Source organism: Tenrec ecaudatus, chromosome 15, assembly GCF_050624435.1.
Source record: "Tenrec ecaudatus isolate mTenEca1 chromosome 15, mTenEca1.hap1, whole genome shotgun sequence".
In the NCBI taxonomy this organism is placed as follows: Eukaryota; Metazoa; Chordata; class Mammalia; order Afrosoricida; family Tenrecidae; genus Tenrec; species Tenrec ecaudatus.
In genome coordinates, this window is record NC_134544.1 from 97828481 (window position 1) to 97900569 (window position 72089).

At 41.2% G+C, this 72089-nt stretch overlaps 1 long non-coding RNA gene across 1 annotated transcript; it reads right to left on the reverse strand.

Annotated features, from left to right (window-relative positions):
* Positions 1–31451: 31451 nt before the first annotated feature.
* LOC142427892 (uncharacterized) lies at positions 31452–56978 on the reverse strand. Its single transcript, XR_012780109.1, has 4 exons — positions 56847–56978; positions 54719–54916; positions 51618–51744; positions 31452–31712 (listed from the first exon to the last, which is right to left on the reverse strand). It is a non-coding gene; the product is annotated as an uncharacterized LOC142427892 (long non-coding RNA).
* Between the last annotated feature and the right edge of the window lie 15111 nt (positions 56979–72089).

Below are 72089 nucleotides of genomic sequence, written 5' to 3' on the forward strand. Positions count from 1 at the left end.
TACGTACATCAAATGTATAAAGCACATCTGTACATTCTTTGCCCTAATCATTTTCTTTTTTTTCTCCTCTTCTTTTTTTACATTTTATTAGGGACTCATACAACTCTTATCACAATCCATACATATACATACATCAATTGTATAAAGCACATCCATACATTCCCTGCCCCAATCATTCTCAAAGCATTTGCTCTTCATTTAAGCCCTTTGCATCAGGTCCTCCTTTTTTCCCCCTCCCTGCTCCCCCCTCCCTCATGTGCCCTTGGTAATTTATACATCGTTATTTTGTCATATCTTGCCCTATCCAGAGTCTCCCTTCCCCCCCTTCTCTCCTGTCCCTCTCCCAGGGAGGAGGTCACATGTGGACCCCTGTAATCAGTTCCCCCTTTCCATCCCACTCGCCCTCCACTCTCCCAGCATCGCCCCTCACACCCCTGGCCCTGAACGTATCATCCACCCTGGATACCCTGTACCTCCAGCCCTCATATGTACCAGTGTACAACCTCTGCCCTATCTAGCCCTGCAAAGTAGAATTCAGCTCATGGTAGTTGGGGGGAGGAAGCATCCAGGATCTGGGGGAAAGCTGTGTTCTTCATCGGTACTACCTCGCACCCTAATTAACCCATCTCCTCTCCTAAACCCCTCTGTGAGGGGATCTCCATTGGCTGACACTTGGGCCTTGGGTCTCCACTCTGCACTTCCCCCTTCATTCAATATGGTATATATATATATACACATACATACACACACACACACACACACATATATATATATATATACACATATACACACATATATCTTTTTTTTTGCATGATGCCTTATTCCTGGTCCCTTTGGCACCTCGTGATCGCACTGGCCTGTGTGCTTCTTCCATGTGGGCTTTTTTGCTTCTGAGCTAGATGGCTGCTTGTTCACCTTCAAGCCTTTAAGACCCCAGACACTATTTCTTTTGATAGCCGGGTACCATCAGCATTCTTCACCACATTTGCTTATGCACCCATTTGTCTTCAGCGATCCTATCATGGAGGTGTGCAGTCAATGATATGATTATTTTGTTCTTTGATGCCTGATAACTGATCCCTTCGGGACCCCTCGATCACACAGGCTGGTATGTTCTTCCATGTGGACTTTGTTGCTTCTGAGCTAGATGGCCGCTTGTTTATCTTCAAGCCTTTAAGACCCCAGTCACTATCTCTTTTGATAGCCGGGCACCATCAGCTTTCTTCACCACATTTACTTGTTCACCCTATTGTACATCTTTAAAATCTTTAGGATTCCTATTCATCTTCCATGAAAACTCATGAAGAATATTAAGTTATTTATATATACCATCTCTCTTAAAGACCTATTAAAGTTGATATTAATTCTATTCTCTAGCTATGATAAAGAGGCCAGTTAGGTTACAGTATATTTGTACAATTCACATAAAAACTTAATAGCTGAAAATTAACACAAAGACTATTTTTCTGGGTCCTGCAAATTTTACAAATTCAACTGTGTGTGTTCTCATGTTATAGTTAGAAATTCAACCTCATTTTATAGTTTGAGTTTTCCTTCTCTGAAAGATTTCCAACTTATATAGGTTCTGGCTTTTCTAAATGTGTGTATTTACACACATGTCCCTTGCTTTGTTTTTGATGTCCCTGAGCATTACAGATGGTTAACATGGATAGGTGTTCATGGAGAGATTGGGAGTTTGTGTCTACTCTGGGTCTCCAGGGAAGAAAGCCTGGGTGATGCACTTTGAGAAACCAGTCACAGAAACCCCTCTGCAACATCCCTGTGCAATGACACACATGGACTCTCCAGGAGCTGGTGTGGGTTTCAGGGCATCTGCTTGATTTGGTTCATTTCTAGGGGGGAAAATGAATTCTGGCTTCATTTGCTACCATCAAAACTGGCAGTTCAACCACACCAGCACATCTGCAAGAGGAAAATGAGGCTGGTTGCTCCTGTACAGATTTTGATCTCAGACACCTATAAAGGAACACTATGAGAGAGAATTGACTTTGGGGCAGTGAGTTTGTTTTGGCGGGTTAGGGACAATGAAAGTTTCTAGGTGGCACAAATAGCTTGCACTAGACTGTTCCACTGAGGCTTGATGGGGTAAAAAGCCCGCATTACTATGGAAGCACAGGAGATCTGCTTCCACAAATATGATGCTCCAGAAACACTATGGAACTGTTCTGCACTCTAACACATGATATAGCCATGAGATGGAACTAAGTCCATGACACCTAACCAAAGGGGAAATTAAACATGATGATCGCATATTCATGTCTATGTATGCACATGGATAGTGTGTTGGAAATATGACTAAATCAGAGTAACAAACATAATTCCCAGTAAGAATCACCATGTCTATAAAGAAAAACATGTCAGCATGGCCTATCTAAAATAGTCCGTGAAGAAGCCCTCTTGCTCCAATGGTTAAAGGACTGGCAGCTCCATGAAATGAAAGCAGTTGTGTTCCATGAGGTGGCCATTGGTAACACATGGACTACAGCCTAGAAACCCTAAGGAGGAGTGTAAGGTGCTATGGCATCACTCACACAAAACCCACTGTAGTGCAGTAAACAAAACAAGCCTCTTATCAGGAACACGTGGATAAAAGGCTAGAACATTCAAGCACTACCATGCAGTGGGGCAGAGAAAATAATGGTAGCTTATTTTAAATAAGATCCTATCTTACTATATACAAGAGTTATATATCTGGATGTTGCCTTGAATTAGAAATAATTGACACAATTTTTAAAATGAGGAGCTATTAGTAGGACACAGTTCTTGCACAGTAAATTCAAACAAAATGAAGAAACAGTTAACATATGAGAAAAAAATACAACATGATAAAAATAATTTACATACATAGAATTTGGTTCCAAGAAACTGTTATATGAAGGTCTGAAGGTTAATCAGGGCCACACTGAAAAGGATCAAATGAAAAGTTTACCGGAGCTGGCCGCACTCCAAAGCCACTCTCCAAAGCCCTCTGCCTGAGGACCATGTCACCTACAACCCTGCTTCCTGGAAAGAAAGCACTCAATGGAGGTTTACTCTATGTGGGACTCTGCAATCCAAGTGAGGACTTAATCTATGAGGGGACATGGAGCTGTCGCTGCTATTGTACCCTTCTGCAAATCAAGAAGAGCTTAACCAAGCTCTAATACATACCTCAGTCATCAGTGGTGTGGCCTGATGACTTCAAGGCTCGCTTCGCCTTTCAGTAAAGGCCACTCTGGGGTCCCCATGTTCTCATGCCCGCTAACTGACAAGGAAGGAAGGGGCCCAGGCAAAAAGCACCCCCAATCGCGCCTTTCTGGAACGAGGGGTGAGGGTGCAGGAGGAGCTCTGAGCAAGAAAAGCGGCCAGAGTATTCCCAGGCCCAAAGCCTGAGGCCTGCAACCAGTTCAGAAAGGATTTAACTGGAAATGTCCCAGGAGGTCTCAGCGACCACAAAACACTGGCGGACAGGGCGTGGCAAGTGTAATGTCCACAGGAAACCGGACACAGCTAGGGACGCCAAGCCTGCGGGGAATTCCATACCCGGGATCAGCACGGAAACACAGAAACGCACTCACCCGCAGAAACTACTGGGATGATCACTGGGATCCTCCTCAGGCAGAAGAAGTGGGTTAAGCAGGAAATTGCATCACCTGGGGAGGGGATGGTGTCTTGAGAAGGGGCGGGATCTAGAGATAATAAGGGCAACCTGTAAGGAGGGGCCTGAAGGTGAGGCTCAGGGCCTGGATGGAAATGGATTCATTCTTGGTAGTTTCTTCTTAGTCTGGAAACCCTGCTGAAACCTGTTCACTTTGGGTGGCCCTGCTTGCATTTGAAACACATTTGCATTTGAATCACAACAACTCAGAAGCCCAGACAGAAAGACAAACTGAAAGAAAAGTGGTGGGTGGAAGGCATGCTTCCCAGGGCAAGACTGATAAGGGTTGGCTAGGAGACCCCCTGTACTGTCTTCAGTTTGGTGACCTCCATCAAGGACACACAGGCCTGCAAGCCTCTAAGAAAGACTGCCCCTTCCAGGGCTGCCTGGAAAAAAGTGTAGGTAATGCACACTCCAAAGTCCTCTGCCTGAAGGCCAGGTTACCTACAACTTTGCTTCTTTGGGGAGAGCACTCAATGGAGGTTTACTCTATGTGGGACTCTGCAATCCAAGTGAGGACTTAATTTATGAGGGGATTTGGGGGCTGTCACCGCTATGGTACTCTTTTGCAAAGCAAGGTGCTTACAAGTTAAGCGCTAATACAGACCTTGGTCATCAGTGGAGTGGCCTGATGACTGCAAGGCTGGCCTCTCCTTTCAGTAAAGGACATTCTGGGGTCCCCTGCTCTCGTGCCCGATAACTGACAAGGTGGGCAAGAACCCACCCTCAATCGGGTATTTCTGGCATAAAGGGTGAGGGTGAATGAGGGGTTCTGAGCACGTAAAGGGGACCGGCATATTCCCAAGCCGAAGGCAGAGAGGCTTGTAACCAGCTCAGAAAGGATTTACCTGGAAATATCCCATGGGGTCGCGATGACCTGGAACGCGGGCAGACAAGATGCAGGGACTGTAATATTCGTGGGGATCGTGCCACAGCTGGGGATGCCGGGCCTGTCGGAGCCACCGAGCCTAGGAACAGCATAGAAACATAGAGACTTACTTACCCTACTAGGACCCTCGCACTGCACATTCTCAGTCAGAGGAAGTGGGTTCGGCAGGAAATGACATCACTTGGGTAGGGGTAGGGTCTTTCCCAAGGGGCAGGGCATGGAGGTAATGAGGGACTCCTGGAAGTTCTGCTAAAAACTCTTCACTTTGGGTGACCCTGCTTGCATTTGAAACACCTTTGCATTTGAATCACAGCAACACAAAAGCCATGAGACAAAGACAAAGTGACAGAAAAGTGGTGGGTGGAGGGCATGCTGTCCAACTACTTAGACTTTTGTTAATTAGCAATTCAGGAAGAAAGTACATATTAAAAATAACAAAATTGAATGGTCTAAGTCTTTCCTTTAAGAACAATTCTAAGTAGACAGAGCTAATAAAGGGAGCATAAACCTGATAAAAATGGGCCTTGTCTTAGTGACAATTGAACACATCATTCAGTGATTGAAAATTAGCAATTCAGAGAGAAAGAACACCTCAGTAACTTGGCTGAGGAAGTTTCTGATCTATTTCTTTGTTTCACCTAAAATAACATGGGCTGCAAGTGGTTTTTCTTAATCTAAATTCATCTAATGTCCCATTAAATACCTTATATACATTGTTCTGTCCTTGATGGTCAATGACCCACAAGAGTTTTACCTTCCCAAACTCTACTGTGGCCAGGCTTGTTTATTATCATTATTGAAACAGTCAGTTAAAAAGCAGAAGTTGGGCTCACAATGAAAAGTGGTCAGGGATCATCAGGCAATCATGGAAAAAATGCCTTAAAAGACTTTTGGCTGAGGAAATTTCTATCAGACACTGAGGTAGAATGAATTTCTCTGCCATGGAAATGTGTTCCTTATCAACTCTGGAAGAAAGCATATTGCAATCTAAAGACCAGCAACACCAGTTTCTTCTCTCTTTCTCTTGTCCCGAGTCTTAGTCTGCTTCTTTACTGACGTCTATTTGTCTAAGCGTTTTACTATGCTGCTCTCAGTTTCCAGCACAATGGATTAATAAAGTCAGTGATTCTTATTAGGTTGGGTACCCATAAAAAAAGCCTTTACTGATTTCTTTTGTCTTTTTTGTTTGAAGTGAACTTTTTTCTATAGTTAAAGACCAATTCAGTTTGCTTTTTGGTTTTTTATTCTTTTGTTAGCCATTTAGACCAATATTTAGATTGCAAGAATAAGAAATCTTGAGGGATTTAAAAAAATATGTACACTGCATATATTAACACCACCCATCTCTCAAGAAATGGAAATCAACAGCAGTACCATTTTAAACACTCCATGCAAGTGGTTCTCTTTGTTTTCTCTGCCCCATCCTCCTCAATAACCTATGGCTCTCCTGTCCCTGATCCCACCCTGTCCTTTGCCTCCTCACAGTCATCAAAATCTTATCTTTTCAAGTATAATCCGAGTTCTTTGCATAATAATGCTAGTATTATTAAACATTTATGTTTGTAAGATTGAGGGAGTTTGCTAAGCATAATGTTCTCTAGTTTTTTTCCATGTCTCCTCCTGTTTAACAGTCATTTTGTTTTTAATGATGCATGATATTCTATTATATGGAAGTACCAGGGTTTGTTTGTCTATTCCTTTATAATAAGCGTTTTTGGTTATTTCCTTGTTTTTATATTTTGGAAAATGCAGCAATAAACAAGTATGCATATGTCTGTTCATATAGAATTCTTTACTTCTTTAGGGTATATAAAAAATGAAGAGACTACTAGATTTTAAAGTATTTGGATTTGCATTTGTTTAAGGAAGTGTCGCACTGATTTCCACCAGAAAGGTATGAGCATTCCAATTTCTACTCTTTGTCTTTAGTATTTATTATTTTGCCGTCTTGAATTTTGATAAATGTGTGAGTGTCAGGTGGTATTTCCTCATTGTTTTAATCTATTTTTCTCTTCTTGCTAGTGAATGTTAACATTTGTTAATATGATTGTTTGACATCTAGATGCCATCTTTAATGAATTGTCTGTTTTTTGTCTTGTACCTATTTTTTCGATTGGGTTATTTGTATTTTTCTTGTTAAATGTTTTAGTTGCGTACAGATTTTGGAGATTTGCCCTTAATTTGATGTATTATTACTGAATGGTTTTCTCAATCTGTGCGTTTTCTCTTAATTCTTTTGATGAATTATTTCAATGTGTATAAATGTTTATTGTTTTTAGTATGTCTCAGTTCTTTACTTTTCTTTTATACTGCTGATATTTCATTATGTTCACAGTGCGTTTATGCCTTGATAGTGACCTTTAGTTTGTCCCTAAACTTTCATTGCTAGCCTTTATGGTTCTGGGGTTTCTATTTAGGTTTCTGATGTATGGTGAGTTCATTTTTATACATGGTGTATAGTATGGGTCCTCTTATTTTTCTTTTTTGTTGTTGTAGGTAAAGAGCCAACGTAAATTAGATTTCTTAGAGAAAAGACTATCTCTGCCCCCACGTACTCTGCCTTAAAGATTAGGTGTCTATAGGTATTTGATTGTAGGTGTCTTTATTAAAGATTAGGTGTCTATAGGTATTTGATTGTATTTCCGGTGTTCAATTATAATCCACCAGTCTTCATATCAATTGTTTTACCAGTACCAGTCTGTTTTGTTTGCTATGGCTATAAAATACGTTTTAATGTCTGGGTGTAAAGACTTTCTACTTTGTTTCAATTTATTAATAGTGTTTTATCTATATCAAGTTTCTTTCTTTTTTGAATCACTTTTACTGATTTAGAGGTTTATACCTATTCTCTTAGGAGAGTGTGGCAAAAACAATTACATTGCACATTTTTGGGGCCTGCTAAGTAGGATGGTATCTGAAGGGCTGTGTAATAAATGCAGTTGGAGGTCACAATGGACAGTATATTGGCTTATTGGTTAATCTAAGAGTTCAATAGGGGTTGCTTTCATAGCTATGTGTTAATCCAGGTAAGCTAGAGAAAAAAACTCATAGACAGCTGGATGACTCATTTGGAGTGCAAAAGAGATAAATAACCCACTGGAGGCCAGATACACTCACTCCCTGTAAGACATTCCTGTTAAAAAGGCACTTGTATCTATACCGATGCACCCAGAGCTCTGGAACTGGAGGAACCACATGGAGACCCACGCCAGCACTTAGATGCTTCCACCGCCCCTGGGTCCACAAGAATTTCCACCCACTGGCCAGTGGTCTTTCTGCATTTGGCATTATTGCATAGCTCCACAAGTCTAAAGAGGAACTTATTAACCAGTATTGGACGTATGGGCTAATATTGGACTTATAGACTTGACCTAGACTGGGCTTGGATGTTTCTCAATACACAATTGCCCTTTAATATAAAGCTCTTTCTTATACATATTTGAGTGTCCATGAATTTTGTTTCTCTAGTCAACCTGGACTAGCACAGGTGGTTTGGGTTTTTTTGTGTGTGTGTGTGCTAAATCTAGCTCCACAAACATTGTTATCTTTGATGAATCTGAACCCACCTGATGTCTCATTCAGTATCATGTATCCATTGGCTGTCTTCTGTGATCTACATCCCACATTGCGATTTTACCTCCCCGAACTGAACCAGACTCCTTGAATAAAGCCTTGTTATCTTGAAAGTTTGGAACATGACTCTTTGTCATCACCATCGAATAGCCACTGACATTGCAGAAGTGGAGCTCTTAAGGGAACCTGGGAACCTGTCAATCACGAAAAAAATTATTTAAAAGGATATTTTCTGTAGGCAATTCTCATTGTGCCATGAAATTGAAGAACTTTTTATGAGAACTGTGATAATTAGCAAGTTGGAAAGAAAACATACAACGAAAACAACTCTAATATTGTGGCAACGTGTGATACTCAATTGCTGATGACAAAATGGGTACATATGCAAATGTGGTGAAGAAAACTGATGGTGCTCGGCTCTTAAAACATATAGTGCCTGGGATCATAAAGCCCTGAGGTTAAACACAGGACTGTTTAGGAGGGAAACAACAAAGACCACATGAAATCATAACAGCCTGTGTGATCATGAGGTGTCAACAGGAATCAGAAGTTCAAAAACAACCAATCAAATTGATGTGAAAAAGCATGGATAAAGTTGAGACACCTGTAAGACAATTAGACAGTCCATTACACAAGGGCTATATATAAAGGATGATATGTGCAGGGTGCAGTATAACTCTGATTAAACACATAACTGTCCTCTATTAAAAAATATTTCCTTGCCTCACTATTACACCCTTAGATTTACCTCACTAATCTTACTAGACCTGCATGTGTACATTTGTACAATTGAGACCTTTTGATGCACGAAATCCAAGATAGATAAACCGCTCATAAAACAGTAATGAGAGTAATGATTCCCTGAGCGTATGGAAAGGAGAAGGGGAACTGATAGCAATGATGACTGTACAACCCCAGGCGCAGGGAACTAACAACAGAATTGTAGGTAAATGGGTACACTGGATGGTGTAAAATAGGGGAATAATTATAATATATATTAAGGATTGATGGGGGGTAGGGAGGATAAAGGGGAATTGATGACAAAGAGTTAAGAAAAAAATGCTTTGAAAATGATGATGGTAGCTACAGAGAACAGCACAGGAGGCACAGTGTGCAAATTGCACCTGACCTGATTCCACCATACCGAGGCAAAACACTGGGGGAGTGCACCGGAACAGCAAGGAAGTGGAGTCGCAAGATCCCCAAGGAATGCTGAATGTGGATATTGGGCCAGGGCGTGGTGCCCCAACAGAGTGGACTGGAAAACACTCCTAAAGGTCAACAAACGATCCTTGAACTAACAAGAAAGAAAGAAAGAAAGAAAGAAAGAAAGAAAGAAAGAAAGAAAGAAAGAAAGAAAGAAAGAAAGAAAATAATGATGGTAGCAATTGTACAACTAGATTTGATCTAATAGAACGATGAATTGCTATAATATCTGTAAGAGCTCCTAATAAAATAATAAAATCAATTGCAATAATAATAATGATAGTAAAAGTTTCTTCTGTTTCCTTCTTGGTACATGAAGACTTCAATGGAAAACATAATTGGGCATAATGGGGAAGGGGGTCCCCATGACTGCCATTCTGACTCATCACATACCCCTCATCCAGTCACTCCACTTGATCTCTGGTAGCCTGCCTTGCAGTGTCCTCAATGGAAGTGGTCTCAAATGCTTGGCCAGGGAGTGTGACTCTGAGGAAGGAATGGATCTACAAGCAATGCTGCAGAGGACTGGTAGCTGCCAGCAGAGAACCCTAACCCTTTCTCTCAGCCCCGAAAGCATACTCAGTGGAGGCATAGAGTATCTGGGATAAGGTCTTGGGGAACAACATTGGCATGGGCATGTTTCAGACTGTGGATGTTCAATGCAAAAAAGGCCAGTAATCATTGTCCCGTCCCGTGGGACATTCAACGTGGATCCTGGAGGAGAGAGTGGGAATTGGGGGGACAAGAGGCACGGAGAATGGAGACAAGACAATATCCTGATCAAGTCTTGTTCATTGAGTGGAAAGGTATAGCTTATATAGGCCAGGGAAAGGGAAACAAGACGCATGTGTTTCCCAGAGAACAATAAATGGGGGAAGCAAGCCACAGGTGTTTCCCTGAGAACAATAGTGGGGGAAGCAAGATGCAGATGTTTCCTTGAGAACAATAGTGGGGGGAACAAGATGCAGGTGCTTACATATACTCATTAAACACGTTTACCCAAGGTTGCGAGCAGAGTTCATTCCGGGAATAATGACCTCAGAACAGAATCATGCAGACAGATAGAGACTTCTTTATCTGTTATTGGCAAGATAAGTATGTCAAACACAGCTGCAGTGCTCTGTCACGTAGGCTGGGGTGGAAGAATATCCAGAGCTCAGGCTAATAAATTCCAAGTAATGGCCGGGCCTCATGGCTCCAGACAAATCATAGAGTATTTCATTTATTTTTTAGCCAATTTGTGATTCAGCTGAAAGGAGACGTCCAGGAGTAATTTCAGTTCAATGATTAGAAAGTATCTCTGGGCAGTAGCTCCGCCTGTTTATTGCACCTGGTGTTTTGTTGTACACTTTTTTCCATTCCCCCATGAAACATCTACTCTGGAAAATGGGACAGAATATTCTGTGTAGTCTTCAGGTTGTATCTACTTCTTATCCTCTCTGGATAGATGATGAGTCATTTTGTTTTTAATATATCTCATACACAAAAGTCATTTCCAAATATGTTGTTTTTAAAAAATTTTTAAACAGTTTTATTGGCATATAATTCACAAAATATACAAATCAATAGTTCAGTCATATTTTTAACAGTTTTGTTTCATATTATTCACAGATCATACCATTCAATAGTTTGATCACATCATGAAGAGTTGGAGAAAAAAAGAAGAGTTGTACAATCATCACCACAATTTAAAAAAAATCATTTTATTGGGCCTCATACAACTCTTATCAAATCCATACATACATCAATTGTGTAAAGCACATTTATATGCGCTTTGCATATGCTACCGCCTGAATCTGTATTCCTGTCTGGTCCTGCTGTGCCCAGCCATGGTCAACCCTACTGTGTTTTTTGACATAGCCGCTGATGGCGAGCCCCTCGGCCATGTCTCTTTCCAGCTGTTTGCAGACAACGTTCCAAAAACAGCAGAAAACTTCCGTGATCGGAGCACTAGGGAGAAAGGTTTTGGTTACAATGGTTCCTGCTTCCACAGAATCATTCCAGGGTTTATGTGTCAGGGTGGTGACCTCACATGCCATTATGGCACTGGTGGCAAGTCCATCTATGGAGAAATATTTGAAGATGAGAACTTCATCCTGAAGCACACAGGCCCTGGCATCCTGTCTATGGTGAATGCTGGACCCAATACAAGTGATTACCAGTTTTTTATCTGCACTGCTAAGACTGAATGGTTGGATGGCAAGCACGTGGTCTTCGGTAAAGTGAAAGAAGGCATGAACATTGTGGAAGCCATGGAGCGTTGTGGCTCCAAGAATGGCAAGACCAGCAAGAAGATCACCATTGCTGACTGTGGACAACTCTAATTAAATGTGATCAGAATTTTCTGTTTTATCTTAAGCACCAGACCATTCCTTGTGTAGCTTGGGAAATCACCCTTCTACTCCCCATGTGCTGGCAGTATTGATTAATCTTGTGCTCTCACTCCAGTTCTTCGAGTTTTCTCTTTCCTTATTCCCCAAGTCCAGCTGGAAAGCAGAGTTACGTTTATGATTATGAAATAAAAGATAAACAATTAAAAAGCACATTTGTACATTGGTTGCCATCATCATTCTCAAAACATTTGGTTTCCACTTGAGCCCTTGGCATCAGCTCCTCATTTTCTCCCTTCCTCCCTGCACACCTTCCCTCATGAACCTTGATAATTTATAAATGATTATTTTGTCCTATCTTGCATTATCCGATGTCTCCCTTCACCATTTATTTCCTTTTTTGATACACACTGAAAACAACAAATTTAATGAACACAAATTAGATATCCTTGAACCCCAAATAATAACAGACTCCAAGGGACAAAGGTGCAGTTTCTACATGAGTAGTTGTTTGGTTTAATTAATGGAGTGTGTTAAAGGTGTGGGGTTCATTAGAAGAAGTAGCTATGTTCACTGGTAGAAGACTGGATCAATTTTTCAGAGTGCAAATGAGTTAAGAGTCTCATTTAGATTCTCAACATCATCCAATGTTGGTCCAAATTTTTTGTGGGGGCTAAAGTGTGACCATTTGAATCAACATCCTGCATTATCAGAGAAAAGCCTGGCAGTTTGCCTCCTTAAATATCACAGAGTCACCTTTGAAACAGTTGATCTTGATACTTGATGCTGCCAGGTATCAAGACACACTGGAAAACAGTGGGCTCAAGATATCCAGACAAGGGATTTCTTTTTCAAGGACAGCACCCAATTCTTGTTCAGAAAAGACACATAAGTGTTTCCAAGTGCTCTGAGAGTTCAAACAACATAGTAGTCATTGAGATGGGAAGATTCATAGTAAGAGAAAATATTGGGACACCTAGAATTTGCACTTCTGAGGGTGAAGTAAATGGGTCACGATAGGGCACCACTTTCCAAGTTGAATATTGGCTGGTGAGACTGTTGTTCCTGGGGCTGAGAGCATGAGAGTCACACTCACATTTGACAAGAACTTCAATTGAGCTGAGCTCAAAGAGAAAGAAGAACCTTGGTATTGGCCCTCTTTCAGGATTTAGGAGAAGCAGCTCCATTATTCTGTGCCCAGTGATCAGTCAAGTTGATTGTTGACATCATTGAAGGCAGGAATTTACAGGCGTCTGAGTGGTACATAGCAAAAACTGAGTAGGTTACAAGGGACATGGAGTGCACAGCAACTTGGCTTGAGAATGTTTTCGAAGGCAAACACTCACTGGTAGGACTCTGCATAACCATGACCATGTCCACGAGATTCCCTGAGATGTCCAGTGACAGCAGGCAGGGGCGAGCATGGTCAGGGAATCAGGATCAAGCGGGGGTTCCAAGGTCGGAAGATGGGGTCACAGCAGCACCCAGAGCTTTGACAGGATGCTGCATCTCAAAACTCCGAGGGACAGGGTCATCTGTTGACGATCCATCAGCAGGCAGGGAAGGTGCACAAGTGATCGTGCTGTGTGCCTCATGTCCCTGGACTCCCTGGACTGCTGGTGGGATTCAGTCCCAAGGGCTCCTAGTGCGACTCCCAATTGTGGAGGCTGGAGACACTGGACAGATGGAACTGAGGTGGGAAGTGGGGAGACACTGGATCCCGCAGGACTACTGACATTGAAGGTAGGGCCCTCAGGCTGCACAGCAGAGCTGCCTGCCCAGGAGGGATGTGTGAGACCAGGACACACCAGTGCACAGCCCCCAAGCCCACTGTGTTGCAGCCAGAGTCAGAGAGCAAGTCCTGGCCCTGCGTGGATTAAAGGACTGCAGATGTCCCTGAAGAGCTTGGGCTTCCTTCCAGGCCGTCCACTCCGGGCTGGTCAGTGCTGTGGGCTCCACGTGGTCCACGGAGGTGCGGTCCCTGCCCTGTTTCCACAGCTCATGGCGCCCAGGTTGCAGAATGCGCACGAAGGCATCCATGGGAAATGTGACCCCAGCTTCCCCGCAGCTGCACTGAGAAGCAGCTTTACCGTAATTAACCCAGCGCAGGACGGCGAAATGGATGGATTCCGCACAGTTGAAACCGCGATGGAAGCCAGCGTGGGAGCCCTAGGGGAATGTGACCATGAACGCGCCTGCTTCCTGGGTGATCCGACCAAAGGGAATGCATTTTCCCTGAGGAGGCTGGGTGAGATGAGGGCCACCTTGTGCCGCAGGAAGTTCTCTCACAGACACTAGAACTGCCAGGGAGCTTTTCCAGGCGGGCTCCTTGCTCAGGGGGCACCGCATACCAAGTGTTGTGCTCCTTGAAGTGCAGGTGGGTGATGCTGTACAGGTCCTTGTCCTACGTGTGCCAAGCGGAGGTGGTCTTCCACAGGCCAAAGTACAGGGAGTAGGGATTGACGCCTTTGACAACAACTCCACACTCCTGCTCCAGGAGACCCTGGATCGTCCCCAGGTGTGTGAGGTTCCAATGCCCTGTCTTTTCACCAAACAAGGAGCCGCATACCTTAGCCCCATAAATGGGAGAATGGTACAGGCAGCTCTTCCAATATGTTCGCTCGAAATCCTCAACATCCCAATGTGATGGAGTGCGATGTCTGTCAGTGTTGGCCAAGTGGCGATGCTCCTTTACGGTCATTGATTTCTTCATTTTATGGTCTTGCAAAAAGACACCTGCCTGCCCCATAGCTACCTGCTGAACAGGACTGGCTATGAGGTGGCATCCACATTGTCAGTTCTGTCTGGCTGTCCACCCTTCGGTGTGATTATCTTTGCCAGGCCTGCATGGTGGGCACCTTGGTATTCCATATAAACAATATATTTGTTGAAATCCTTTCAATTCTTCCATGAGGGGCCAGAAAATCATGATTTTAAGACTTGTGTTCTGGCTTTGATAATCAGGGGACTTCAGGCTGCAAAATAAAGTCATAAAACCCTGTTCTCATGGCCGTTCTGTGTATCTTGGAATTCTGGGCTTTTGTTTCTTTATCTCTCTGAAAATTTATTCCAGTGTATTGATTTCTCCGTGAGAGCAAATGTACTTCCTCCCGGCATGTTGATTCACTAAGGGAATTCTACTATGGTGGACAGCTATTGTTTTCCCCCAAAGAGACAGGACTTGTCCACATGGAGTGGTTTTTCCCAGACTGCCCCTGCCTCAGTATGCTGCTCTGGAAGGTTACTCAGTTGGAAGGGTATCTGTATTAGTTGATACTTAATTTCAGTTGCAATCATGTGAAATCTCCAATTCCACTAACAAGAAGTGCCTCTAGGGGTTTTTTAAAAAGTAAATCTAAAGACAATAATTCAGAAACATTCAACATAAGTGAAGGTTTCCAGAAATGCAAGTAAAGAAACAATCTGGTAAAGAAAAATAGCATGAAGATGGTAATATCAAAAATAACACTTAATGTAAAATATGAACCAAGAGAACTAGCCAAACAGACTCAATGACATCAGTTCGACCCTATAGGACATGGTGGAGATGTCTTTGTGCTTTTCTCTGGCTGTAACTCTTTTTTAAAATTTTATTTTAGCCCATTATGGTTTGTTCTCTACAATATTTTGTTGGAGTTCAACGATTTGCACTCGTAAGCTATATAGCCAAGAGGCAACAGAGTGTAACACAGAGACTTATTCTGAAGTCTTTGTACTGAATGCCATACAAATCTGCTTCGGAGAAACAGATGTAACGAAACAAAACAAACACATAACTTCCAAGGTTCCAGAAACCCAGCAGAAAATAACAATTTAGTGTATTTGTGGGTGTTAACATATGGAAAACAGATATTGTGCAAATCTTAAATTGACACCCAGGGCTTCTTTTGTATAGATATTATAACAATATGCAGTACTTCACCTACAAAACTTTCTTGTTGAAAGGTTCTCTAACACGAGTGGCTTTATTATGCAGAGACAACGTTTTAAGAAACTCACAGTGGAAACAATCCAGTATCGACAAACCCTAGTGATCAAACACAATCCCTTTAATGTAAAGTGAGGACAATTTATAGAGTATGTCCTAGCTGTGGGTATTATGAAACAACCCAATTTTTCAGACCAAAAGGCACTCACAGCAAAGGATGATATAAACTATGAACCAAGCCAGCAGTCAGATTGGTTCTGTGAAATCTGATTACCTACTGTTCAGTTTATGCAGCTCAAGGACAAAGGTAACACTAAGCAGAAAACTCACTTCCTTCCATCTACAAATCATATATGTATCTGGACACCCTCATGACTGATCTGGTCAAGCACGTGGAAGGCAGTTCAGAGCTGTCATCTCCCTAGCAGAGCTGCCACATGGATAATCCAGGCTTCTGTTTTTCCTGAGAGCAACCTGCCATACGTGTTTCTGAGGTGTCCATCACTGTACACTTCCAGACCAGGCACTGTTCAGGACTGACACAGAAAGCACCATTCCTTACAAGTATTTTCCTTGGCCAGCTCTCAAATCCCCTTGGGCAAGCAAAGGGGGAAAGAGCTTTTCCATTGCTGTCTTTTTGTGTGGGAGCAAGAGGAAAAGTGGATGGAGTAAGGCTTCTTCACTCCAAAAGCAGGAGGCCACTTCAGTGTGGTGCTGGGCTCAAACCAGCCTATTTCTTGTGCACTGATTTTAACATTTCATTTTCTTAAATGGCAGGTATCCTACCACACCCTCACCAAAATAAAAAATGAATTGTACACTGGTGAAGACAAATAGGTAAACATTTATACAAGAAAATATAGGCTTAAAGAGCATGGCACTATAAATGCTCGCATGGCCAATCTCACTGAGCGTGCTCAGGGGTGAAAGTTGAGCACTGCGTTTTTTGCTTTTAAAAAAAGCTTTAGAACCTAAACACAACTCTAACACAGAACATTTGAACATTTATGAGTCTACCCCTATGTACTAATACTGTTGTACAAACCAAAGGTGGATGGTTTAATTCAGAGCCAACCATCCGTACATCAAACCATGGTGTAAGACTGACTTAATATTTTCAGCATCAGGAAATCTTGATACAATCCCTTCATCTTCAAAAGGGTTTTGATCAACCTTACAAGGGGAAGGTGGCAGGATGTGAAAGCCCAGCAGTTAAGACAGGTGACATGACACAGGTTTCTCGTTTATCAGCCCAACCTTCCCCTTAACCTTTCTGCATCCTTGTCAGAACAGCAGAGCACAGTGTCAAGAAGATCCACTTACATTCTCATTGTTACCAAAAACCAAAGACACTAATGCCTGGAACAGAATGCTCCTCAAATTGTACCCATTTTCTACATTCCTGGCAGGAGGAATCTCAAAGGAGCTCCTTTGGCCCATTTCAGAAAGTCACACCTTGTCCATATAAACTTTAATATACCAATCATTGTGTTCATTGGGTTGATGTCTGATCCATTTTACGAATTCTCTAAACATGTTGCTGAAAACCAGTAATAACATCCTTGGGATCCTTTCTTCAAACTGGCTACATCTTCCCATCAATCATTTTAGCAGTGTCTCTGTTAAGATATATCCAAAGCATCTCTCAAGTCCCTTCGTTCTATGAACTCTGCCACCAAATTAGTGAAGAATAAGCCAGGCAGGAGATACTAACTGACAGACGTGGAAATTAGCAACAACGGCAACAGGCAATATGTCACAAGAAGGTTGAATTATCTTGAATGAGTTTAGGAATTTTCTCTGGTGCAGTGGAGATTTCCAATACTTTAGACAAGCTGAAGAATCACCTTGTTAATTAACAGCTTTGTTTTAAAGTCTTGTAAGAACCCCGCTGTTTAAAGGTCTTTCAGAATGCTTGCCTGAAAAGAAAAACGCTTGGAGGTCCTGAATTCTTCCCTAGAACAATGTGTCCTTAGGAAGGTCAATCCAGCTGCTTGTTTGATCTCTGCTTTCGGAGAACTGAGATCCAGCTATAGGCACTGCTCCCAGAAGAGGATTTGAGGTGTCCGGGTGGTAAGGAACAGACATCTCCTTCACACGTGTGCAGCAATGACATCAGGTCCTCCTTTGGGCATTTCCATTCCATTCCTCAGCAGGTTGCACAACACTCTAAATAAAGAATGCTACAAAATTGCAACTGACACACGAGGTTGTGTCCTCAATCGCAATTCATTCATTTGCATGGGGAAGACATCTTTGAAATCATTTCTTGAGGTAGTTCATCTGCCTGGATTAGTGAAACATTCTGTTGTGTGACCGTGGCTTTATATACGGATCAATCTGTTCTAATATCTTATCTAGAAACAAGATAATTCACATCCAGAAAACCTGAAACACAAGTGAGTGTTGGTTTTCTTTCTGGTGGACATTTCCAGAGAAGAGTGTCTTAGGGATTCAGAGACAAGTCTAGTGATACTCCACTTGAACTGCAACTGTCCTTTTTCCTTTAGGTCAATCGCTGGTGCAGTTATAGGGATGGCCCCATCCCCATCCCAACACCCAACTTACTGCTGTTGAATCAATTCAGACTCATAGAAACTGTACAGGATAAAACATCATTGCTCCTTTGGATTTCTGAGACTGTAAAACCTTCCATGAACAGAAAGCTACATCTTTCTCCTGAGGATTAGATGGTGTTCTTGAACTTCAGAACTTGCAATTAATAGTCTATTGTGTAATTCACACCATTGGATCTCCTAGGTATGGGGTGGTGGTGTAGTTTTGACCTTTTTAAAGACGGTTCTATTTCATTTTTTAAAGTCGATAAGTAATTTCTTTTAAACTTTGTTCAGTAATTTCCTTGTCCTTGAAGAGAGATGCTGGGACCTTGTTCAGAAGTTACTTATAATGATAACTGCATTATAATTATAGATTGCTTAGAGTGTGTTATTTTCACAAAGTTGAGTCTTCCTCTTCATGAACATGGTCCAGTATTCTAATTATTTGCTTTTCTTTTGGTACCTTGTAGTAGTGTTTTTCTTAAAGGCTTCTTTCTACAAGACTTGTTTTTCTGCTTAGGTTTATTCTATTTTTTCTTATCTTTTAGGGGGCTATTGTAAGTGGCATTATTTTCTGATTTCCTTTTTAGAACTTTCAATAATTTTATTCTAGGGCTTTTGAATTTTCTGTGATTAGAGTTATCATCAGCAATTACAGAGTTTAACTTCTTTGTTGCCATTTTGGATGCAGTTGGTTTACATTTGTTGATTGATAGCTATTGTTAACAGATTGTGTTAGTCAGGGTTGGCTATAGAAACAAATTCATAGACACTCAAAGCTGTTTAAGAAAAACCTTTATATAAAAGAGCAATTGTATGGGGGTATAGCTCAGTGGTAGAGCATTTGACTGCAAAAGAGCAATTGTATATTGAGAAAACATCCCAGCCAAGTACAGATCAAATCCATAAGTCCTATATTAACCCATATGTCCAATGCCAATCTATAAATTCCTCTTCAGACTCATGCAGCACATGCAATGGCCCTGATTACAGGAAGATCAATAGGCCAGTAGGTGGAAAGACTTGTCGATCCAGTGGCAATGGAAGCATCTGAATGCTGGCAGTGGTCTCTACAGGCTCTTCCAGCTGCAGCACTCTAGTGTATCTTCATGTGTCTTATAAGCAGGAATGCCTCATAGGAAGTGTGGGTGAAAGGTCAGCCCCCCCCAACTAATCATGGGTTTTATAGGTACAATTGTACAGGTGAGGTATATAAAGATTATAATAAAGTCATAGAGAATAAGGAGAGATTGAAATAATGGAGTCAGACACATTTCATGGTAGTATGCTCATCTCAGCCCCAATTGGTGGCCCAAGTGGAGATGGGAGACAGGAGGGCAGGAAGTAGGGGGAGGGGGAGGAGGAAAAGGGGAAAGGAAATATTGGAGTGGCGAGACAGGGAGAGTGAGGGGAGAGAGCTTTTTACTGCTAACCCAGGTTTATATATCTTTTTTTTTGAGGGGGGCATGCAAGGCCCCTAATTATAGGTAAAGGCATGCATTACAGGACAGGGTTGTGCTATAGGTAATACAGTATTGGGAGGGGGTGGCCAAGGGTACATACCTAAAGGAAAAGGAGAGATTAAGGGTATACATATGACAGGATGGGCTGATTGTAGATTCAGGATGGCAGCCTAACTTTGGATGTCACCTAGCAGATTTGACCTGTTCTCTGGCTCTCCGTGGAAACCATTATCATTAGGGTGCGAATCCCACCCACAGTGTATCAGAGACCTTCAGGGAGTATATCTCTAGAAGCATCTGACCTCCCACCATGTGCTGGAAAATAGCCTCAGTATGTAGCACATCTTTGGGGGAGACAAAGCTCGGGAAGTTTTTTGTATCTAGAAGGGAGTACGTGTGTATCCCACCTCCAGCAAGCTATTTATTTCCATACTGTTACCAAATGAGGTTATCAAGCTGCGACCTGATTGACAGGCTAAATTCTACCCCTTCACTTTTAACATACTCAAGTGGACAGCAGATTATGCAACCACCACAGAGTTTCAGCACAATATGAAATAAGATTGGTATTTAATGATATCCTTATTTGATTCCAATTTGAAAGGTGAATGCGTGCACTTCCTCTCCATTGAGTGCAATGTCTGTCATTGGCCTCGTAGTTTGCTATTTTAAGTCCTATCAAATCAGTTTGGACCCACACCAACACTAGAGAAAACAGAATGAAGCATAGGTCTTGCTTCATCCTCACAGTTGTGATGCATGAGGCCTTTGGAGCAGTTACTGTGCCAATCTATCATATTAAAGGTCAGCTTTTTAAAATGACCTTATGCTTTATAAAGCATTATGTTCTTATCCAATTCTCATTCTCCTAACAAATATCCAAAGCACTTGGGATGAAGAAATCACCGCCTCACTTCTTTCTATTAAGCATCAGAAGTATACATCACCCAATGTATAATTATTTGTTCTTCTGGTGGTCCATCCTACCATCAAATTATTCCCCAGTACAATAATTCAAGTACATCATTTGATCTCTGATCTTTTTCATTCATTGTCCTTGTTTCACCATGCACATGAGACAATTGAAAACCTCAGAGTTTGGCCAGGTACATCTGAAACCTCAAAGAGACATCCTTGCTCTTCACCTTTAAAGAGGTCTGTGCAGCAGGTTTGCTCAATGAAATGCACCACTTGATTGACTCAAGCTTTCATGAATATTGATTGCAGATCCAAGCAAGATAATTTCAATATTATCTCCATTCATCCTGATTTTTTCCATTGGTCCCATAGTAGAGAGTTTAATTTTCTTAACATTGAATTTTAACCTTGCAGGACTGGATAGGGCAGAGGTGTACACTGGTGCATATGGAAGCTGGAGGCACAGGGAATCCAGGGTGGATGATACCTTCAGGACCAGGGGTGTGAAGGGTGATGCTGGGAGAGTAGAGGGTAGAACTGATTACAAGGATCCACATGTGACCTCCTCCCTGGGAGATGGACGGCAGAGAAGGGGGGGAAGGGAGACTCCAGATAGGGCAAGATATGACAAAATAACAATCTATAAATTATAAAGGGCTCATGAGGGAGGGGGGAGAAGAAAGGGAGGGGGAAAAAAGAGGACCTGATGTAAAGGGCTTAAGTGGAGAGCAAATGCTTTGAAAATGATTAGGGCAAAGAATGTACAGATGTGCTTTATACAATTGATGTATGTATATGTATGGATTGTGGTAAGAGTTGTATGAGCCCCTAATAAATTGTACCCCAAAAAAAGAAAGAAAATGATTGGGGCAAAGAATGTACAGATGTGCTTTATACAATTGATGTATGTATATGTATGGGTTGTGATAAGAGTTGTATGAGCCCCTAATAAAATATTTTTTAAAAAAAACCCAGTGGGGAGAAAGCTGGTGGTGTCTGACTATCAAAGGACATACCATGTGGGGCCTTAAAGGCTTGAAAGTAATCAAGCGACCATCTAGCTCAAAGTGAGCAACAAAGCCCACATGAAAGAAACACACCAGCCTGTGTGATCAATAGGTGCCAAAGGGATCAGGTATAAGGCATCAAGGCACAAAATATATCATTGTGAATGAGGGGGAGTACAGATTGGGGACCCAAAACCCTTCTTTGGGGACTTGGACATCCCCTTGCAGAAGGGATGCAAGGAGGATAAAAGCCAGTCAGGGTGCAGTGCAACAACAATGAAATATAAAACTCTCCTCTAGTTCTTAAATGCTTCCCCACCCACCCCCACTATCATGATCCCAATTCTACCTTACAAATCTGGCTAGACCAGAGGATGTACACTGGTACAGATAGGAACTGTAACACAGGGAATCCAAGACAGATTGTCTCTTTAGGACCAGTGCTGAGAGGGGGATACCGGGAGGGTGGATGGAAGGTGGGGTAGAAAGGGGGTACTGATTACAAGGATCTTCATATAACCTTCTCTTTGGGGGATGGATAAGAGAAAAGTGGGTGAAGGCAGATGTTGGACAGTGTAAGATATGACAAAACAATAATTTATAAATTATCAAGGGTTCATGAGGGAGGGAAGTAGAAAGGGTGGTGAAAATGAGCTGATATCAAGGGCTAAAGTAGAAAGCAAATGTTTTGAGAATGATTATGGCAACAAGTGTACAAATGGCCTTGACACGATGGATGTATGGAGTGCGATAAGAGTTGTATGAGATTCCAATAAAGTGATTAAAACACACACACACACCAAAAAACAGATCCAGTAAAATAAGATATGTCTACAAAGAATATTATGAAACAATGCGCCAGAATGTTATTACAGTGAAGGATGACAAGACTATGTCAGCAGAGAACAGTTGCTGGAGTAGAACATTATGCTTGGTAAATAAGAGGGTCAGCGAAAAAGTGGAATACTCTCAATGCAATGGATTGACACAGTAGCTGCAACAATGGGCTCAAACCATAGAAAAATTATGAGGGTAGTGCAGGACTACACAGTGTTTCTTTGTTGTTGTTGTTTTTAAATCATTTTATTAGGGACACATACAACTCAACACAATCCATACATACATCAATTGTGCAAAGCACATTCGTGCATTCATTGTCCTCATCATTCTCAAAACATTTGCTCTCCAGTTAAGCCCCTGGCATCAGGTCCTCATTTTTACCCCTTCCTCCCTGCTCCCCCTCCCTCATGAACCCTTGATAAATTATAAATTATTATTATTTTTCATATCTTTCCCTGTCCAACGTCTCCCTTCACCCACTTTTCTGTTGTCGGTCCCTGAGGGAAGAGGTCACATGTAGATCCTTGTAATCGGTTTCCCTTTTCCAACCCACCCTCCCGGTATCGCAACTCACATCACTGGTCCTGAAGGGATCATCCACCCTGGATTCCCTGTTATTCTGGTTCCTATCTGTACCAGTGTACATCCTCTGGTCTAGCTAGACTTGCAAGGCAGAATTGGGATCATGATAGTGCTTGGGGGTGGGGGGGGGAAGTAAGCATTTAGGAACTAGAGGAAAGTTGTATTTTTCATCGTTGTTGTGCTGCACCCTGTCTCTAGTGGCCTACAAATGGACTTTGGGTCTCCACTGCACACTCCCCACCTCATTCACTCTGGTAAGAGTTTTTGTTCTGATGATGCCTGATACCCAATCCCCTCAACACCTCATGATGGCACATGCTAAAGTGCTTCTTCTATGTGGGTTTTGTTGCTCCTGAGCTAGATGGCCGCTTCTTTATCTTCAAGTCTTTGACTCCAGACGCTATATCTTTTGACAGTCGGGCACCATCGACTTTCTTCGCCACAGTTGCTTATGCACCCATTTGTCTTCAGTGATCGTATCATGCAGTTGAACACACAATGATAAATTTTTTTGTTTTTTGATGCCTGATAACTGATCCCTTCGGCACCTCGTGATCACACAAGCTGGTGTACTTCTTCTATGTGGGCTTTGTTGCTTTTGAGCTAGGTGGCCGCTTGTTTACCTTCAAGCTTTTAAAACGCCAGATGCTATCTCTTTTGATAGTCAGGCACCATCAGCTTTCTTCACCACATTTGCTTATTCACCCGCTTAGGCTTCATCGCTTGTGTTGGGAAGGTGAGCATCATAGAATGCAAATTTAATAGAAGAAAGTATTCTTGCATTGAGGGAGTGCTTAAGTAGAGGCCCAATGTCCTTCTGCTACCTAATACTAAACCTATAAATATATGCACATAGATCTATTTCCCCATCCTCATATATAAATATATTTGCATATATACATGTCTTTATCTAGACCTCTATAAATGCCCTTTGCTTCCAAGCTCTTTCCTCTATTTCCCTTGACTTTCCTCCTGTGTCACCACCATGCTCAGTCCCCACAAGGGTTTCAGCAATTCCTCTTTGTTACATTACCCTTGATCATGCCCTACCAGGACTCCCACACCCTCTTCACCACCAATTTGTATCACTTTTTTCCTTGTGCCTGGGTTTGTTAACACCACTTCCTTAACCCCCCGCCACTTTCCCCTCTCCCATGTCCCCCCTGGAACTGTCAGTCCCATTGTTTTCTCCTCCAAATTGTTCATACAGCCTATCTTATTTAGACAGACCTGTGGAGATAATAACATGCACAAAAACAAGACAGAACAAAACCAAGCAACAATGTACAACAAAACAACAACAACAAACCAATGACAAAAACAAAACATGACAAGAAAGAAAAGCTTGTAGTTAGTTCAAGAATCATTTGTTGACCTTTCAGAGTGTTTTCCAGTCCAGTCTGTTGGGACACCATGCTCTGACCCCAAAGTCCACCTTCAGCTTTACCTGGGGACCTCGCTGCTCCATTCCCTTGCTGTTCTGTTGCACCACCTTAGTGTTTTGCCTCGGTGTGGCAGGAATAGATCAGGTACAATTCCCACACTGTGCCTCTGGGGTTGTCCCCTGTAGGGCTATGGGTCAGTGAGGGTCGTCATGTCTAATGGTGGGGTTGGCTATTTGAGCCTCTCTGGACTCGCTGCTCTAATTGGGATCATCATCCTCAAGGCCTTGTGGGCCAGGATATGCTCCACTCTCTCCTCCTCCCCCTTCTTCAGCACTTGTGTGCTCTGATCAGATATTTCCCTCTCCCAAAGCTGCAGATTCAATGCCATCTTTTGAAATAAATTCTTCTGGGGTGAGGGGCAGGTGTCCACTTACTATATGAGATTGGAGCCGGCACCCCCAGACCTCTCCACTGGTTCCCTACTCCTCGCCAGCATGTTGCATTCATATCTTGGAGCATTGGGTTGAAGTCTGATCCTTCTTTCCCGACAGTGTTTCCTTGTGTTGTGCATGGGGTTGCTTTAAGTCAGAAACTTATTCAATGGTACCTAAGAACAACAAGAAACCCAAAGAGACCTACACAAGTGGAATAATAGCCCTCATGGATAAGAAAAGTCAATATCATATAAATATAAATGTCACTGAAAACAATTTTAATCACACCAAAATAATTGCGAAGTAGCAACTTTATGCTATATAGAAATGTTAAAAGTAAATATCAACTTCATACGAACAGGGAAGATATACACGATAAGCAATGAACTGCAAAAACAAGAAGAATGAAGTAAGAGACTTTCCGCTACCAACCTTAAAAAACATTAAACAGCCACAGTAGTTAAAACTGCCTGGCACTTTGGAAAAGTATAGAAAACCCTTCAACACAGGACTTAAAAGATATTGAATGGGAAAGAATCTTATGCTTCAACCAATGGTGATTGCAAATTGGATCTCCATCTGTAGAAGAGTAAAACAAGATCCATGCCTCATCCCATGACAAAAGCTAGCGGAAGATTGATGGGAAAAAACCACAAAACTAAACATAGTGGGTGGAAGGAAGAATTAAAGAACTAAAGGAATGGTGTATGTTTCATAGGTGCTGCACTGCACGCTGCCTGGTCCGTCCCTCCCTTGTGGCCTTTCTGTGAGATGTCTAACTGTCTACAGATAGGCTTTGGGTCTACACTCTGACACCCCTCACTTGCATCGATATGCTTGTTTGTTTTAGGTTTTAAAATGCCTGATACCTGATCCTGTCAACACTTCATGATCACACAGGCTGGTGTATTTCTTTCATGTAGACTTTTTTGCTTCCTAGCTAGATAGCTGCTAGTTTATCTGCAAGCCTCTAAGATCCCAGATGTTTTATCTTTAATAGCTGGGCACCCACTGCTTCATTCATTTGCTTATGCACTCATTTTGTCTTCACCGATTGTGTCCAGAAGGTGAGCATCACTGAATGCCATATTATTAGAACAAAGTGTTCTTTCGTTGAGGGGGGTGATTGAGTAGAGGCCCAATGTTTGTCTGCTACCTCAATACTTAACATATAAGTATATGTATACATAAGTATATGTACATATGTCTATGTCCCTATCATTATATAAAAATATATTTACATCTATATAACTCTATAAATTTATAACTGTATTTATAAATCTATAAAAGTACTTTCCCTCCCAGTTCATTCCTCTAGCTTTTTTTATTGTAATTTTCTTGCAAGTTTCTATTCTTAGATGATAAGAAAAAATATTTTTAAATAGATGGATATAATGGCATGCTAATGTTTTTATGCTCTTAATAAATTAACAATGAATACTTGATGGAAAGGTGAATATAACTTTGTTACTCCCATGCATATCAATCACCTTGATAGAGACATCTGGAGAATACTAAAAACTGGTAACATATAAGCAAGTAGTTTTTAGTATTAATAAGGATGGCCAGTATTAACACATGGATATTAATAAACTGGCTTTCCCAAAATACAGGTCTGTACATGGCATTATGAATAAGTTTTGATCAATAAGACTGGGGAAGAGCTCAAGTAATCTGTACCTTTGAAAATCTTTGTAATTAATAAGGTTTCATGGCTAGTAAGGAATTATTGCTTTAGAGCAGTGGTTCTCAACTTCCTAATGCTGTGACCTTTTAATACAGCCCCTCATGCTATGGTGACCCCCAACCATAAAATTATTATCATTTTAAGCATGTTATTGGGGACCTGTACAACCCTTATCAGAATACATACATACACCCACTGTGTCAAGCACATTTGTACATTTGTTGCGATGATCATTCTCAAATATTAGCTTTCTACTTGAGCCCTTGATATCAGCTTCTCATTTTTCCCTTTCCTTCCCCACTTCCCCTCGCTCATGAACCCTTATTTATAAATTATTATTCTTTTGTTATATCTTACACTGTCTGATGTCTCCCTTCACCCACTTTTCTGTTGTCCATCCCCCAGGGAGGAAGTAATATGTAACTCCTCATAATCGGTACCCCCTTTCTACCCCACCTGCCGTCCACCCTCCTGGTATCACCACTTTCAGCACTGGTCCTGAAGAGATCATCTGTCGTGGGTTCCCTGTGTTTCCAGTTCCTATCTGTATCAGTGTATATCCTCTGGTCTAACCATATTTGTAAGGTAGAACTGGGATCATGATAGTGGGGGTGGGAGGGGAGGGAGCACTTAAGAACTAGAGGAAAGTTGTATGTTTCATCGTTGCTGCACTGCACCCTGACTGGCTGCTCTCCTCCCTGAGACCCTTCTATAAGGAGGTGTCCAGTTGCCTAGATGGGCATTGGGTTTCCACTCTGCACTCACCCTCATTTAAAATGATATGATTTTTGTTCTTTTTGCCTGATACCTGATCACGTTCACACCTCGTGGTCACAAAGGCTGGTATGCTTTCTCCATGTGGGCTTTGTTTTTTTCTGAGTTAGATGGACACTTGTTTATCTTCAAGCCTTTAAGACCCCAGATGCTATATCTTTTGCCAGGCGGGCATCCTCAGCTTTCTTCATCACATTTGCCTATGGACACATTTGTCTTCAGTGATTGTGGTGGGTAGGTATGCATCATGGAATGCCAATTTAATAGAACAAAGTGTTCTTCCATTGAGTAAGTACTTGAGTGGAGGTCCAATGTCCATTTGCTGCTTTAATACTAAACCTATAAATATTCCCCTCCCCCCACTATCATGACCCCAGTTCTGCATTACAAATCTGGCTGTATCAGAGCATGTACACTGGTACAGATGTCTGTACCAGTTTTCCCTAAGAGGTCTGGACACATGGAATCCAGGACAGATAAGCTCCCCAGGAAGAATAATGGGAGTAGCGATACCATGAGGGTAGGGGGAAGGCAGGGGGAGAAAGGGGAAACTGATCACAATGATCGACATATAACACCTCCCACCCAGGGTGAAAAGCAACAGAAACATGGGTTAAGGGAGGCAGCATAAAATAATAATAATCTATAATGTATCAATAGTTCTGAGGGTGGGAAGGTGGGGGGAGGGAGGGCAAAAATGAGGAGCTGATGCCAAGGGTCAGAGTAGAAAGAAAATGTTTTGAAAAGGATGATGGTGACACATATACAGATGTTCTTGACACAATGTTTGGATGGATTGTTATAAGAGCTGTAAGAGCCCCCGATAGCATGATTTTAAAAAAAACCAAACATCAATCCAGAGCTACAAAGATCATCAGTGGGAACATAGGTACAAACTTAAGGGCCCAGTTGCAAGGCATGCACATATTATCAAATATTTTAGAGGAAACACACACAATGGAAGACAAAATAAATGGTTAGTCTTACTTACAATAAGACCCATATGTGCATCAAAACATTCAATAAGAGAACAAAATGTTTTCCACAGACTAGAAAACAATCCTAAGCAAGGACACAATGGCCAACTTAAATCTAAAATCTAGAGAATGCTGTAATACCACAATAAAAAACAAATAACTCAATTATAAAGGCAGCAAAACCCATAGTTAATTAAAAGAGACATTCAAATAGCAAAAGACATGAAAACAATATTCACAAACATTAGTCATAAAGGAGATGCAGATTTTTAAAAAAAGTGATATCATGTCACACTGACAATGATAGCCCAATTAAAAAGAAAACCCAAAAAACCCTACTGGAGACGAAGCAGGGAGATTGGGACTTTCACCCACTGGACTGATGGTTCTGTCCAATGGCTCTGCAAACCTATCTGGTAATGCTACAAGCAAATATTACACACTACAAATAAATGGGATAAGAAATTGCATACCATCCATCAACAAGTTTTGTGGGTTTATATCCTAAAAAAGTAAAATCGCATATCGCAGACAGACCTATGCACTTCCATGCTCATCAGAGCACTGTTCACAGTATCAAGAAATTGGAATAATCCCAAAGACTCTCTTTAGAAGATTGGATAAAGAAACTTTGGTACATACACACAATGGAATACTACACATGTCTAAAACTGCTGGAGAAAACACAAAGCACATTATGACTTAGACCTGTAGAAAATTTTAATGAGTGAAACTGGACAATCACAAAAGAACAAATGTTGTATCAGACCACTGTCAGCATAAACAGCAACAGAACCTGACAACTCTGCTAAGATCATGTAAACATTTAATACGACATCCCAGGCAATGTTGTAACATGATTCTCTAACTATGTACTAGGTATCGCTCTCTCATTTGTTCATCTAAAATTTTAAAAGACTAAGCAAAACAAAATAAGAAAACAACAACAAACATTTCTGTAGTGGAGGATCCACCTCAGTTGGGATATGTTGTCATCTAGCAGGAAATGGAAAGGGGCAAATAGCTTCTGACAGCATCCCAGGATTACTTCAATGTACTAGAATCTCCGAACTACTCTGTTGAACTTAAAGCTGAAACTTGCTGTTGTGGGAGGCACAGATGACTGATATCCCGAAGTCTTGGGCTTCAGGGTATGATCCAAGATTTTCAAATGGAAAAGCCAAGATCAGAGGAGGGAATGGTATTAGAGGTTCAATTCAGTGGCTATCAGTGTTGAAGTTCTCTTGGTTGTGGACAGCAGAGACTCCAAGCTTCTAGTGAAGTTCTGTTGTTTTTCTTCCTCTCTTGGCTTTGAGGTCACCAGGAAAAAACAGATGCTTACAGATGTTTGTTCCGCACTTGTTTTTTTCCGCATTCCCAGGTACATTCCAGGTTTATTATATTTGATGACTGTAAGTTTTGTGTGGAGCTTTGCTAAAGGGAGGGGTGATTAATCTGACCCTCTGACTTCATCATTCTTAAGGAAACATTGTGAACGAGGTCTGAGGTGTTGCCTTACAAACATCCATGTTTATACCCCAGTGGCAATATAGGCCCAGAAGAAATTCCTGACCCTCTGCCAGGATAGATCTTCTTTTTTACCTCATCCATTTCCCCCTCAGTTACTGTAGTTTACCACATGTGACCATAACTTATTGTTTGGAACCTTTAGCTTGTACATCTAGGCATTGATATCTTTTTTTTTTTTTTTTGCATTGATATCTTATGGACAAGAGGGTCTATTTTCCGGGGAAAAAGGTATATGGTATCCTCTGTTCCCCTTGGTGTCTATGTGGTTTAACCAATATAGTATACTGGCATGATAAGAAATTATATTTTCCCAACTATTATTTGACAGCTAGTTCCCCTGGGACATTCATATCTGCCGCTCAGGTATATTTACAATAAAAGACACGCACAATGGCATGTTACTCTGCTAATGACATCCAGCCTAGCCCAGTCCTTCAGCTACAGGAGAGAATACAGCCTCAACAGCCGTAGGATGCCCAGCTCCCCCAATTCACAGGAAAGGCGTGATTCTGCATAAGTCCCACTGGAACTGCTGATCTGAGTGAGCTTCGCTTGTTGCAGTATTAAAAAGGAAAAGAAAATGTGGTGAACAAGAGAGAGAAACAATGTGTGATGCTTTCCTCATCAGGATGTCTTTGCGTTTGCATGTTTCCAGTGCAGCTGGTGGGCTCTGGGAGACTTGAGGCAGACTAGGGCACCCCTGGATTCTCCTGCCCAACTTGTGGATTGGCCACCAGCGGTTAGGACACGGATTTCACTGCCAGTTCCCTGTAGGGGCTTAAGTGAGTAACAATTGCTGGTCCTTATGGTGATTCCCTAGCCTACATATACACTGGGAGTAGCTGATTGACAGTCAGAAGTAATGCCAAGAACATACTGCATCTTCAAATGGACAGCCTCAATGTTGGTAACACAACCTTCTATTCCAATAATGGAGACAGGGTAAAGTAAATCTGTAAGCGTCTGGACAGAAACCTCCCTACAGGAAGGTTTGGACTTCAGGGATTGCTGAGGGCTCTCAGCCAGGACTCAGTTCTGGCAGACAGGCTGGAGGGGGGTTAAGAGCTGGCTGCCTGTCAGTGTCTCCATCTTACAGTTTCCCTTGGAGCTTCTCTCGATGTGAGGGTTTGTATCAACCACTGAATTAGAAACTTTGCATTGTAAGGGGAGGAAACAGTCTCCTATTTCCAAAGAGCAGAAGGACACATATGGAGTCAGATACACACAGAGGGCACAAGGAAAACATGGGGGATCTTTCAACCATGATGCAAATCTGTCCCCAGTAAGGGTATTGGGAGGCAAGGGCAGCTGGAATTTCCTAGAAGTTAGCTCAGTCCAGGATGAACCAGCAAGCACATCTCAGTGTCCTCAAGCCATAGTTGGGCATCGGAGCTGTCTTGTGTATTTCAAAAACTCTTGTATCTTAATCCCCTTAACATGTACAGACACTGACAGGGAATCAGGACCAAAGAGGCGATGGGTTTCGGAGGACACATTTGAGGGCCTGGAGCATTGTGCTACCTTGTGTAGAGTGAGGAGAGGTGCTTTCACTGAGCAAACCTCATCTACTGTTTGCCTTGTGCCGTGGATTGCATTGGCCCCACCCCCTCACAAATGTTTACAAATGACACGTGTCAGATTTCATAGGAGCATATTAATTTAAGTAGGTGTATTTAATTATAATTTAAACATAAATGTAATTCAATAATTAATATAATTTAAATGTCACTTTATTTCCATTTCAACATTCACCTACGCACAATGCTGTGAGCTGAGTCCAAAGGAGAGATCCAGGTGTTGGAACAAATGCTTCCCTCTCGGCCCGGATGCATTCCAGGCCTCCAGCCAGGGCAGCTTGCCAGACCGATGGAAGTGCCTTCCTGAAACAGGGGTCACCATCCATGCATTAAGATTTTCAAACAGGCACGCCATGGGTTCTGGGATGAAACCTTCTCCTCCATGTTATTTCCTAGCTATAAAATCAGACAACAAAACAAAAATAAAAAGTTGTAATTTTAATCTGCAAAGTTTTATACCTGTTTACTGTACAATCATGGCATCCACATTCGGAGATGGAGGTGACCTGGACTAGTGTGCAGCTCCATTACAGTGTGAACCTTAAATTGTCCCGCCAACCACCAGCAACAGATGTCATGAGCTGCGTGTGCTAGAATGACCAGGTTCAAGTAAAGCCATGCCAGTCTGTGTGTGCAAGCTGAATGAATCTAATGCACTCCCAATGAAAAATATTATCATGTCATTTGCTTGAAATCTTAGATTTTGGTGAACCTCATGAGTATTTTTTGCAAAACTTTTGTTTATTCTCCTTAGCAAAATCTGGTTCAAAAAATCCAAGTGACCACCACCTTGTACTTGGATTTCTGCGTTGTTAAAATACATATTAGTTCAGATATACAAACAATCATTCTGTAACTTAGTGGTGTCAACTGTGAGAATGGAGAAAAATGCTTCTGATGGTGTATATAAATGAGAAAATAATCTAGATGGGAGTTAAAATTAAAAATATATATATTTAGGGATAGTGCTACTGAGTTCCTGGTCAATAACATTATATATATGATGTTATACATATATATTCCAAATGAGATGATCTATGAATTTTGGTGATAAATTCAAGGTTGAGATCCCTGAGCAGTTATCAAGGGGTCACACGTAAAGGACAAATAGAGAGGCACACTTTGGTTGGAAATGCTCCCATTTCAGGTGAGCCAGAGTCCCCTGGGCAAGGGACATTTAGAACAGTCTGCACTCATTCCTACATTTTGAGAATCTGAATGGACCTCATTTAACCCAGAGTGCTTTTTGGGTCTGAGGCTGGTGTATTTTGGTTCAAGATCTGAAATATCGTTTATGGATCTTATTCTTACTTTGCCCTATCTACTAAACAAGTGTTTCCCACTTCCTGCTCTGAATAATCTCTTTACTCAGATTCATGACCCTTGAAATAGTGCCCACCTTTTCTAGGTGGCAACTTCTTCCCCGAGACATTATGACACATGAATCACTGTACTGACACCGAGACACTCTGCCACATGAATCACTGTACTGACACCGAGACACTCTGCCACATGAATTACTGTACTGACACCGAGACACTATGACACATGAATCACTGTACTGACACCGAGACACTATGACACATGAATCACTGTACTGACACCGAGACACTATGACACATGAATCACTGTACTGACACCGAGACACTCTGACACATGAATCACTGTACTGACACTGAGACACTCTGACACATGAATCACTGTACTGACACCGAGACACTATGAGACATGAATCACTGTACTGACACTGAGCTTTTCCTTAGGCATCTTGCACTGGGATATAGTGTGTGCGTTGCTTGTAAGATCCGTGGGTTTCTGATGATCGTGGCCCAAGGTGGGGAAATCCCTGGCTGATTAACAGTAGTAGGTGGCCAAAATCTACTAGAGACATCCTGCCAGAGTCGGCAGGTCATAAAATACAGAGACAGAAGTGGAGGGCAACCTCTGGTGCCAGCATCTGGCATGCCGCTTTCTGACCTTAAGAATTTGGACTGAAGGGCACCCACCAGCACGTAAACCATTTCAACCACGGTCATGGGTTTCTGTTGGACGTTGCGATAATTTTCAGAGCCCAGAAACATGAGAGGATATAATCAAGGGAGAAGAGGGTGGAAAATAGCCCTGAATGGCTTCCTGGAAGAGTTGAATATTTGAGGCATCATTAATCCCCAACTCCTTGGAATATGTCTGGCATTAATTCTTCTAAAACATATATTCCCACATAGAAAAACTACCAAGGACTTTGAGGAGGTTGATTAAGAGGCATTTTTAGATCCCTTGAGTTAGAAATACCTCAGTCCTTGGGTTTGCACCAGAAAGAATTCACACCGCAGCCTGGTTTGTGATCAAAGTGAATTTTATTTTTATAAAGTATAGAAACCGTTTTCAGGTGTTAGAGTAAATTGAACTAAAGAGAGAGCGAGAGCAGGAGCAAGATAACACGGCACAGCTGCTGCACCGGACCACAACCAGGCTGCTCTGAACCGTGTAGTAGCTGCTGGGAGAGAGCCATGATTCAACGTTTTTGGCTTTTTCAAGGGAGGCGTGGTCGATGATACTGGTTAACCCCATTGGCTGAATTAAGCCCACCTGGCCTAGATGGCGTCCCACCCAGGTGTACAGGCTTCCTCTCCCAAAGTCCTGAATGTGAGCATGCCCTCTACCCTTAAGCAGCTTCCAACTTCCTGTAAGGGCAGCGGGAGGCTTTGGCAATGTAGAGGGCCAGCCCTCAGTTCTGCCTCTAGCTACCTCACAGCATCAGGGTCTAAATAAGGAATGGGTTTTGGAGAGTGTGGGGCAATGATGATACTCTGGGGTGGACCTGATGGTTTCAAGGAACTCTGTACTGTCCAGTCCTCGACACACAGGACATACGGGAGCCTCAGTCAGGGCAGGAGCAATGAAGGCTGGAGGGAGAGAATACTGGGCTCAGAAATGCTGGGTTTCCCTTTGACCATTCACACACACCTCTTAGGAAAAATGATCTCTTATTACAGACTAACACACAAATGAGTTCAAAAGAATTACCCTACAATGGACTTAGAAGAAACAAAAAAGCCTCTATTGGTAAACACAGGGTTCCCTCCTATGCAAATCCTTCTTCAGGCACTAGGTTGAAATCCCAGCCTTGGGCACTGAAGGCTATCAGTTCTCTTTGGACAGGGCTGTGGGTCCCTTGGGAAAGCACAGCTGTGGTCTAAAGATGCCATTGCTGTGTGTTCTCCTGTGCCTGATGACAGTTCCCCAAGGTGAGGGTCTCAGAGATCAGTGTGGAGTCTATGGGGATGGTTGTGACTGCAAGTGATGGACGGATTCCAATTATCTTTATTTATAGGCATCCTGCCCCTGGTGCAGCTTCAGGAGTCGGGTCCAGGATTGGTGGAACCCTCCGAGAAACTGTCCCTCACCTGCACTGTCTCTGGTTTCTCCATCACCAGCATTGGTTATGATTGGAACTGGATCTGCCAGACCTCAGTGGATGGGATACAGAGATTATGATGGTGATACAGATTATAACCCGTCCTTCCAAAGCCAACTCTCTATCACCAGAGACACATCGAAGAATCAATTTTCTCTGCAGCTGAGCTCCGTGACTGCTGAGGACACAGCTGTGTATTACTGTGCAAGGATCACAGTGAGGGGAAGTCAGTGTGAGCCCAGACACAAACCTCCCCTGCAGGGGAGACATTGGGCAGCGGGGGGCTCACAGGTCCCACAGGACACACACACCCAGCCCTAGACAGGCACATGTGAATGACAGGGAAGATTTCCTGTTGAAATTAGGGCTTCCTCTCTTACATCTTAGCATCTCCAGGGACAGTTTTCCTCCTCCCACCCCACCCCCAGAGTTTCTCCTCACTGCAGGCTTGAATGGAGGAAAAAATATTAAAGTGACTCTGAAACTTCATACTCTTCCTGGATGACCCATTTTTCTTCTCGGCAAACAGATTACCATGGTCGTTCTCATCCTCTCTGTTACTCAAAATCTGTAGACAATGAAATACAGGCATGTACACATTCATGAGTGCAGAGCACGATTTCAATTGCTCTGAGCTCACTGATCTATTACAGCCCCTGGTTAGGACTCTGGAGGTCTCTTTGACATGCTCCCTGTGCACTGTGGGTAGTAACTGACTAAAAATCTCTAAGTCTGAGAAAATAATTGAGGTGACTTTGGGGGTTAAACATGTGACATATCCTTCGTGATGCTTTCTCCCCACTGTGTCCTTTGATGCAGAAACAAGTGTTCCAGGCCCAGAGGGGAACAGTTGAACAGGAATGAGCTGTCTGGTTCGAGGACTCCTTTCTAAGATTACTCATTGAAGTCCCAAGGAAGGGAACACATGTTGGAAAGAAAACTTTAATTTCCAAAAGATAGAAAATGTATCACAAGAAGAGGACATTGCAGGCTCATATAGCAGAATGTTTTTAGAACTGAGAATAGCGTGACTTCTCACGTATTTTGAACCTGTGATACGGGGAACTGGTTTCTAGAGAAAGTACATCCTGTTTGGTAGAGTGTCCGCAAAACAGAGGAAAACGCTCAGTTAGAAACACAGACACAGTGGCTGCAAACATGGTCTCAAACTTAAGAGCAAGTGAGGATGGTTCAGGACTTGGAAGTTTACGTATTTCCTGTGAGACATTATGAGTAAACGTGACTCAGAAACACCCAACAACATCTTTGATGGCGTGAGGTACAGAATACTGAGATTAATTTTGGTCAGCTAATTGTAATTACCTAATATAATCACATATTATACCATTTTTAAATTTTAAAAATGTTAAAATTATTTAACATTTAAAATTCAATACATATAACATTCCTAATTAAGTTACAGCTACACGCTTTTCAATTAGAAAAACAATGTGTAATAAATAAGTAGTAAATACATATGCAAATAAAGGTTATTTACAACACCACTATCCCTGATGGCATAGTGGATTTCACATTGGGATGCTAAGTGCTAGGTCAGCAGTTCAGAATCACCAGCCACTCCAAGGGAGACAGATGAGGCTCGAAAAAAGATTCACAAGGATTGTAAATTATAGTCCAAATAATAATTGTAATCCAAATCCAGAGGAGGAAATAATATCAGAGCTTAATTGTGAGATTCTGGCATGCAGAAGGCCACGGAGGACAGTGGAAGTTCAAAATCCATGTGCAGGATCTCCACAGGGAATACACCTCCTGTGATTCCCTCTCACCGTAACTGAGGGATGGAAGAAGGTGGTGATCAGAGAGTATTGGAGAGATGACTGTAGGAGATCAAAATGACACATCTGACATGGATGATTAGCAACTTGTCATTCATTTGATCTCCCCTTTGATATACTTTGTGCTGATCTGGGTTTTAACATTTTATGGATTTATTTTTAAACATTTAGGGGTTTATTTCTGCTATGTTTGTCATTGTTGGTAGCGTTTTTGATTCTCATATATTTTTATATGTTTCTTAGTTTATGAAGCACAGGGTGGGTGACTCTACAGAGTCAATAACTAGAATAAGGGTAATGGGAGCTTCAGGAAGAGAGGTGGGGGAGGTAACAGAAAGGAGTTCAAGAAGGAAGAACATGTTTTCTGATTGTACAACACTGCTTCATATGATTTAACTATAGATGGGAAGATGTCTGGATTAGGTCCTAATAAAAGGGTTTTTGTTTGAAAGAAATAACATTTTAAAACATAGTAGCTGTGGAACAAATGTTTTAAAGCATTTTCATTTTGAATAATCTCAAAATTCATTTTAATAAAATAATATTGCAAATTAAATAAGAAATCTAACATTGATATAATGTTATCTACTTATTAATAAAATTTGCCAATTTCTCAATTAAAAAAAAGTTTTACGGTGCGTAAAACTCTAAGGAGCAGATCTACTCTGCTCTAGACAGTCACTATGAGTCAGAATTCACTTGGTGCCAGTGAGTTATGTTGTGTTTCCAATTTGAATCTTATTTTGGTTGCTTATGTCCATTAGTTTGTTTTCTGTATTTGGTTGAATCATATTTAATACGATTGTCAGGAATTGATCTTTTTTTCCCATTACCTTGGTCTCCATAGAATCGCCTACATTGTGTTTTAGGTTAATGATGCCATCTTTTTCTGTCGCATCACTGATGGTATTATTTATAATATCTTTATTAACGTGTTAATGGTTTTCCTTTTAAATATATTTTTTGTCTGTGCTTCAATTTACAAGGTAGCTTAGTGAAAATAACCTTATTCTTCCTTCCATCTGTATTTTTCCCTTCTTTTGTAGTGTAAGGACGACTTAACAGTGTATTTCTGTTAAACCAATGCCTGAGGTCACCAGCAAAAGCACAGCTTACACACAGGCATTGGATGCAACAGTTGTTTGCTCACACAGAGAAGAGACCGAAGCAGCTCATCATCAGGAGTGGGCTCCAGTCCTCACAGCCAGTGGTTTCACTCAGCGGCCAGTGCTGCAGTTGAACAACAGTGTTCCCTCCTCACCAGCAAAGATAGAGAAGTAGGGTTGTGCTAGGAGGTGGAATCTCCTGGAAGGCAGTGAGATGGTTTTGTTGTTGCTGTTTTGTATATTCCGTGTAATGTGAATAACAGTCAGGTTGGGGAATGCTAGCATGTGTTCAGAAGAAAGTAGAAGAGGTATGCTGTAGGACGCCAGCTCATAAAGAGTGTATTTGGATCCAGAAGCCTTGGGAAAGGCAGTCAGAGAGCAAGGTCATCACATTCGAGGAGCCAGACTGACACATTTGGTCCTAAGACCTAAGCACACCTGGGTCTGTTATGGACTCTGGGGAAGGACAGCAGACTGCACTTGAACTGCCTGCTTCCTCAATTTCCGATTCTTACTGGGGTTTATCTCAGATGTATATTGGCATTGGGGGTAACATTCTTGAATTTTTGCTCTTTGTTTTTCTGTTTTACATTAGATGAAACGTGGAATTTATGAACATATAGACATAGCTAAGACAATAAGGGATTCTGGGGCCTGTAGTAGGGGGTGGCGGGGATAAAAGGGAACTGATGCCAAGGAGTTCAAGAAGGAAGAGAGAGTTTTGAAACTGATTTTGGTAACAATTATACAATACTGTTTGATGCACTTGAACTACGATTTGATAAGATTATTAGCACCAAATAAAATGGTTTTAGAGGAAAACTAAGAAAATAACTAAAATATTAAATACTATTCCATTACTAACAAGTTTTAATTTCATATTTCTGGCTTATATAACAATCTTCTATAGTTCAATATTTTCACTAGTTTTTTGAATTGTTGTTCCCGTAAGACTTTCCATCAGTTTCTGATTATGAAGGAAAAAGTTATCTTTCATTTTTAACTTATTTTTTCTCATGGTACATGTACAGGCAATCAAATAATATTTTCAACATTCTTCGCATGCATAATTAAGTGGCATTAGATTGTCATTATGCTCAACAATTGCCAAAAACTGTAAAATTTCCTATCACACACATCACAGAAACCCATAAAAAAGAATTCTGACTTGACAATTTCCTCCTTCACACGGAATAACTTTATTACTTTCCTGCTTCGATTATTAAACAGAAGCCTGCTTTAAGGGCCTTTCTCTTCCTGCGGAAAGACTGAAGCCTAAACTCTGCTCCGTACCTCCCTTGTCTTTCAGGCAAATCTCTCTCTTAATCAGTATTTATTGTGGAATGCATCTCAATATCGTATCTGTATAAATATCTGTGTCTATAGATCATACTTCCTTCCGCTGTACCGAATTCAGATTGTCTGCAAGTTGTAGCACTCTCTACCTCCAAAGCTGTTCACAGTGAGGGAGGGTCAGTGTGAGTCCAGACATAAAACTAACCTCAGGGAGAAAGCGGACCTGCAGGGATGTTAAGAGCCACCAGCTTTGGACCAAGAGAAGAAAGAAGTGAGGGCAGGAGCGTGGATGAGGGACTGCAGTGCCGGGTCGGCTAGAACTGCTGTGCTGACCACTATGGTAACTCTACGGCCCAGGGCAGGAAACCTGCGGAGACAGTGCCAGGTAACACTCCTGACCAATAGCGTGAAAGCTTAGGGCCAGAAAAAATGTTGCTGTGCGACCCACAGAAGTTGGAGGACAGTGTGAGGCCAGGGAACACCTCTCCTGTAAGTGATGGGATGCTGTCAGCAGGGCGCTCTCTGAATACACTGAGCCCAACACCCACCCGGTACTAATTCATGGAAGAAAATGGAATTTCTTTTTATTTTTGTGGTTTCTTTTAGCCTCACAAATGACCCTGATGTTAGGAAACCTTTTCATTCCAACTCTAAATAGAGAACATAACATTGAAGTACCTTTTACTTCTTTCCAAATACTGTGAAATAAAACAGGGGAAAGAAGAATTTGGGATGACATACACTTGTTTCCCTGTGTGTTCAGATGGATGAAAGATTCAGGTGGCCCCAGTCTTGATTCCAAACATGAGGATAGAGATGGTCTTTAATTTCAATAGATCATTTGGGTACTTTCGACGGGAATGCACATAAAGTTACACTGAACTTGAAATCTGCACAGATGTGCATATGGTTGGTAGAGTGAAGACCTCATAGGACTGTGTTCTCCCAAGGACTCCACCAGCATCGCGCTTCTCATCTGAGTGCCAGAGCTCTGGGCTCCATTCGGCCCTGTCCACCTTTACATACAAGTGCACCTCCCACATGCAAATACCAGCCCCGTGAAACCGCAGCGCGCATGTACTGAAAGTCCTATTCCTTTTCACCCGGAGAGCATTTTCTGGGTGTGACGAGTCTTATCCACAAGAACACGAATTGTGTGTGGGTTTCCTTTTCTGGTGGTGACTCCGGGAGGTAAGTGCTTCAGGCACTCCTACATGAAGTCTAGGGTGGCAGCATCGCAGCCCAGGACTCTGTTTCTCTTCATCCCCAGGTGTCCTGGCCCAGGTGCAGCTACAAGAGTCAGACTCTGGACTGGTGAAGCCCTCACAGACCCTGTCTCTCACCTGTGCTGTCTCTGGATTCTCTTTAACCAGCTATGCTGTGCACTGGATCTGCCGGGCTCCAGGAATGGGACTGGAGAGGTTTGGTGTAATAGATACTGATGGGGGCACAAAGTATAATCCAGCTCTCCAATCCCGAGTCAGCATCACCAGGGACACCTCCTAGGGCGAAGCTTATTTAAAACTGAGCTCCGTGCATCCTGAGGACACAGCCCTGTATTACTGTGCCAGACACACAGAGATGGGAATTCGGTGTGAACCCAAACACAAAACTTAGTACATCAAGTCATGGTTTTAGGAGACGTGAAAGAGATAAGTCAGCGATGTTTTCCTCTCAAAAGCTGTAGTTTCCCCACCTTGTCAGCACCTCTCTAGGGACCACCAAGCACAGACTCTAGGGAACCTTCATGTATCTGAACTTGCCTTCTTCTCATTGGAATGGGCTTTGTCGATTTGGCCATTTATTGAAAGGCAGACTTCAAAGTAATAGTTATCGGTTCAATCTGTTGACAATCCAGGGAAACAACTAGTCCTGTTTTTTTGTCAGTTAGAAATATTATTTAAAAAAAAACCAAACTGACTGCCATCAAGTTGTTAATTTATAGTGACGCCCATGTGGGTTTCTGAGATTCTAACTGCTTATCGGAGAAGAAAGCCCTATCTTGTTTGGAGTGGGCACTGGTATGCAGATCTCAGCCCAACACATAACCACTATGTCACTAATGTGAGTATAAAAATATTAATGCAGGAAAAATTTCTCAAGTGAGCTCCAAATTTTCTCCAAGCCATCAGATGGATGTTCAGTGTTTTCATTCCAGTGAACACTCACAAGTGTAGGTTTATGTAATAAATTTAACTTAGAATGATCTAAATAATACTGAATATGTTGAATTGTTATTGAGTTGGTTTCAACTCGCAGAGATCCCAGGTACAACAGGAATAAATACTGCCCGGAAGTGCACTGTGCTCACAGTGATTCCTCCGTTTGGACTCACCGTAGCAGACTTTGTGACAATCCAGCTCCTGGAAAGACTCTCTTTTTCACCGACTCTAATTTACCAAGCACAAGACCATTCTCCGGGTTGTGGTGCTCCTACCGACATGTTCAAATGAGGGAGATAACGTCTGACTTGAATGCTTCCAAGAAGCCAGATGTGCTTATTCCAAGACAGACCTGTTTGTCCTTCAGGCAGCCCACAATACAGTTAATATTATTCTCTAACACCATAACACAAGTGCATCAATTCTTTTGATATTTCTGGTAGGGTATTTGACCTTTCTTAGAGTCACTCTTAGTTATCCCAATTGTGGCAGCTGTTTCTGACACTACAGATACTGTCCAGGGTTGCTACAGAAAACACACAATATATAGGACAGCATACTCTACGTATGCGACAATGAATACTCACGGAGCAAAAAATAGCAGTAGCACTGACGTTGAAGAAATCTATATGGTGTCTTAACACTGGACAATATGAACAGGAATGTTCATCTTTAGAATATTAACTTGATGCATGTAAGTTATGCTCAGGAGAACCTGGACCAAAAAAGAATGTGGCACAATGATTAAATGCTCAACTTTGAGCCAAAAGGTTGGCAGTTCAAAACCATCCAGTGACTCCCTTGGTTAAAGACCTGCTAACTTTCTGCCATCAGTATTTCAGAAAAGAAAATCCTATTCAGACAGTTCTTCTCTTTCACGTTAAACTTCTTTACGAGTCTCTAACAACCATCCTGCGCCCATGTAACTTTGGATGCTTAAAGCTCTATAAATATGTAGACATATGCTACCAATAATTACCCAAGACACAGTGAACTTCAACGTAAGAGCAATGATAAAGACAGTGTATTCTGTTACATATTTCCCTTTGTTAGGTGTGTTTTCCTGCATAAAACACATACGATTTCCCAAGCACTGTTATTTAGCCTGGGAAGAATGTTGTGTATTTTGATTTCTTTTTTGTTAAGTGCCACAGAGTCAGTTCCTATTCTCAATGCCTCTCTCAGCATCATAATTGCAATGGATATTTTGAGCTCATTGAAACAGCCACTGTGTCAATCTATCTCATCACGGGCCTTGGTCTTCATTGATCTCCTACTTTATCATGGTTGATATCTTTTTGAAGTGACAGGAATGAAAATTTTCCATGAAACAAGGTCTCACCATCCTTGATTCTAAAGCACTCACTGGCTGTACTCCCTTCAAAACAGACCTGTTTATCTTATTACCAGTCTGCCCCACAGTACTTTCATCATTCTTTTACAACACCATAAGTCAAAGGCCATCATTTTTCCTACGGCCTTCCTTATTCATAGTCGAGTTCATATCTATATAATAATATTGAAAATATCATGACTTGGCTTCTAAAAGTGACAGTTAAGAAACCTTGTACTATGGGCCTGTTGGTGCAGAGACAGGGCTATGGTGGTGCTGTGGGATCAGATGTGGTTGCTCACCACAAGGTCAGGGATTCAAACCAGACAAGGGGTCCTCCTGAGTAAGATGAACTTGTCTATTCCTGTAAATAATTATAGGCAGAGAAAGCCTAGCGAGCAGTCCTAACCAGTCTGATAGGATTACTATGAGTCAGAAAAGATGCACTCACAGTGGGTGTGGTTTTGGTGGAAGAGATTGTTCATTTCCGTGCATAAGCAAATGTGGCGAAGAAAGCTGATGGTTCCCGGCTATCAAAAGAGATAGTGTCTGGGGTCCTAAAGGATTGAAGGTGAACAAGCAGCCATCTAGCTCAGAAGCAAAAAAGCCCACATGGAAGAAGCACACCAGCCAGTGCGATCACGAGGTGCCCAAGGGAAAAGATATAAGGCATCATGCAAAAAAAAAAAAAAGAATATATGTATGTGTGTGTGTGTATATATATATATATATATATATATATATATATATATATGCATATATATATATACCATATTGAATGAAGGGGGAAGTGCAGAGTGGAGACCCAAGGCCCAAGTGTCGGCCACTGGAGATCCCCTCATAGAGGAGTTTAGGAGAGGAGATGGGTCAGTCAGGGTGCGAGGTAGTACCGATGAAGAACACAGCTTTCCCCCAGATACTGGATGCTTCCTCCCCACAACTACCATGATTTGAATTCTACCTTGCAGGGCTGGATAGGGCAGAGGTTGTACACTGGTACATATGATGGCTAGAGGCACAGGGAATCCAGGGTGGATGTTACCTTCAGGACCAAGGGTGTGAGGGGTGATGCTGGGAGAGTGTAGGATGAGTGGGTTGGAAAGGGGGAACTGATTACAGGGATGCATATGTGACCTCCTCCCTGGGAGAGGGACGGCAGAGAAGGGGGGAAGGGAGACTCCGGATAGAGCAAGATATGACAAAACAACGATGTATAAATTACCAAGGGCACATGAGGGGGGGGAGCGGGGAGGGAGGGGAAAAAAAAGAGGACCTAATGCAAAGGGCTTAAGTGGAGAGTAAATGCTTTGAGAATGATTGGGGCAGGGAATGTATGGATGTGCTTTATACAATTGATGTATGTATATGTATGGATTGTGATAAGAGTTGTATGAGTCCCTAATAAAATGTAAAAAAAGAAAAGGAAAAAAAAAAGAAAAGAAAATGATTAGGGCAAAGAATGTACAGATGTGCTTTATACAATTGATGTATGTATATGTATGGACTGTGATAAGAGTTGTATGAGCCCCTAATAAAACGTTAAAAAAAAAAAAAGAACTGTGTATTTCTGGTTTCAAGGAAGCCATGTGAAGTCCAAAGTGATGGAAGAGTTAACTTTTCATGTTGTCGATACCCAGTTTCACAAATATCCCATGAGATCTTGAAGCCAAGGTGATGTGACACTTGGATACACCACAGGGGATCAATGTAGTCTCCAGAATGCTTCTTGTAGTCTTATCCTCTTGTAACTTTGGTTCTGCTTCCTTATTTCTGCCTGTCTGGATCAGCCTATTAATATGTTGGTCTCAAGTTCCTAATTGTCAGACTTGAGATGAAAGTATATTTAATGATCTAAGTGACCAACAAAACTCCCTTCACTGATCCCTCTGAGTACAACTGTGCTGGTAGGACACATTCAACGTGTACTTAACCAGCCTTTGTGAAGGCAGGCTGTCTAGGACGTTGCTTCATAGTCTCAGCCTAGAATTGTGTACTATCACTTTGTAGACAACAACCGGAAATATAGTAGGGACAGAAAATGGATTGAGAATAGTGGCAAGTGAATCCATCATTGAACTAATGAAAATTAGGAAATAAAATTTTCCACATTTAGTTCATGCAAAGGGATTCTCTCCTTTGTGAAATCTCTGATGTGCTTAAGACACCACTTCTGGCTGAAAGCTTTACTGCATTCATCACATGAAAGGTTTTCCTCCGGTATGAATTCATAGATGAGTTTTGAGATGTGCTTTCTGAATGAAGCCTTTGTTCCATTCACTACATATATGGGATTTCTCTCTCTCCAGGATGAGTTCGTGATGAACAATGAGCGCATTCTTCCTGAGAAAGGCTTTTCCACGTTCACCACATACATGGGGTTTCTCTGGAGTATGAGTTTGCTGATGCTCAGTTAGCTCACTGTACCAGATAAAGGCGTTTTTCCACATTCACCACATACATAGGGATTAGCTCCTGTGTAAACTCTTAGATGAATTTTGAGACCTCCTTTCCGAATGAAGCTTTTGCCAGATTCACTAACGTACATGAGGTTTCTCTCCAGGAAGAATTCCCTGAAGAACACTGAGGTCCTTCTTCCTGATAAAAACTTTGCCACATTCACCACATACATGGGGTTTCTCTCTGGTGAGTTTCCTGATGAACAGGGAGCATGTACTTCCTGAGAAAACCTTTTCCACATTCATCACATACATGGGTTTCTCTCCAATATGAGTTCGTAGATGATAAGCGAGAGCAGTCTTTCCAATAAAGGCTTTTCCACATTCACCACATACATGGGGTTTCTCTCCAGTATGAGTTCGCTGATGATAAGTGAGAGCGATTTTCTGAATAAAGGCTTTTCCACATTCACCACATACATGGGGTTTCTCTCCAGTATGAGTTTGCTGATGAATAGTGAATGAAGTCTTCCTGGTAAAGCCTTTGCCACATTTATCACATATATGGGGTTTCTCTCCAGTATGAGTTTGCTGAAGATAAGTGAGAGTGATTTTCTGAATAAAGACTTTTCCACATTCACCACATACATGGGGTTTCTCCCCACTATGACTTTGCTGATGAACAGTGAGAGCAGTTTTCCAAAAGAAGGCTTTGCCACATTCATCACATGCATGGGGTTTCTCTCCAGTATGATTTCGTGGATGAGTTTTCAGATTTACTTTATGAGTGAAGCCTTTGCCACATTCACCACATATATGGGGTTTCTCTCTAGTATGAGCTCTCTGATGAACGGTGAGAAAAGACTTCCTGGTAGAGGCTTTTCCATATTCACGACATACATGGGGTTTCTCTCCAGTATGAGTTTGCTGATGAACAGTGAGAGCATTCTTCCTGATAAAGGTTTTGCCACATTCATTACATATATTGGGTTTATCTCCAGTATGAGTTAGTAGATGAGTTTTGAGTTGTATTTTCTGAATGAAGCCTTTGCCACATTCACCACATACATGGGGTTTTTCTTCAGTATGAGTTTGCTGATGAACAGTGAGATCACTCTTCATGGTGAAGTCCTTCCCACATTCACTGCATATGTAGGGCATCCCTGCCACATGAGTTTCACAACATCCCTTGAGGTATGACTTACTGTGATAAGTTTTGCCACAATCCAAGCATTTATAAAGCTTTTGTCCTTCGTGAGATTTTTGATAATGTTCATTGAGTTGGAACACATTATTGTATTTTTGCCCACACTGACAGGTCTTATCTAGTATATGAATGAGCTGGCATTCATAGAGCAAAGACTCCTGAATGAAGGTCGTCCCACATTTATCACCAGTGTGCGGTTTCTCAATTTGATCAGATTCCTGATGCTGTGACTTCGAGATCCTGGATTGTTCACACTCAGAGAATTTCATTTCAGTACAAAATTGCTCTTGCTCAGTGTGGAGGAAATTGTCCTCATCTTCCTTGAGCACAACTGACTTCTGTGTTTTGTTGCTTCTGTTCTGATTTAATTTCAGAATGATTAAATCTGATTTTACTATTTTTCCATGTAATCCAAACAACTCATACGTTTCCTTTGGAAGAAAATAATTTCTGCGCTGATAAACAGTACTTTCCAATGTATTAAATGTATACTATTGTTCCATTCTGTCCATGTATCTTTCACATTGCATGTGTTCAAGCAAATGGTCGGCATCTTTCTGGATTTCTATAAAAGAACAGAACATTGATTCTTTTCAAAATCTTGACTTACAATGGACTCCTTAAAATATGCATCGATACGAAGTAGATCTTTAGTGACAACCCTCTTATATGAATATAAATAAAACACTATGCTTGATGTTTATTGCTCATTGGAAGAAATACAAGCGTGTAAATAATCCAAATGGTAAAAATAGTTATTGTAGAACACTGGTTGGATATGAAAGGATGAGTGAACACAGATTTGGCATTTGCTTAAAGAGGTATATGAAAATGAACAACAAATGTAATAGAAGGAAGACATTGAGAACAATAGAACACAGGTCGGATAAGGCTTGCTAATTCCAGCCGGTAGGGGTTACATGTATTCTATTCATCAAGCTTTACTGAAAGACAACTGAGTACTACATAAAGTTGGAAATGTGAACATTGCAGAATGTTCTACTTGGGGGGAAAGCATTTTTAGAAGTATATATGAAAGGTATTGTGGTACAGAAACATATGCTTTATGTTTATAGAGCCTATATTCTAGTTTACACCACTCATCTTTCAGTGTTGTCCTGCGGTGGCTTGCACGTTACTGTGATGCCAAAAGCAATGCCACCCAGTATTTCAAATAATAGAAGCAGGATCAGCCATGGTAGACAGGTCTTAGTGGAATCTGCAGAAACAAGGACTGGGAGGAAGACCTGGGGATCTACTTCTGGAACATGAACCCCTTAGGTTTAATGACAAGAAAATAACACTGACGAAGTACTAAATCCTCAAAGTAAAGTCAACAGTAATGACGTGAATGGAGGAAAACTTGACTGAAAATGAGAAAAAATAGCTGCACACATATTCTAAGAATGTGAAGATGGAATATATGAAGTATTATCAACAAAAATCTGCAAGTTTTCAAAACAAAATGGAATGTTTAAAAATCGATTGTGTATGATTATTAAACTTAAATAGACTGGTATTGTCTACTTATAATTACATAATCACGTGGTTTATAAGGCTAAGAATGACAAATGAAAGAAGCCTGGCATCGTATCCATCATCAAACAGTACATGGTAATATCTTCGCTAAAGAATAATTCTGTCAGTGGAAGGTTAATATTCATATGCCTGCAAGTAAGACCAGTTATAAGTGCTATTTAGATTGGTACACCAACAGTTTAAGCAAACGTAAACCGTGGGGGATCCAGCCCCACACTCAAATGGGCCCTTAGGAATAGTGTGTGCAATTAAGGAAGATAAAGCAGACAGCAAAACGGGGAAGAGTGGCCTCATCTCCAATCCCGGAATGAGACAGCGAGGTCATTTAACAGTGAGTTTATATAGTAGCGAGCCATGCAAGCCTTCAGAAGGCACGGACACAACAGAACGGAATAGTGTGAACATGGGAATATCCTGCATTCTTTTAGAACACTTCATGGTAAGTATTAGGCTGTGGGAAACTGAGGACCTAGAAGAGAGGACACAGCCTAATTGCTTATTCTCAGAATTAAAGAAGATTGCAAGGCCAGGCATTTGGGTGGAGGGAGGAATTCACATTTGTAAATTGGAGAAGAATCCAAGTCACATTCTCCTAATTAAAAATTATCCTCACAATATCCTCTCATTATAGTATTATCTTAATGATACCTCATACAAGCACATGGCTTATTACTATCTGCCAGCAATTTTAACTACAAGAGCAGACATGTTGTTCTTGTTCTCCCCACTGAGGAGAGAGTACTTCAATTCACCTGCCCTCACAAATGGTTTTCAGTTGCTCACCCAATTATTTCAGGGACCCCCCAGGGTAAAAGTCCTACCTACCTTGTTAGGTAGGTAGGTGTCTGTGTGTGTGTGTGTGTGTGTGTGTGTGTGTGTGTGTGTGTGTGCTGGGGAAGGAGCGGAGGGGTGGGGGAGGGAGATTGCAAGCCCTGAGACTGTATAAATTGGTGAAAGAATATAAAGCCTTTTTATTTCTGCCCTTCAATTATACAACCCTCCCATAGGACCCATCCAGAGGGCATTTAAGAGACAAAGGGATACTTGACTCCTTGAGTGATAGCATCAAAGGGAACCTGATTGCTTTTTAAGCTAGGCATCTTTTAGCTGAGTAGCAAGAAGTGAGGCACCTGTAGAAGCTGTATACTAACATCTTACTGGAGGGCAGTTGTGGAAAAAATTCTATCTGGAAATTGTGCATTTCAGCTCTAGCTTTATCCTTGGGACTTGTGGAGGTTTTCTTCTAACACTAGTACTGGTCTTCCAAGCCCTGAAGCCAGGAGTAAAGAGATAAGGCTGCTTTAATCCAGGTTCTCTTTTCCACAATAAAGAAATTGAGGGTGGGGAAGGGAAGGGATAAAGGAGAGCAGATAGAAAGGAAGTCAAGAGGAAAATGTTTTGAAACTGTGGTAGCAATTGTACAGTGATTGAACTATGAAATGTTATATCTGTAAGAGCTCCCCCCAAAAAGATTAAACATATATATTGAAAATTTTACATGACTTTTATAGCCTGATATTGATCAATCATACAATCATGTACACTGATGAACGTAACATTTGGGGAAATTGTCAGTAGGTGGGAAATGTGACCTCCATGACAGAAAGGATATGCAAGTTTAGCAATAAAAATGTGAGATGAATGATGAATTCATACCAAATTTCTTATTAAACAACAGAAATGGAAACTATACATATGGATATTTCTGAATGGAACACATGAAAATCAAATCAACCACATCCCTAGAAAGAAATGGTGGAGAAGCTCATTAGTCAAAACATGTCCAGGGGTTAACTGTGGAACAGACCATCAATTGCTCAAATCCAAGTAGAAGCTAACCAAAATACCTAGATCACAGAGCTGAGAGACTATGTAAAGAATAAACTGGAGTAATAAAAGACTGATGACTGAAGACTAATGACTGAGACCAGATGAGTTCTGGGATGACACAAAAGAAATCATACATTTAGAAATCAAAAGGATACTTCAAAGACAAAAAAGAAAAGAGAATGATATTGATTATTCTATGCATTGTTTGAATTACAGTAAAAAATTCTGTTGGAATGTCCTGCAAAAATGTTCTTTAGAAGCAGCAAAGGTCATCTTTTGGGTTGAGGACCTGTTAAGAAGGGGTGGGCCTAAAGAAGGCACACTGCATAGTAAAGAATATAAAGCAGACATACGCTTAAGGAAAAATCCAAGAATACAGGATGTTAAAAATGCCCTTTCCACTTACAAAGTTATTGGAGGAACAGGCAACTTAAAAAAAAATCTTACATGACGCAGGCGGCCATGGTGCGATTCAAGCACAGGTGAGCCAATCCGACCCGGCCCCTGGACCCCCAACCCTCAGTCCTGCGCTCATCTCCCTCCTGCCACAGGAACAATTAGAACGTGCCAGAAGTTCCTGATTCAGTACAACGAAGACAGCTGTTGGGACTGCTGCAGAACTGCACTGACAGAGGAGCACGGAAGCCATCCTGAAATCCTCTCCAGGAAGCTGTTGGAAGAGCCAGACAGGAGCTTTCTGACAGTGGCGGTGAGGAACCTGCAGTGGCCCCCAGTGAGCCTGTGCTTCCCAGTCCGAGGCAGACTCCGGGTCTGCCTCAGCAGCGCACTCAGCTTTCCAGAGGCAGCATCTTCGGCCACAGCTCCAAACTGACTGAAGGGAAACAAATCCAAGTCATCTTCGTCAGGTTGTATGCAGGCCGTCTGGGAAAAGTAGCCCTGCTATTTTAGGCAGTTTTGTACTTAGCTGTCTGACAGGTCTGGTTTCTGAAGCGTTTTGCATCCTGTGGTCAAAGTCCATTGTGCCTGCACTCCCAACCCGTCCCCTCCTTCCTCCCATGTGTATGCGCGTGTGCACACATTGGAAAGCGGCCTGTGTGATACTAGATGAAGTGTGAACAATTGGATTTCACTTTGAACGTCTCTTGGGTGGGTCCTAAGCAGAGCAGGTCACTTAGAATTAAAGTATTTGTACTTTTCTAAGAAAAACAAAACAAAATCTTACAGGTAGAAAAAAATTGAAGGTGCAGTGCAAAATTATATGCTAAGCTGATAACAATTTTCTTGCTAGGAAGGTGACTTTAGATACCTGAAAATAACCGAAGTCATAAATGTGTTTCACCAAAAGGAGCAAACTATGGAGAAACATGTCTGTTAAAGAATTCCAACAGACAAGGCAATTTGACCGTCTCTAAAAGAAAATAGAAAGAACTTATTTCACCAGAATGAAGAAAACTTTAAAGAACCAGGAGAACAAATGAGAAAATGGACACCAAAATCTTTAGAGAAACTCCAAGGTGGGGAGCTAAGAAAGCACAAAGGAGGCCCATTTATGGTTCGAGTTGAACATCCAAGATGGTGCTCCATCTGTTTGGAGAGAGGCTTGCAAGATGGATATTCAAAATAAGAGAGACGCATATAAGAGAGGGAAAGTTTTGAGAATCTTAAAGAAAGAAAATTATGGAAGCAAACATACAATACTATAAATCAAATAAATGGAAATTTAATCTCATTTAGAGCTACAGGGGTACTTTTCTTAACTGCTAGGAAAAGTGAGTGCTCACATTCAAAGAAGCACAGACTTTTATGCATTTTCCAACATCTATCATGGATGTGAGGCCCTCTGCCCGTTGAATCAATACCCCCAGCCTATTACCCTTAAGGTATTTTGACTATACACCTGATAAAATTCCACTATAGCTTGTTTCTAATACCGACCACAGTTCTCCTTGTTACAATTGAGAGACAGATTCTGGGGTGACAACTAGATAACCTGTTCATGAGAAATTGCACAATCTTAGACACACCAAAATTAACCTAAAGTTTGTAAAGCCTGCAGAATGTTGTATTTCTAGGAAAATAATGTTCAAAGGAACAAAGTGTTCTCTCAAGGGCAGAAGACCCAACCCACTAACTTAAGACCAGAGGATGCAATGAGAATCTACCTCTTTGAGAACACCACAGACACTGCAAAAATTTTAACACATAAGACAGGAAACGCCAATGACGAGGTCAATGACTTGAGAATTCTCCTCACCAATGGAAACCAGGTTGTGATAGTTCTCCAACATCACATCCTGATATAGGGTCTTCTGAGCAGGGTTCAGGAGCTGCCATTCCTCCCAGGTGAACTTTACAGCCACATCGTTGAATGTCAGTGATTCCTGTAGAAAGAGGAGTCGATTTAATGGCGTATTTTATACTTGAAGATTTTAAAAATATATCTTACAGTAAAGAAAGCAAAACAGTAAGAAAAACTATTGTGACAGTGCATTCCATAATGTGTGGAAAACTGAGGACTTGGTAAAAAGTATTTGACCTTATTTCTACATTCGCAATTATGAGGACAGAACACGAGTCCTATTTCCAGAAAGGTCCCCACTGTTCTAAGAAATGTTTTCAAATACACATTCATATAGCTCTCCATTAAGGAGCAGTGTTAAAGGAATTACCATAGTAGATGAACAGTTTCCGTGCCTGGCTACTTCACTGTGCCTGAAGGTTATTTGTAGATCAGAGAAATCAGGTTCCATAGCTAAGCCACCATAAATGTCACAAATACCTGGGGAGGGCTCAGGGTGGGATTGAAATCAACTAGCACTAGGTCAACAGGGTGACTCACCATCCTGCTTATTATGTTACCCGCTGATGATAGTACCCACTGACTATGTACACGCTAACTGCATGACGTGCACGCCTATGGAAAGATCTGTAAACTCCAGTACATATACCCATTGGAAAATACATTCACTTTCTCAGTCCTGACATAGGTTGAGGAGCCCCGTGCCACACTGGTCAGTCTTTAATATTTGCCACAATTGCAATGTCGTTCCTGAGAATCACTGTTCGAGTATAGCGGACTCCCGTGCTCTATAATAATGCACCCACTCATAACATTAGAACTTTGAGGTCCAGTGAAACTATCTGAATGAGCTAGAAATAGCCAAGATTTATACTTGCACAAAGTAGATAAACACCTGTTTATTATCAAATGGAATTAGGACTTCTAGCAGTATCAGTGTCAACAATTATCAGGAAGAGTTCAGATGGGGGAGGTCAAACATACCTCAACTCTCCACATTTTTGTTAACTCTTAATCAAGTCATTCCTCCCACAGCACTCTATGTCTCATTGATAATCTGTTGCTACGGTCACACAAAACTCAACAGATTAAAGTGGTCTATTAATGAACAAGGTAAAACTCGGGTTCAGGAACAAAAAGATATAACTGAGAACCAAGATCAAAATGTTCATAGGCAATATCTCCCTTCCTGGATGCAGTAGAACTTTCTAAGCTCTTAAATGTCACCTTAGGACAAGCTCCTCATGACAACCTTAGGACAAATTCTTCGCAGCCACTTTCAGACCAGATTGCCTTAACTTTAATTGCAAGGTCCTCTTGCAACTGCCATCTTCCACCACATGCTCTCCAAGGGGTCTTCGTAGTTTTGTTGGGTGGACCTCTGGAGCCCTCCTAACCTTGCCTAGGCAGGGAAGGTGCTAGGTTGACCCAAGAAGCCATCATATCAAGAGGGAGAGAGAGAGAACTGCCTGCACGCATGGTATGAGAAGAGACAGTGAGACATTGGTTTGTTGATTTGGCTTTGTTAGACCCTGAAGCCACATAGTTCACATTGATCCCATGGATTAGGGATTTGCCAATTTCAAGAAATGCTTGAGCCATTTCCTTGAACACCTGTGAACCCACTGTGTGACCTGACTTGAGAACTTCCCCTACTCCATGAGTCAACAGCTTGCGGTATGACTTTCCCATTTGGGTTCCTCATCCCCTGCAACTTATTATCTGACCAGATTCAACAACTTCACTTTGTGAGGCAGTGGACTGTTGTCTGCCCTGATGATCTGGTTCATCAGCCTTTGCAAACACATGAATGAGGAGAACCGTACAGATTGATCCCTGACCTCTATACAGATTAGGGACTCACCAGAATCCACATCTTGACGAGGTATTTGTTTACTTGATGAATATTTAGCTTTGTGAGATGCTACAAAGTAAATCATGGAACACCGTGAACCTCTATCTCATAGGCACTCACTCATCTACTGCTGGTTCTGCAAAATGAACGTTAATATTCATGGTTCAAGAGCTAGACTGATGGAGATAATGACCAGGGCAGAAGGGACACAGTGACAGAGTCAATGGTTACAGGTCCAGAAAGGACTTTTCAGCCAAGATAGTGGGGCAGGCAGGCAAGATCAAGAGGAGGATATCCCCCAAGGAGATGAGAGAAGGCTAGACAGATGGAACTATGAAATGAGCCTGCCTCCGTGGGTAAAATGTCTGAGGGACCGAAAAAACAAGCCTGCCCTGAAGAAGAGCAAAATTTTCTATATGGCTCTTTATTATGAATCCCAATGTGCAGCCTATTCATTCTGATACCAAATTATATGCTGTTACTTAATAAAACTTGTACCTGTGGCTCTGGACTGTACATTTGCATAGGGCCACTGCAAAAAGTTAATGAGCACAGTAGGAGAGGACTGTGGGAACAATAACTGGTGCCATCACTGGAAAAGTATGGAGAGTACAGGTATGCTTAAGCTCTGCCTCATATGAATCCGACCTGACGTTGATGGTTGATTCTCTCTCCTGCATCTATAGTTAGAGGAGGGGAGAAGATGTCAATCATTTTTGAACCACTATTGGCTGAGGTTAAAAATTTGGGTTTTCAATTTTAGATTCATTAATGAAAATGCGGCTCTTTGGGAGATTATGTAACACATCACCTTCAGAAAGAAGCATTAAAGAAACTTAGTCAAACAAAAATCCCATGGAATACAGACACTTCTAAAGAAATGATCTTATTTCCCCTTAAAAACTAGGCATAGCCTATAATTTGAATGACTGCCATAGTTTGGCCATAGAATAATGATTTAGATGATAACGTGATCCCAAGAATCTTCAGAGACGCATTATGTTCAATGTCAATAGTTTAGTTTTAATCCTATGATCTATCTATTCCTAATCTCAAGCCCAATGCTGAAATCAGAGTTCAAGTTTATCTCTAACGTCTACAATTTCAAATTTCCACTTTTCCAATGAACTGGATCTGTATTATGCAGGTTTCCACAATCCCAGTATGAAATATAGAAAAGGATAAAACACATCAGAATCACCTGGGCCTTGGTCATTTTCTTCGGTCCTTAGAACACTGCCAGCAACTGGGATACTCTATGTTTGTCTTATCTGGATCAGCAATAAAGATGTTCACAAATTTCAATCTCTTATGAGGACATCCCAGAAATAATAATACCAAAATCAGGAACTTCTTCCTCCTTCCTGTACGCCGCTGCTGGTGATACACAATCTGCAAGCTGATGGGAGAATACAATGTGAATAACACATAATCTGTAGGTCCAAAAGCTATAACAATTCCCTTCCTCTTATTGCACAAAGTCCTCAATACTGTTAACTGTGCCCTTACTGAGTGATGGAAAAATGATTTTATCATGAGCAATAAAATCTAAAACTCATAACCTTCAGACATGTGAGTAAAGATGGCTTTATAATAAATAGAGATTGGACAATCAAACATACATTGGACAAAGTCAAATAAGCTGTCCAAAAGAAACAAAAAGCAGGATCCCTACCTCACAGCACACGTAACTATCAATTCCTTACTGTGTGATTCTCAAGGAGAATGATAAATCAATGAACCTTGAAGATGGTTATGTTAATTAAAGCAGCTGGAAACATTTTGAAAGGGCTATATAAAAAAGCTAGTATAAAGTGAACACTATTTTCTAGAGGAACTATACATTGTAAAATCACTTTAGAAACACTGTGAAACTCCCCATCAAGTAGAGTTAGATGAATAAGCTGTTGATGGGACACAGGAGAACTGCTCGACAGAGTTTCAAAGACTATAAAGACATGACAAGCAGTTAATAGGTATGTACCTCTAACCTGGAGATTAGCAGTCCAACCCTTAACACATGTCAAAACAAGGGTTCCATATAAACACTTATATATCATCTATTACATTGAATTTTTTTTATATACAGCTTTCCTCAAGTTCCTAAATGCTTCTTTTCCCCCTCAACCCCAACCCCAAGTATCATGATCTGAATTCTACTTTGCAAGTAGGGATAGAGCAGAGGATGTACACTGGTGCAGACAGGAGTTGGAAGCACAGGGAATCCAGGGCGGATGAAACCTTCAGGGTCAGGGGAGTGAGTGGTGATACTGGGAGGGTAGAGGGAGAGGGGTTGGAAATAGGGAACCGATTACAAGGATCAATATGTGACCTCCTTCCTGGGGGACGGACAACAGAAAAAGGGGTGAAGGGAGATGTCGGGCAGGGCAAGATATGACAAAACAATAATTTATAAATTATCAAGGGCTCATGTGAGAGGGGGGAGCGGGAGGGAGGGGAAAAATAGGGGACCTGATGCAAAGGGCTTAAGTGGAGAGAAAATGTTGTGAAAACGATGAGGGCAAAGATTGTACAGATGTGCTTTACACCACTGATGTATGCATGGACTGTGATAAGAGTTGTATGAGCCCCTAATAAAACATTTTAAAAAAATAGATTGAAATTTATGTGCAGATTTTGGAATGAAGTAAGAAGTATATATCCCCATAGTGAGTGCACTTTTGAATCCAAAGATAAATGATGTTTTAATGTAGCATTATTTGTGGTAACCTAATGCAGTTTGACAGTTGACCTAGGCAGGCCCATAGAGAGGAGCTGGCTGGAAAGGAGTGCAGGCAATCTACTTCAAAGGCATTCTCCCCTGGGGGAAGATGATCTACATCTTTGGATAATTATCAGAAAGGATTCAATGGAGACCTAATCAAAGCGGGGACACAGCAAACAGACACTCTGTTGTCACTGTCATCAGCAACCCAAACCTAAAACCCAACTCACTGCCATCAAGCGGGTTCCTGCTACAGCAACCCTTTAGGAGGTGGACCTGCCCCTGGTGAGTTTCTGAAACTGTAGCCCTTTACAAGAGTAGAAACCCTGTCTTTCCCCCAGGTGTTACTTGTAATTCTGAACTGCTGACCCTGCAGGTAGAAGCCCAATCTGTAACCACTAGGCCTTTTGCAAATTGACTACTTACCCAGTGAATTCTATCATTCAGGGAGATGAGATGAGACATTGGACCATGATGGACAGGACAGCATGGGCCCCTGTACACTGGCGCTCTCCTGGGGTCAGACCCCAGGAAGCATGGATCCCTACTTCCCCTCAAGCTCCTCCACCCTGGCCCCACCCCCAGGAGCCCCAGGGTTGCTCACCCTGCTTGGAGTCAGGTGAATGGATCTGGTTCACAACCCAGTCAGAAGTTGAAATCTTTCTTGTGAGGCTTCAATGTGCAAGACAGTAGTAACAGACTTCTAGCTCCATAGACTGGACTGCATTTCTCAGTGCCAAATCTTTGTTGATGAGCAGACAATTTTGAGAAACATGTCAAGTTCTTGGCCTATACTTCTTGAGCTAAATAGTGACCACCCCGAACCCTTGGAATCAAAACCATGCCCTTATCTGAGGGTGCTTGCATTAAAAACAGAGCCCACTCTACATTTACAGAGCAATTTTACCAATTTCTCAAATATAATTATCAACTTTGGATCCACATCCTATATGTATACAATATTCATTTTCAGAATAAAGTGCAAGTATTTTTTTTAATAAATCATTTTATCGGGGCTCATAAGACTCTTATCACAATCCATACATACATCAATTGAGGAAAGCACCCTTATACATTCATTGCCCTCATCATTCTAAAAATTTGCCTTCCACTTGGGTTCCAGGAATCAGCTCATTTTCATTTTAACCCCTCTCCCTCCCTCACCACTCCCCCCTCCCTCATGAACCCTTAATAATTTATAAATTATTATTTTATCTTATCTTACACTGCCCGGAGTCTTCCCTCACCCACCTTCCTGTTGCTCATCCCCCAGATAGGAGGTTACATGTAGATCCCCCAGATCGGTTCTCCCTTTCTACACTCCCTTCCCTCCAAGGTACAAGTATTTAAGGCCTCATAATTCTCAAGCTTCATTGAAGGTAAACATCTTCCTTCACCAGAAATCTAACTTTAAAAGGAATATTTTGTGAAGAATGTTCTCTACCAGCCAGTACTACCCCAAAGACTATAACCCTTGACATATTTGGCGAATGTGATCAAGTTGAATAATGCTCTTACATGCCACTCCAACTGATGCTTAGCTTTTCATCATGTTTAACCTTCTCCAATCTGCTTGCATCCTTTGTATTCTTTACAATATCTATTATGTGTGAAGAAATGCCTATGGTTGGGTAGCACATTTAAGTGCAACACTATGGTAATTACAGAAACTTCTTGTGGAGGTGGACAACAAGTGACAGAGAGACACCAATAGGACATCGAGATGCACGTTGGCCAAGACAGAGATATCCTAAACAAGAAAACAAGCCAGGCGAATCCTTACGTGCTACTCTTTTAAGCTCTTCTGCTTACTGATGTCCAATTTAAAAGCCTTTGGGAAAGACTGCAGCCTACAGTCAAGGAATGGCAAGGGGTAGGGAGATGGGTGATCCCAAGAGCCAAGGTGAGGCCAGAAGCTTAAAAGTACAATGTGGATCCAGGGAAGAAATGACTGATCAACGATTTTGTAATCTTGGCCTACATTCTGGATTCCAAGCTTTCTAGGTAACGCTGACAGATGGCAAACAGCAAAAACTGTAGGAGTGGGCTTATTGGCTTGGGTTCTAGGATGTCCCATCCATAGTCTTGGTCTGCTAGGGAGAAGAGGAAAAGCTAGTGCCTAGACTTGAGCTGGTGAAACATGTTCCACCAGGACCCAGTTCGGCAGGACAACAAAATGAATGTGGTGGGAAGAGGCAATGGTGTGATAAAGTAGTGAGGCATTAGCCTGAGTGGTTAGTTGGATATCATTGTCACTTCCCTTTTGTAACCCCCAGGGTGTCTCTGAACGCAGGGCTGTGAGGTTGCAGTTATAGGATAAGGGGTGTAGACTAGTGCTCCTCTAAAACAAATCAGCAAGTCAGACAACTAGAGAAAAGCGCAATTTGTTTTAGACTCTGTCATGTATACCAGTCATGAAGCTTACTTTGAATATAATGCTCACCATTGCACCGGGTGTTAACCACAGGTTTCAACTCTAGCGCCTTACATTGGTTGGTAGCAGAGTAAAGTTGGCTTCCAGGCCCCTCCTGAGCAACATTCTTAATTTAAGCTTGATTAAGTTTTAATGCCTTCCAGAAATACTGATAACTTATGCGAAAAATACAAAAAAACAGAATGGTGATAGTAACCGTTGAGATCAATAGCTACATTGTATACATGCCTTATTATGCTTATTTAGAGTATTTCAGAGGAAGGATCTTACTTTGAGGACTAGGTGCACATCACCCAAATCATGGTATTGTCAATTGCCTCTTATGTATTGGCAGCTGAACACTGCATAAGGAAAACTGGAGAATTCATTTATTTGAGTTATACTGCTGGCTAAGAACACTGAAATAACATTGGTGTCCAAAAGCACAAACCAATCTGTCTTTGAAGAAGTAAGCTCAGAGTGCTAGTTAGAGTCAAAGATAGTAAGCGTTCCTATTACATACTTTGGACAATGTTGTCAGAAAGGAGCAGTCCCTGGAGAAGGATATTGTATGTGGTAAAGTAGAAGGTCAGGGACAAATAGGAATCCCCAACTAAATGAACAGACACAGTGACGACAACAACGGTTCATCCTAAACAGTGAGTCTGGCATAGAAGACTGTGTTTCCTTCTGTTGTGTACTGGGTCCCTATGATATGGAGTCAACTCAGTGACACCTAACAACAACCACCTCAGAAACCACTAATCAGTACCCAAGACAAGCACAAAATACCAGTGTGTAAGTTATATTTACAAAAGTTATTTCCATGGTAACTGATGCCAAACCTTTCATGTGACATTTGCTGGAACATAAGCTCTCTTATTAAAAAGAAGGAATGGGTTTGGTGTGTGTGTGTATGTGTGTGTGTGTGTGTAACAAAGTAATGACAAAATCACTGAGGTCTATCATCACTGAATCAAAATTAAATTCCATGAGAAACATCAAGGTTAACTATAAGATAGGTTAAAGTTGAAGATTCTGGTAGCTAGAGACCAGAGTATTCATACAGTATGAATAATCACTTTGTGTTGTGTTATTTAAGCTCAAGTTATTGGGTACAAACATAACCATGATTGTGAGAGTACATTACTAACATTTTCTATGAGACCAGTAATAAGCTGATACCAAGGTCAGATGATACTTCAAGAAAACTGTAGACTGATATTGGTAATGGATCTACATGAAAAAGTTCTTAAAATTATTGGAAATTGAGTCAGACAACACATCCAAATAATTATATACCACAATTAATTGAAATCTGTCCTAGAGTTGATTTAACATCAAATAAGCACTGTTATATACCAAAAAATATAAACAAATTATCTTTTTTATACTACAAAAGAATTGATAATTATCAATTATCTAAATAGACACATAAAACATACCAAACAAAATCAAAGGCTTTTAATGTTAAGGGAAAAAACCCTCCACAAATCTAACATAAAATGGGTATACTTCAATAGGTTAATATGCTAATAAACATTGCTTTTTTTAAAAAAAGGTCAAAATGTCAGACTTAGAAAAACTACAAAAATATCCACTTTCACCAGATATTAAAAACTGACTGTATATTAAAACTACAGTAATCAAAATAAGATTTCTTTAAGGACAAGGCTGCCAAAGAGAAATAAAAATTCCTCTAAACATAAATTAATGATTGTATCCATGAAATCTTTAAGATATGCCATAAATAGGTAATAAATATAAAAACGTAGGCTACATTTCAATACGTAAAAATAACTTTGGGAACTTAATTCACAAACCATCAATTGCTAAACAACAGCTCCCAGACTATTAACCCTTACACCTTAACATGCTGAGCATCCTGACAACACACTGATAATCTTCCCAAACACTGAAACCCTAACTACCTGAAAAGCCCCTCACCATCCAGAATGGCTATTAATACCCTGAGCACTCCCTGATAGCAAAAACCAATTAAAAAAATTTAGCCTAATTCATTTATTCCAATTTAAAAAATCAGGAACACAACTTGGAATATATTCTATAACCTAAATCCTAACTATATAACTCAAAGTCTCAAATTGAGGAACCAACTCCCAAACTGTACTGTTTAAATCATAGCTCTACATCTTTATACCATAATACATAAGCCGTAAGCAACTGCAAACATAAGCTGTCAGGCAGGACACATTCTAAACATAAAGCCCTTTACCAGACGTCTTGATTTTTAACAATTTTTCTCACCTCCCGCGGTGTTTTTAAAAAGTCGCGATTTTTGGAAAGAATGCATGACAAGCTAGAGTATCCGGTTTTTGGCTGCCATGTGGCTATTTCACCAGGATCTGAGTTTGATCAATGGTGTCCTGCTGGTATCTTGCTTTACCAATGTTAAAATCTGGTCACCTTACTTTAATCTCTCCATTAACATCTGACTCCTGACACTTATGTTCTATTTCTATCCATTGACTCTTGTTCTTGAACCAGGAACATTAATCCCAGGACCTAATTCCAATCTTACCTACAGATTCTGACTCTAGCACCCTACAACCCTAAATTGAACCCAAATCTAACCCATCAAGAAAGTCACATTGCTAGGTATGTATGTGGAGCTATCTTCTCTCTCAGACTTTACCTAAATGTAGGGAACTAATAAGGTAGGTAGACAGACAAAACCAGGAATCACAGGCACATTTTCAGTAAACTATTAAATCATTTTCTTTTCTTTTTTTTAACTATTAAATCATTTTCATCTAATTCATGGTAGTTGGCAAAATAAACTGGTTGATAAATGTTTATATATGATAACAACAACATGTCCATATGACAGGTGTCTTGTGGATCTCCCCTCTACTCTGTCCTGGCCTCAAGGAGTCTTTTCTGCTATCGGACATATGCAAGGATGTTACCCAATAAGCAAGGTGCCTGAGGGTTCAGTTGTACTGATTTATTAATTTATACATCCCAATTTCATCTGGTTTCTTCCTCAAAGATGTAGCGAAACCCATGATCAATAAGGCATATTAATTACTTCTTAATTTTGTCACCGACCCCTTCCCTCCCCTCATTCCCACAGGACACTCAGGTCACAAAAGATGCAGGAGGCAGAAAATTAAAGGTACATACATAGGAAGCATTGTATCCACTTTTCAAAACTAACATTGGCCTTTTACTGAGACCTAGGGAAAGGGCTCAGTGAATGATTTTATATACCTCCTCTACCAGTGTGCCCTGATAACCCGAAAATATCTGACTCCAGTCAATCTTTAGATCTGTGTGAACCAACAGCTTAACCTCACAGGACATACTTCAAGTGGGGCTGTATCTTCACCCCAAACTGGAAACATGTCAATCCTAAGGATACTCTGTGGGTCCAGTGCCAGGGACTCCCTGTCAGAGCACACTGGGGTTCTCCTCTCACTGAGAAAAGTAAGTCCTCAAATACTTCCTCATGATAACAACAGCGGGGCAACCCCTCTCGGACCTAACCTGTGAAATGCTGACCGGACACCCTGGGCACATGGATATCTCAATGAACTCTGAAATGAAAGTGAGAACTTGGTATGGGCCAATTAGCAACTAAGAAGTCATTAGTGGAGAATGATTAAAGCAGCAAATGTACAAATGTCCTTGACACAATGGATGGATGTATGGATGTGATAATAATTCTACGAGCCCCAATAAAATGATTTTTTTTAAAAAAGAAGGATTTATGAACTAAAGTCCAGTTTAGTCCAATGAGAGAATGCTATGGATAAAGACAAAAAAGCAAAACTTTCTTCAGAACAAGAATAACTAGACGGCTTGAGGCAAGATTTAGACAAACTCGAGAGTCCCTCTGGCCAGCTATATTGGGCACAAGAATCCTAGGGAGCATCATCAAAGCTCGGGGGGAAAACTATTTTTCAATATAGATTTTTAAAACCAGCCATACTATCAACAGGAGAGCACCCCAAACCTCCCAAAATAAAGGGATTTTCAGCCATGGAAAAAAATAAATAAAAGAAGTCACTAGTGGACACATCACGGCCAGGATGATGGCACAGGTCTGAATACCTTTGACTGTAACCACAGGGGCTTCCAGAGGCAAAAGACATTGTTTCTCCCTGAGCCTGTTATTACATACCTACTGGAGGAGGGTACCTGGCCTAGGATAGGCCCGCGTGCACAGGTTCCAGGGTCTTTTACCATCCAAGAAGCACAAAACTGCCAAACAAGAATGATCTACTATCTTTCCACACAGCATAGCCTGATCTGAGATCCACATCTGTCCCAATTTCACCACGTCGAATAATCTGTCTCCAGGATCACCTTGGTCTGAGCTCCAACTGGGAAATAAAGGGGATGCTAGAGACAGATTAAATGGTAACCACCCAGAATTACTTCAGCAAGATCAATAAATCAATATAATTTTTCTTCCAGGTGCCTTCCTTTTCGGAACAGCCATCATGGGGCTTGGAGTGGATTACCTAATATAAACTGATGCTTGTGCTAAGAATATGCAGACTTCATGAAGACCTGATTAGTCATCTACAGAGAAGGTGCCAAGGATGAGCTATATCTGTGAATCCATAGCGGAATGGGGGACATGGCCAGCTAGTACTGTGGGAGACACGGTGAGGGAAGTCAGTGTGAACCCAGGAACAAACCTCACCTTCAGGAACGGGCTACAGAGGGTGCTGATGAACAAGTGAGCACAAGAACCAGCCTCTGAGGCAGGTAGAGAGGGGTTGACAGGGTGGGTTTCCTGTTCTGAATTTCATCGTTTTCTCCAAGAAAACATCTCTATTTGTATTCTTATGTTCCAAAGCCCTGAGATCTATAAATTCAATCATCGGGCTTCCTTAGAAGTTAAAAAAACTGCATGTGAACTATTTGCCTTCAGAGATCATCACATCAGTCAGAACCAGTTTTCATTTAGGAGAAAGTATAGAAACTGATGACCAGAAAAGATGGTGCTAACTGCAGGTCTGAAGGGAGTGACCTCACTTGGGTTGTACACAGACCCTAGAAAAGCAGCTGCCTTAGAGAAGTGCTGAACTTGTCTTATAATTCTGTTCCTCCCTCATAGCTGTGAATATACCATTTGTAATAGGGGAAATGTTACTATCCGACAGCAATGTCACAAGAATCTTCATTTTTATGGAGGTTCCTTAACAGCCCTTAACACCTTTCAAACAGTGAAGATGTGTGTTTACGGGCTGGAAGACAATGAACCTCTAATAATCAGGCCACACTCTAAACCTATACTGGAGAGAAGGGTACACACTGGAAACAGAGTTGCCTTGCTGAATAACACAAGTCTTTTAAAACACAGCATGAGCAAAAGTGCAATATTGTTCATATTAGGACCCAGAAATGTGGAATTAGATTCCACCCATGTTCTTAGGAAAGTCGTGGATTTAGAGTCCTGTAATTTTCTGTGTAGTGTTGAAGCTTCTCACATACTGATGAATGAACTAAAACAAAACATTTCTGTGCAAATAAACACAAAAAATAATTCTCATTAAGAGTCACCATGTCAGAATAACGGGGTCAAAAAATGTGCTTGACACAATGGATGTATATATGGATTACGACAAGAGTTGTATGAGACCCCAATAAAATGATTTAAATAATAATAATAAATAAGAATCACCATGTCTATTATGCAAAACATGTCATCTTGGCAAGTCTACATTAGTCAGTGAAGAAGCCCTACTGCTCCAGTGCTTAAATGAGTGTCAGCTTGATGAAATGAAAGCAGTTGAGTCCCACGAGGTGGCAATCTGTTGAAATACAGATTACAGCCACGAAACCTGGAAAAGTTCAACGGCCCATGGCATCACTACCAGAATGCACTGGAGTGCCCATGAGAACAATAAACCAGTGAATAAAACAAGCCTTCTATCAAGGACACTTGGATAAAAGGTTAGAACATTTAAGTTCTACCATGCAGTGTGGCAGAGAAAATGGTCACCTATTTTAAATAAGATGAGATCTTACTTTATATAAGAATTATATATCTGGATGTTGCCTTTTACTAGAAACAATTATAGCACAGTTTTGAAAATTAGGAGCTAACATTGGGACATAGTTCTACCCAGTAAAATAAAAAAAAATTGAAAAAGAAAGTAACCAGAGCAAATAAATCAAAAGGATAAAAAGAATTTACATACTTAGAATTTGGTTGCAAGAAACATTTTCTGTATCCACTAGGATAGTGGTTGTTAACCTTCCTAATGCTGCGACCCTTTAATACAGTTCTCTTCACTTTGTGGTGCGCCCAACCATAAAATTATTTCCGTTGCTATTTCATAATTGTAATTTTGATACTGTTATGAATCATAATGTAATTATCTGCAGGATGTATTTTCCTCGCTACAAATTGATCATAATTAAAACAGTGATTAATCAGAAAACAATATGCATTATATATTGTGAAATGTTTATTTCTAATTACAAATAAAGGAAATTTTGTCTTGAATCATGGTGTAGCATGAGTAAGAGTCTTCACCTCCGGGTATTCATATGTGGGCGTATATGCATGTGGGTGGACCTGGCTGGAGACAGAGGAGCAGTGTCTCAGGTCCTAAAACCATCTAAAATATGTGATTTGCCATGGTCTCAGGTAACACATGTTACCACCCCCGCCCTAAAGGGTTAACAACACACAGGTTGAGAACCGCTGCACTAGGATAACTGATAAAGGACCGACTTAAATTCTATGTCACTGTGAAAATAAAATAGCAAAAAAAGTGCTGACCTTGAGGACATGTGTCACTAAAATATATTAATGCACAAAACCCAAACTCCCTGCGTTGAGTCAATTGACTCATAGTGACGCTATAGGAGAGAAGAACTACTCTGAATTTTCAAAACCAAACTCTTTACAGAGGAAGAAAACCTATTCTTTTTCCAGATTTATACATAAAAGGACCTGAAACATCAATTAATAATTGCTGGATTCTGCAAAACAAGAGAATATAAAAGAAAATAAAAAGTCCTACAAAAAATTGAGTGGACTTTACATCTGGGCCAGCAATGCACTAAGAGCCAAGAGGGATGGTATGGGAGTGATAGCAGTGGATTGAAGAGTGCAGTGATAAAGAGAATTGAGCCAAATAGGACAAATCTCTCATGTGAGGTTTATTTGGGGAGATATCCCCAAGTTGGATTCTTCACACTCCAAGTGGAAAGTTACAGCATCAGCAGAAATTAGGAGACAAGTCCCAGTGGGCTGTCTTAGAGATTAAAGTCTTAGCACCCCAGTTAGTAAAGGTGTATGGATGACAGTGACTGCCTAAAGTCAAATTGAAGGGTCTACCCGTAGATTAGGCCTCCATGGAATTATTTCTGATTATTAAGCAAGGATATAGATTAGATTTGCCTAGAGGCAGAGGAAATGAGAAAGTCGACGGCCTCCACCATTCTCCAGCCAATCCAGGGTGTCCTATATTCCTTAAGTTGAGCCCAGGAAACCTACGTCAGATGGCCCTGGACCACTCTTGTAAAATGTTCTATCTGACAATATAGATGTCCCAATTATGGTCCTGTCCCTTCTTCTGTAGTCCCACTTATAAAAATGATTGTCCATCAATCATGAACTTGTGACAGTTTCCTTTGTTCTAATATAATTTACCGTAATTAGATTCTCGACTTGAGTGTTTCCTTGAACTGCACCAATGATCTGCTTCATCTGGGTGACGTCTGTTTGCGTCTTGTATTCTCTTTGTCACTATTAAGACTTAATAAATGGTCTCCTTAAATTATATTTGAGATTGGAGTCCATTTTGCAGTCTAAAACAGAGCACAAGCTGGTTTCTGAGGGGCAGAATTGATTGACAAGGCACAAGCAGGAATGATGCTTTAGAGTAAAACAGAGACACCATTTTAAATATAGTTTAAAGTGAACATTTGTTAAATCTTAACTGACAAACGCAGCACAGACACAAATACATCTGGATGAGTGAAGCCACCAACAGGAGGTTGAAATGGCTTCCCAGGTTCACAATTGAGATATGGGACAAAGAGGTTGTGGGGGAGGGGCAGGGCAAAAGAAACGCCTACAAAAGCATGATTGGTGGCCAATGACAGGCAATTCCGAATGGTCCAGGGCCTTCTGACCCATGCAGTCAGGGCAGGTCTGATAGGGGATAGCTAGGAGACCCCTGTACTGTCTGCAGTTTGCTGACCTCCATCAAGGACACACAGGCTTGCAAGCTTCTCAGAAAGACCACCCCTCCCCCGGCTGCCTGGAGAGAGGTGAAGGTAATCCACACTCCAAAGCCCTCTGCCTGAGGGTCCAGTTACCTACAACCTTGCTTCCTGGTCAGAAGGCGTTCAATGAGGTTTACGTGGGACTCTGCAATCCCAGTGAGAACTCAGTCTGTGCGGGGATCTGGGGCCGTCACTGCTACGGTACCCTTTTTCAAAGGAAGGTGCTGAGAAGTTAAGCTCTAATACAGACCTCGGTCAGCAGTGGAGCGGCCTGATGACTGCACGGCTGGCCTCTCCTTTCGGTAAAGGCCACTCCGGAGTCCCCTGCTCTCGTGCCCGATTAACTGACAAGGAGGGAACAGGCCATAGGCAAGAACCCGCCCTCAATTGGGCATTTCTGGCGTGAGGGGTGAGGGTGAATGAGGAAAGTGAAGCTCAGGTCCTGGAGTGGCAACTGATCCATTCTTAGTAGTTTCTTCTTAGTCTGGAAGTTCTGCTAAACACTCTTCACTCTGGATGACCCTGCTCGCATTTGAATCACAACAGGGAAAGACAAACTAAGGAAAAGTAGTGGGTGGAGGGCATGCTTCCCAACTTCTTTGACTTGTTAATTAGCAATTCAGGAAAAAGTATATCATATTAAAAACAAAAAAAAATTAATTGCCTAAGTCTTTCCTTTAAGAACAGTTCTAAGGAGAGAGAGGTAATAAAGTGAGGATTAACCTGATAAAAATGGACCTTAGTGACAACTGAACACATCATTGAGGGATTGAAAATTAGCAATTCAGAAAGAACACCTCAGTAAATTAGGTAAGGAGGTTTCTGATCATTTCATTGTTTCACCTAAAATCACATGGGTGTCGTTTTGGGGTTTTTTTTGTTTTTTTAATGAAACTGAATCCTGCAATGTCCCATTCAATGCCTTATATACTTGGGTCTGTCCTCCATGGTCAATGGCCCACAAGATTTTTACCTTCCCTAACTGCTCAGTTCTGGTGCTCCCCTTTGAGGGTTGTGGCCAGGCTTGTTTTTCATTGCTATTGAAATGACCAGTGAAAAAGCAGAATTTGGGCTCACAGTGAGAAGTGCTCAGGGATCATCAGGCCATCATGGAAAAAATGGCTTAAAAGACTTTTGACAGAGGACAATTTCTATTGGACCCTGAGACAGAATAAATTTCTCTGCCAGGGAAATGTGTTCATCATCAACTCTGGAAAAAAGCACATTGTAATTTAAAAAATAGCAACAACAGTTTCTTCCCTCTTTTCTCTTGTCCCGAGCCTTCCTCTGCATCTTTGCTTATGTCTGTTTGACTAAGCGTATACTATGTTGCTCTCATTTTCCAGCATAACAGATTAATAAAGTCAATGATTCTTAGTAAATTGGGTACCCATAAAAAAAAAGCCTTTACTGATTTCCTTTGTCTTTTTTGTTTGAACTTTTTTTTTTCTATAGTTAACGAGCCTAATATAGTTCGGTTTTACTTTCCTGCTTTTTGGAATTTTTTGGTTTTTGTTAGTTACTCAGACCAATATTTAGATTGGAGGAATAAGAAATCTTGAGGGATTTTTTAAGAAATATGTACACTGTATATATTTACACAGCCCACCTCAAGAAATGGATATCAAAAGTAATATTTTAAACAGTCCAAATAATACTCTCTTTTTTTTTTCTCTGCCCCATCTTCCTCAATAACCTATTGTAAGGTCTCTCTCTCCAGGCTAAATTTCAGCCTTGGTCCTTGGCTCTGTGTGAGAAAGATTTCACGCCGAAGCTGGACTCGTGATCCAAGTGAATTGAATGAGAGTTAAAAGAAGCTTCAGGTTTTATGCGGCACCCATAGGATTCCTTCGACCATGTGGCCTGGCAGAGACTGCTCAGGATCATGCAAGGATCTCTCTCCTCCCAGGAAGAGGACCAGACCAGGCCCTCTCCCTTCCTGTCCCTGCCTTTTCAAGGGTTCCCGGGGGAGGCGTGGTGAATGACCCCAGGTCGCTCTCATAGGCTGAATTGCAATCACCTGGACCAGGTGGGCTGCTCCAGGTGTAACGCCAATCTGAGCCCACCAGCGGGAAAAACCAGCTTTGTTCTAGGTGGGCTCTCCTGGGCATGCGTAAATGGACTTCCCAATTCCCTAGGCTTAGCTGCCTAACACTATCACTCTCCTATCCCTGTTCCCCCCTCCCACCCCCCCCACCCCCGTCCTTTGCCTCTTCACAGTTATCAAAGTCTTATCTTTTCAAGTATAATCCAAGTTTCTTTATGTATGGTTTTCATTATAATGCTAGTGTTATTAAATATTTATGTTTGTAAGATTGACTGAGTTTGCAAAGCATAATACGTTTTTTCATGCCTCGTGGTGTTTTAGACAGTCCTTTTTTTTCCCTGAGTAAGTATATAACTCTATATGCTTACAGATAATATGACTATTGATTCAACACTTTTTCAAATTTACAAGATAAAACAAGGCTTAGAACTGGATCACTTGGTCCTTTTTCTCTTATCACCTCCCAGTTCAGAATGCTTGCATTTTTAAATGGCCAGCATCTTCTTGGACCTACAGTTAAGCTCAACACATTCAATCTCAGCATGATCTTCTTTGTGGTTTTAGCCTTCTTCCAGAAAATTGGCTTTGTGTGCCCACCACAGCCACTCTGCTTCCCATCATAGGGTCTCCTTCTTATACTGGGTCACTATGTGAGGTTGATGGTTGCCGCATTTCTTACAGAAAGTTCTCTGGGCTTGGAATACATTGACTATCTTTGCAGAGATATGGCCTATGCAGTGTAAATGGGAACTGAGAGTCTGCCATCCTTGTCTCACTCCACTTGTGCCTAACCCCAGAGTCATTTTGTTTTAATTGATGTATGATATTCTATTGCATGGAAGTACCGGGGTTTGTCTATTGCTTTATAATAGGTGTCCATGGTTGTTTCCTTGTTTTTTTATATTTTGGAAAATACAGCAACAAACATAGGTGTGCATATGTCTGTTCGTGTTGTATTCTTTATCTCTTTAGGGTATATATAAAAATGTACATATGTAAATATATAACGAGAGGGGAATAGATCTATGTACTCATATCTATACGATAAGAATTAAAGTTGCAGAAGGATATTGGGCCTCAAATCAAGTACTCCCTTAACACAGGAAAACTTTATTCTAACAATCTGACATTCTGTGATGCTCACCTTCTTGACAACATTGCTGAAGACAAAATGTGTACATAATCAATGCGGTGAAAAAAGCTGATGGTGTATGGTTATCAAAAGATTTAGCATCTGGCATCTTAAAGGCTTGGAGACAAACAAGCAGCCATCTATCTCAGAAGTGAAAAAGCTCACATGGAAGAAGCACACCAGCCTGTATGATCATGAAGTGTCAATGGGATCAGGTATCAGGCATCTAAGACACAGAATAAAACCATACCCAATGTGAATGATGAGGCACATGGAGTGGAGACCCAATGTCCATCTGTAGAGATTGGACATCCCCTTACAGAGGGGTCACAGGGAAGATATGAGCCAGTCAGGACGCCATATAGCACCAATGAATCACACAACGTTTCTCTAGTTCTCTTGGTGCTTCCTTCACCGCACTATCATGACCTCAATTTTACCTTACAAATTGGACTAGATCAGAGCATGAACACTGCTACAGATAAGAGCCCACAACACAGGGAATCCAGGATAGACAAACCCCTCAAGGCCAACAAGAAGAGTAGAAATACCAGGAGGATTAGACGAGGGTGGAGTGAGAAAGGGGGAATTGAGCACAAGGCTCAAACTAGAACCCCCTCCCAGGGGGAAGAATAGCAGGAACGTGGGTGAACAGTGAAGGAGGACAATGTAAGATATGGAAAAAATAATAACTTTTCAAGGATTTGTGAGGGAGGACGGGTGGGAAGGGAGGGGGAAGAAACTAGGAGCTGATATCAGGGGTTCAAGTGTGAAGATAATGCTTTGAAAATGATTATGGCAGCATGTTTGCAATTGTGCTTGACACATTGGAGGAATATATGGATTGTGATGAGATGTAAGTGCCCCCAATAAAAGTACTTTTTTTTAAATGATGAGATTACTAGGTTATATTTGTGCTTGCATTTGTTTAAGGAAGTGTCATACTGTTTTCCACAGAGATTTTAAAATTGTACAGTCCCACCAGCAATGTATGAGCATTCCAATTCCTACTCTTCTCCAGTAGCATTGATTATTTTGTCTTATTGAATTTTGATTAAAATGTGGGTATCAGGTGGTATTTCATTATTGTTTTAATCTATTTTTCTCTTCTTCCTAGTGAACATTAACATTTCTTTACATCATTGTTGGACACCTGGATGACGTCTTTAATGAATTGTCTAATTTTGTCTTGTGCCTATTTTTTGATTGGGTTGTTTGTATTTTTCTTGTTAAATATTGTAGTTCCCTACAGATTTTGAGATTTGTCCTTAATCTGATGTATTATTACTAAATGGTTTTCTCGTTCTATGCATTCGTTATAAATTCTTTGATGATGTCTTTTGATGTGCATAAATGTTGTATTTTCAGGTGATCTCAGTTCTTTACATTTCTTCTATACTGCAGATATTTCATTACATTCACAGTATGCTTGTGTCCTGTGTTAGTGCCCTTTAGTTTGTCCCTAAATTTTCGTTGTTACTCTTTATGTTTCTGGGGTTTCTATTTAGATCTCTGATTTATGGTGAGTTCATTTTTGTACATGGTGTGCAGTATGGGTCCTCTTCATTTTTGGGGGGTTTTTTGGGCAGGTGAAGATCTAACATAATTTGGATCTCTGAGAGAAAAGGCTATGTCTGCCCCATTTACTCTGTCTCAAACCTTTATTAAAGATTAGGTGTGTATAAATATTTGATTTTATTTCTGGGTTTTCAATTCTAATCCATTGGTCTTCATATGAATTGCTATATCAGTACCAGGCTGTTTGTTTACCATGGCAATATAATATGTCTTAATGTCTGGGGGTTAAAGACTTCCTACTTTTTTTAAACATATTAATAGTGTTTTATTTATACCGAGTTTCTTTTCTTTCCACATAAGCCTTTACTGATTTAAGAGACTTACACCTATTCCCTTAGTAGAGTGAGGCAAAAAAAAAAAAAAAAAAAAAAACAGTGCACATTTGGTGGGACTGCTAAGTAGGATGGCGTCAGAAATGCAGGTGGAGATCACAATGAACAATTCTTTGGCTTACTGG